This window comes from Lucilia sericata, unplaced genomic scaffold (genome assembly GCF_015586225.1).
Source record: "Lucilia sericata isolate MDLA Ls3-8-SP2 unplaced genomic scaffold, ASM1558622v1 Contig000690F_arrow, whole genome shotgun sequence".
NCBI lineage: Eukaryota > Metazoa > Arthropoda > Insecta > Diptera > Calliphoridae > Lucilia > Lucilia sericata.
In genome coordinates this window covers 185,982-247,801 of record NW_023994693.1, presented here as the reverse complement: position 1 = coordinate 247,801, position 61,820 = coordinate 185,982, and the positions used below count along the sequence as shown (strand labels likewise).

General features: G+C 32.8%; 6 protein-coding genes across 9 annotated transcripts; 2 read left to right on the top strand and 4 right to left on the bottom strand.

Annotated features, from left to right (window-relative positions):
• The first annotated feature begins 9,265 nt into the window (after positions 1–9,265).
• Positions 9,266–11,203, top strand: LOC119607368 (pre-mRNA-splicing factor ATP-dependent RNA helicase PRP16-like). Its single transcript, XM_037961241.1, has 3 exons — positions 9,266–10,174; positions 10,241–10,382; positions 10,484–11,203. Exons 1-3 carry the CDS (start codon positions 9,310–9,312, stop codon positions 11,079–11,081), a joined length of 1,605 nt encoding a protein of 534 aa, XP_037817169.1. The 5' UTR covers positions 9,266–9,309; the 3' UTR covers positions 11,082–11,203.
• A 1,290-nt stretch (positions 11,204–12,493) lies between these two features.
• LOC119607369 (xaa-Pro dipeptidase-like) lies at positions 12,494–13,995 on the bottom strand. The gene has a single exon (XM_037961242.1). It carries the CDS (start codon positions 13,961–13,963, stop codon positions 12,524–12,526), a length of 1,440 nt encoding a protein of 479 aa, XP_037817170.1. The 5' UTR covers positions 13,964–13,995; the 3' UTR covers positions 12,494–12,523.
• Positions 13,996–16,338: 2,343 nt separating this feature from the next.
• Positions 16,339–17,748, top strand: LOC119607374 (protein screw). The gene is made up of 2 exons (XM_037961247.1): positions 16,339–16,750; positions 16,817–17,748. Exons 1-2 carry the CDS (start codon positions 16,339–16,341, stop codon positions 17,746–17,748), a joined length of 1,344 nt encoding a protein of 447 aa, XP_037817175.1.
• A 166-nt stretch (positions 17,749–17,914) lies between these two features.
• LOC119607371 (calpain-C) lies at positions 17,915–28,169 on the bottom strand. Of its 2 annotated transcripts, XM_037961245.1 has the most exons (3): positions 27,774–28,169; positions 26,239–27,647; positions 17,915–22,008 (listed from the first exon to the last, which is right to left on the bottom strand). In XM_037961245.1, the coding sequence occupies exons 2-3, from the start codon at positions 26,955–26,957 to the stop codon at positions 20,691–20,693; spliced, it is 2,037 nt and encodes a 678-aa protein (XP_037817173.1). In that variant the 5' UTR covers positions 26,958–27,647; positions 27,774–28,169; the 3' UTR covers positions 17,915–20,690. The 2 variants fall into 2 exon arrangements, with proteins under 2 accessions (XP_037817173.1, XP_037817172.1); XM_037961244.1 differs by having other exon boundaries at positions 26,239–28,169.
• A 4,672-nt stretch (positions 28,170–32,841) lies between these two features.
• LOC119607370 (WASH complex subunit 4) lies at positions 32,842–40,274 on the bottom strand. Its single transcript, XM_037961243.1, has 8 exons — positions 40,116–40,274; positions 39,512–40,056; positions 38,061–38,282; positions 37,125–37,892; positions 36,728–37,060; positions 34,242–35,103; positions 33,727–33,944; positions 32,842–33,516 (listed from the first exon to the last, which is right to left on the bottom strand). The coding sequence occupies exons 1-8, from the start codon at positions 40,132–40,134 to the stop codon at positions 33,031–33,033; spliced, it is 3,453 nt and encodes a 1,150-aa protein (XP_037817171.1). The 5' UTR covers positions 40,135–40,274; the 3' UTR covers positions 32,842–33,030.
• A 4,036-nt stretch (positions 40,275–44,310) lies between these two features.
• LOC119607375 lies at positions 44,311–55,432 on the bottom strand. 3 transcript variants are annotated; one of them, XM_037961249.1, is made up of 5 exons: positions 55,405–55,432; positions 55,234–55,327; positions 47,027–47,361; positions 46,593–46,932; positions 44,311–45,403 (listed from the first exon to the last, which is right to left on the bottom strand). In XM_037961249.1, the coding sequence occupies exons 3-5, from the start codon at positions 47,353–47,355 to the stop codon at positions 45,056–45,058; spliced, it is 1,017 nt and encodes a 338-aa protein (XP_037817177.1). In that variant the 5' UTR covers positions 47,356–47,361; positions 55,234–55,327; positions 55,405–55,432; the 3' UTR covers positions 44,311–45,055. The 3 variants fall into 3 exon arrangements, with proteins under 3 accessions (XP_037817177.1, XP_037817176.1, XP_037817178.1); XM_037961248.1 differs by lacking the exons at positions 55,234–55,327; positions 55,405–55,432 and adding an exon at positions 51,323–51,439; XM_037961250.1 differs by lacking the exons at positions 55,234–55,327; positions 55,405–55,432 and adding an exon at positions 51,419–51,436.
• Positions 55,433–61,820: the final 6,388 nt, after the last annotated feature.

The following is a 61,820-nucleotide window of genomic DNA, read 5'->3' as shown; positions in this document are numbered from 1 at the left end:
TTAGTAGTTAGTTAGTTAGTGGTTAGTTAGTTAGTTAGTTAGTTAGTTAGTTACTTAGTAGTTAGTAGTTAGTTAGTTGGTTTAGTTAGTTAGTTAGTTAGTTAGTTAGTAGTTAGTTAGTTAGTTAGTTAGTTAGTTAGTTAGTTAGTTACTTAGTTAGTAAGTTAGTTAGTTAGTTAGTTTCACATTCACTACAGTTTTCTTTGTTCTTTTACTGTAAAGTGTTGCCAATAATTTATCTGACAATGATGCCACTTTTTTCCAACATTGTAAGATCTGACAACCTTGTATACAATAGCTTGGGGTCTTTTATTCAGATAAAAACTGTTGGTAACTGAAAATTTTGCTAACTTGTAGAATACAGACCCTGTATTTTTCAAAAAAAAAAAAACATAAAATTCACATACACACATTTTCCAACTTATTGCAGCTTGTTTATTTACCCACCAACACATGACTCTCGCATATCTACATATAGGTATTGACTCTTTTATCGAATTGTAAAATTCACCATAAAGAGTAATAATTTTCAACTGCGTTAAAGAGAAATGATTTCCAATGTAATGTAGTTTTTAACTTTTACTCACGTGAATTTGTCCTTCTGTCAGACAATATTTACAAGTTTATTTTGTATATTTTATTTATAAATAAAATAAACAAAATAAAATAATTTTTAACGTACACAAATTAAATATTTCGAATATTTATGACACATTTTAAAGCAAAACATTTAAATAACGATGGAAAATGTAAAACAGTGGAGATGAAAAGTTATGATATTTTTCACTTAAAATAAATGAAATGAATTCCGATTTTATTTCTTCTTTGTTTTTGTGTGGAATGTGTCAACCCATTAATTTAAATATTTAATTCATTTTAACAATTTATTTTATTAAATATTTTGTATATTTATAAATTTAATTGTTTCATACTTAATTTATTATGGAAGTATGTGTCAGTTCACTTAAAACATTTTACAAATGGAGGAAATACCAAAAATTATAAAGAAAATAAAATTCATTTCCCTGGCTTTATTGAAAAATTATTTTAAAACATCAGAACAATTTTCAACATTATATACTGAGTTGAAAAAAAAAAAGAATTGTTGATTGCAACATATCAAAGTGAATAATGTGAATAATTTTTTTGAGATAATAAATACTTTGTAGTCAACAAAATTATTAGAATTTTTTGGCTTAATTCCCAATAATTTTTTCATTTTATTTGTTCTGTACTTTTTTGTTAGAATTTGTTTAATATGAAAATTTAAATAAAATAAAGAAATTTGTTTTAATATTTTTAATGTCTTGGTCACACTGTGACCTTAACAGTTTTATTTAGATTGTTTTTGTTTATATTTGTTTTTCTGCAATAAAAACTTAACACATTTTTATCAATTTTGAACTGTCTAAGAAGTAGAAACTGATGATGTTTCTTTATAGAAAACTGGCAGAAATTGTTAAGCTGTCTGAAACTGATGTTTTAATTTCAGAAAGGTTATCAGAAACTAAGAACTTTCTCAGAAACTAAAAAAAATTTTCTCAGTATAAAAGATTTCTGAAACTGTTGTCGAAACAAACAAGTTTTCTCTACAAAAAACTGGTAACTTTTCTATTGAAAAGTTACCAGAATCTGAGAACGTTTTCTATTAGAAAGTCTTCCGAATCTGAAGACTTTTCTCTGTAAAAGTGAGAATCATTCCTCTGACTGACTTTTTTCTATAGAAAACATAACAGAATATGAGGATCATCTTCTATGGAAAAGTTGTCGGAATCTGGAGACTTTTGTATATAAAAAAACTATATAGAAGCATTGTCAAAATCTGTAGATTTTTCTACTTAGAAAGTTGTCAGAATCTGAGAACATTTCTCTATGGAAAAGATGTCAGAATCTGAGAACATTTCTCTATAGAAAAGTTGTCAGAATCTGAGAACTTTTCTTTATAGAAAAGTTATCAGAATCTGAGAACTTTTCTCTATAGAAAAGTTGTCAGAATCTGAGGACTTTTCTTTATAGAAAAGTTGTCAGAATCTGAGGACTTTTCTTCATAGAAAAGTTATCAGAATCTGAGAACTTTTCTCTTTAGAAAAGTTGTCAGAATTTATGAACTATTCTCTTTAGAAAAGTTGTCAGAATCTGAGTGCTTTTCTCTATTGAAAAGTTGCCAAAATGTGAGGACTTTTTTCTATAGAGAAGTTGTCAGAATCTGAGGACTTTTCTCTATATAAAAGTTGTCAAAATCTGAGGACTTTCTCCATAGAAAAGTTGTCAGAATCTGAGGACTTTTCTCTATATAAAAGTTGTCAGAACCTGAGGACTTTTGTCTATAGAAAAGTTGTCAGAATCTGAGGACTTTTCTTTATAGAATAGTTGTCAGGATTTTAGCACTTTTCTCTATATAAAGTTTCAGAATCTGAGGAATTTTCTCTATAAAAAGTTGTCAAAATCTGAGGACTTTTCTCTATAGAAAAGTTTCAGTATCTGAGGACTTTTTTCTATAGAGAAGTTGTCAGAATCTGAGGACTTTTCTCTATATAAAAGTTGTCATAATCTGAGGAATTTTCTCTACAGAAAAGTTGTCAGATTCTGAGTACTTTTCTATGTAGAAAAGTTGTCAGATTCTGAGTACTTTTCTCTATAGAAAAGTTGTCAGATTCTGAGTACTTTTCTCTAAAGAAAAGTTGTCAGATTCTGAGTACTTTTCTCTATAGAAAAGTTGTCAGATTCTGAGTCCTTTTCTCTATAGAAAAGTTGTCAGATTCTGAGTACTTTTCTCTAAAGAAAAGTTGTTATATACTGAGTACTTTTCTCTATAGAAAAGTTGTCAGATTCTGAGTACTTTTCTCTAAAGAAAAGTTGTCATATACTGAGTACTTTTCTCTACAGAAAAATTGTCAGAATCTGAGAACTTTTTTCTATAGAAAAGTTGTCCGATTCTGAGTACTTTTCTCTATAGAAAAGTTGTCAGAAACAGAGAACTTTTCTCTATAGAAAAGTTTTCAGAATCTGAAGACGTTTCTCTATAGAAAAGTTGCCAGAATCTGAGTACTTTTTTCTATATAAAAGTTGTCCGAATCTGAGGAATTTTCTCCATAGAAAAGTTGTCAGAATCTGAGAACTTTTCCCCATAAAAAAGTTGTCAGAATCTGAGAACTTTTCTCTATAGAAAAGTTATCAGAATCTGAGAACTTTTCTCTATAGAAAAGTTATCAGAATCTGAGAACTTTTCTCTATAGAGAAGTTATCAGAATCTGAGAAATTTTCTATAGTCAAATTGTCGGACTTTTCTCTATAAAAAAGTTGTCAGAATATTAGGATTTTTTCTAAAGAAAAGATGTCACAATCTGATGACTTTCCTTTATAAATAATTTCTCCGATTATAAACACTACTCTCTAAAGCAAAAATGTCATCTAATGATGAGTAATAATTATTTTTATCACAAGATATTCTAATTACCAAAGGAGGGTGTGTTAATTGACTGTAATTTTTTCATTTCATCATAATTTTAATTGTTTGCAATATAAAACATTTTAATTGTTAAACATTTAAGTATCAAATTACATTAGAATAATAAACAATAATTTCGCCACAATATCACGTTTCAATTGTAAACTTTAAAAATCATTCTTATGATAAGAAAAAAGGTGTTAGTAAATTTCCCTTACGTTCGATTTAAAAAAAATTCAAAATTACTTATATATCTTATCTAGAGATAATACTGGGAACAACTTAAATATTACCCCAGATCAGCATTATTCATATTTATTTGACCTTAAACAAGTTTATTTGTGTGTCACGATATTTTGTCTTTAAACACGTTTGCAAAAAAAAAAACTTTCTTATCTAGAGATAACGTTTCTAGAGATTTTCTGTTTCAGATACGATGATTAGGATTTTGCCATTTATTATTATTAATCATAGTTAGAGGGGTAATTTTTATTGTTGTTTAAAGTTCGGCTATAAATAATATTAATTAAATATTGGTCATTATACTTCTGTTAATTTTTTAATTTATGATTTTAAAACGTATATATTTGTCACTAATATTGTGTATTTGCGTAGTAGTTGTTTACCTAAAATTTTAAATAAGTTGTCAGTAGTTTAGTAATCGGATAGGTAACTAACTTTTCTAATAAATAAATGATTGTTTTCTATTAATAGAATAGTAGAAATAGAAGAGACAGGGTGGTAAACAACAAACAACCGTTGAATAGAGACGTAATATGAAGATTACGTCCAGCCAAGTGAAAATATGAAATTCATACTCATTTTAATCGATAGATCAGAGAGATCGTTGAAGTGGGTCTACCCTAGAAGTTGGTTTCTAGCCGTTTCCAGTTATAGAGAAGATTGGCTACCGTTTCATCTTTATCCTCATTCTGACAGCAGAAGCTGTCATTGTATAGAAGATCAATGCGTCTAGGAGATAAGTAGTTCTATGTGGGTTCATATGAGGTCACAACGCTCTAGAGTTCGAGCATGTGTATTCACTCGGCTAGCTATCCCACAGAAATGATCTATTTTCAGTTCACTTAGCATAGTTCCAACTCTTGCCAAAAAGTCGTCAATATTATTGCTATATGTTGTCTCGTGTCCTTTGACTTATATAAGGGTAATGTTTGAATGTCTGATGGACTGATGTAGATGTGGAAAACATACCAATAAGGGATTTAATAGCAACTTAATTATAGGTATAAATTCAAATATCTCTTTTAGATATCCGATAGTACCTTAGCCAATTCGACGACCTCTTGATCGCTAATATTTCAGCTGGAGGGATACTGCAGTCATCATTGAGCCTAAAAGAGATTTTACACCCAAATTATTCAATAAAAATTCCACAACCAACTTCTTTCTTTGTCTTGGATTTATTATTTAACGAAAGGAGGGATTCTTGGAACTCCTCCTATGATATTGGAATTGTCCAAAGAGACACTGTTCAGGGATAAAATGATCAACGGCATTTTGGGATCTCGGCATAAGATCCGTGAGCAAATGTAGGAATCCATTGCTACATGGAGGGCTCTAAAGTGGGTTTATAAAGCGGGCCTGGAGTTCTGAAGGCCCAGAAACATAAATATTCTACCGTTTTCCGAATCACAACACTAGCTGAGGTCCGAGCAATAACGGAATGCGTAAATTGGATTAGAATAAATATGGCGCCAACAGGGGTTAATATATTTTCCGACAACAACTAGACAATTCTGGAGATATCAGGTGAAAAGGTTAAATTTAAGACCATATAGTAAAAAAGCCTTAACCGAATACTCTTAAAGAGGTAAATTTTGCATCATATAGGTACCAGGCCACTCTGGAATAGTCGGCAACGAAAAATCGAATGTATTTGCTTTAAAAGGAAGGATCGTATAGGGTAACTCTAACGATGTTAGTGTAACTTTTCTCTATAGAAAAGTTATCAGAATCTGAGGATCATCTTCTGTTTAAGAATTGTTAGAATCTGAGGACTTTTATCTATATAAAAGGAAAGGGAAACTATAGAAAAATTGTCAGACTTTTCAGTTTAAGTTGTCAGAATCTGAGCTGAGAATCAGTCCAAAACCGACGACTTTTTCTCTAGAAAAGTTGTCAAAATCTAAAGACTTTGATCTGTAGAAAACTTGTCAAAATCTGAGGACTTTGATCTGTAAAAAACTTGTCAGAATCTGAGGACTTTGATCTGTTGAAAATTTGCAGTAAACTGAAGACTTTTCTCTATAGAAAAGTTGCCAGAATATTAGTACATTTCTCTATAGGAAAATTATCGGAATCTGAGCACTTCTTCGTAGAACATTTTATAAAATCTGAGGATTTTTCACTATAGAACAATTATCAGAACTGGAAGACTTCCACTATAGAAAATATGCAGGTATGTATTTTGAGTGATCACATAGGAATACGGGCATAACTATACAAAATTGGACGTGCGGATTCAGATAAATATATAGAGGGCAGTGAAACTCTGGAGCACTTTCTTTGCCATTGTTAGGCTGTTGAAATGGAGAGATGTAGCCTAAGGACTCTGATAGGGATTTTAGCGGATCATTGTTCAGTTAGAGCATGTGAGATGAGGAACGAGAGACTTTTGAACCTATTATTTGCCATTATCCAAAAATACATAGTCTATGGGGAAAATAGCTAGAAAATAGGCTTCACAACGAACTAGGCAGTATTGTTGGGTAACACCCATGTAGTATGTCAGGTTTTACATTATAGCAAAGATTCTGGTTTCCTCTCTCACTTCTTATACTTCGATATGTATTTATTATTATTCAAGAAGTAGCTTTAGTTCACAGTCGATAGCGGTCACCGAGTCCATCCAAACCTATTGAATGGCTTGTCTATTCCACTACAACCCCTCCAAAAACTTTTGGAAATTTCCGCAAAATTTTTATTAAAATGAGGGTATGCATTAAAAAATCAACTAAATTAGAAACTCTTTTACACGTGCATCCTATAGATTCCCAAACTGTCTTCCAGTACAAATCATATTTATTAATCATTTGTCTTAATTTAGATTTAAAAGGGGCCAACACAGCTAATACTTATTCTATATTAAATGAGTTGTTATTCTTTAAGTAGAAGTAATAAATGTAGAATATTGTTAAATTCAATTTAAAAATAATCATACCTCCTCCTCATCCTCCACACCATTACCACCTTATTTTCCATAATACATTTTGTTTTTTATTTTATTGTTTTGTTGTATTTGTCATTGAGACAAAAAAAAAATTGTACAATGTACGAACATAAATACAACAAAAAAATAACAACAATAATACACTAATACATGCCTACGTGCCGACTAACATGTATGAATATTTGCTTTCAATGTGTAAAAATTATTATTGAATAAAACAACAAAAACAAAATAATCAAAAACATGAAAGATAAATACATTTTAAGAGAGATACTTTCAAAGTATTCTTGAAAAAAGTATCTCTTAAAATGTGCTGTAAATTGATTACAACTCTTAAAAAGTGAGGTGTTATTTATGAAAATGTTAGAGCTTTCCTAAATTTAAGAGAGTGTAATTTAGTTGAGGATGTAATTTAATTTTAAGGATGTAGTTTAGTTTTAAGGACATGTTAAGAGCAGTCATCAAAACTTCAGCACGACAATTTCGGTAATTTTTGTATGTAAACAGTCTAAAGTCTAGTCTATAGTCTAGTCTATAGTCTAGTCTATAGTCTAGTCTATAGTCTAGTCTATAGTCTAGTCTATAGTCTAGTCTATAGTCTAGTCTATAGTCTAGTCTATAGTCTAGTCTAGTCTATAGTCTAGTCTATAGTCTAGTCTATAGTCTAGTCTATAGTCTAGTCTATAGTCTAGTCTATAGTCTAGTCTATAATCTAGTCTATAGTCTAGTCTATAGTCTAGTCTATAATCTAGTCTATAGTCTAGTCTATAATCTAGTCTATAGTCTAGTCTATAGTCTAGTCTATAGTCTAGTCTATAGTCTAGTCTATAGTCTAGTCTATAGTCTAGTCTATAGTCTAGTCTATAGTCTAGTCTATAGTCTAGTCTATAGTCTAGTCTATAGTCTAGTCTATAGTCTAGTCTATAGTCTAGTCTATAGTCCTAGTCTATAGTCTAGTCTATAGTCTAGTCTATAGTCTAGTCTATAGTCTAGTCTATAGTCTAGTCTATAGTCTAGTCTATAGTCTAGTCTATAGTCTAGACTATAGTCTAGTCTATAGTCTAGTCTATAGTCTAGTCTATAGTCTAGTCTATAGTCTAGTCTATAGTCTAGTCTATAGTCTAGTCTATAGTCTAGTCTATAGTCTAGTCTATAGTCCTAGTCTATAGTCTAGTCTATAGTCTAGTCTATAGTCTAGTCTATAGTCTAGTCTATAGTCTAGTCTATAGTCTAGTCTATAGTCTAGTCTATAGTGCTAGTCTAGTCTATAGTGTAGTCTATAGTCTAGTCGATAGTCTAGTCTATAGTCTAGTCTATAGTCTAGTCTATAGTCTAGTCTATAGTCTAGTCTATAGTCTAGTCTATAGTCTAGTCTATAGTCTAGTCTATAGTCTAGTCTATAGTCTAGTCTATAGTCTAGTCTATAGTCTAGTCTATAGTCTAGTCTATAGTCTAGTCTATAGTCTAGTCTAGTCTATGGTCTAGTTTGTTATCTAGTCTATAGTCTACTCTATAGTGTATTCTATAATCTAGTCTGTAGTCTAGTCCTATAGTCTAGTCTATAGTTTAGTCTATAGTCTAGTCTATAATCTAGTCTATGGTCTAGTCACAATCTAGTCTATAATCAGTCTATAGTCTAGTCTATAGTCTAGTCTATGTCTATTATAGTCTAGTCTATAGTCTAGTCTATAGTCTAGTCTATAGTCTAGTCTATAGTCTAGTCTATAGTCTAGTCTATAGTCTAGTCTATAGTCTAGTCTATAGTCTACTCTATAGTCTAGTCTATAGTCTAGTCTATAGTCTAGTCTATAGTTTAGTCTATAGTCTAGTCTAGTCTATAGTCTAGTCCATAGTCTAGTCTATAGTCTAGTCTATAATCTAGTCTATAGTGTAGTCTATAGTCTAGTCTATAGTTTATAGTCTAGTCTATAGTCTAGTCTAGTTTGTGGTCTAGTATATGGTCTAGTCTATGGTCTAGTTTGTTATCTAGTCTATAGTCTACTCTATAATGTAGTCTATAATCTAGTCTGTAGTCTAGTCTATAGTCTAGTCTATTGTCTAGTCTATAGTCTAGTCTATGGTCTAGTCTATAGTCTAGTCTATAATCTAGTCTATAGTGTAGTCTATAGTCTAGTCTATAGTTTATAGTCTAGTCTATAGTCTAGTCTATTGGCTAGTCTATAGTCTAGTCTATGGTCTAGTCTATAGTCTAGTCTATAGTGTAGTCTATAGTGTAGTCTATAGTCTAGTCTATAGTTTAGTTTATAGTCTAGTCTATAGTCTAGTATATACAATTGTATATAGACTTGTCTATAGTCTAGTCTATAAATAAATAATTAGTTAAATTCTCTTGAGCAATATGGCGAAATTCTATATATTTCACCACTTTGATTTTAAGAGCTAATAGATGCAAAGAGATAACACAGCTACTCTTAGAAAGGACCTTAATTAAAGGAAAAAAAAAACAAACTCAATAATATAAATAAATTTCCTTGACCTATTTGCTCCTTTAAATTAAGAATTACTAGCAGAAAACTGGAATGATTCAATTACTTACAATTAGTTTTGATAATGAGCTAATAATGTCTTCTTATAATTATATTGTTTTCTTTCTTATCCCTAGATTGTTGCCAGGCGACGTGATTTAAAATTAATTGTTACTTCTGCCACTATGGATTCTACGAAATTTGCCACTTTCTTTGGTAATGTGCCCACATTTACTATACCTGGACGTACCTTTCCCGTTGATGTTATGTTTAGTAAAAATACTTGTGAAGATTATGTAGATGCGGCTGTAAAACAAGCTCTACAAATTCATTTAACACCCAACGAAGGTGATATGTTGATTTTTATGCCGGGTCAGGAGGATATTGAGGTGACATGTGAAGTGTTGGCCGAACGTTTGTTGGAAATAGAAAATGCTCCCGAATTGTCTATACTGCCAATATATTCACAACTGCCTTCCGATTTACAAGCGAAAATTTTCCAAAAATCCCCTGAAGGTTTGCGTAAATGTGTGGTGGCCACTAATATTGCGGAAACTTCTCTAACAGTGGATGGTATTATTTATGTTATTGATTCGGGTTATTGTAAATTAAAGGTGTATAATCCACGTATTGGTATGGATGCTTTACAAATCTATCCCATATCCCAGGCCAATGCCAATCAACGTTCCGGTCGTGCCGGACGTACTGGTCCCGGGCAGGCCTATCGTTTGTATACACAACGTCAGTATAAAGAAGATTTGTTGGCCTTGACGGTACCTGAAATACAACGTACCAATTTGGCTAATACCGTTTTGCTGCTGAAATCTTTGGGTGTTGTGGATTTATTGCAATTTCATTTCATGGATCCTCCTCCTCAGGATAATATTTTGAATTCTTTATATCAATTATGGATTTTGGGTGCTTTAGATCATACGGGTGCCTTGACACCCTTAGGCAGACAAATGGCTGAGTTTCCTTTGGATCCACCGCAGTGTCAAATGTTAATAGTGTCCTGTCAAATGGAATGCAGTGCAGAAGTTTTGATTATAGGTGAGTTACATAGGAAGTTATATAGCAAATTTTCATTTTTATAACTATTTTATTATATCACTTTAGTCTCCATGTTGTCGGTGCCTTCAATATTTTACCGTCCAAAAGGTCGTGAGGAGGAGGCAGATGGTGTACGAGAAAAGTTTCAAGTACCTGAATCGGATCATTTAACCTATCTCAATGTCTATCTGCAGTGGAAACAAAACAAGTAAGTTGCCTACAACAAAGCATAACAATAAACAAAACTAAACACTTATTTAACTATCATTTTAATTTTTTTTATTCATTTTCTCATTTAACCCCCCACAGCTATAGTTCAAACTGGTGCAATGAACATTTCATACATGTCAAGGCCATGCGTAAGGTACGTGAAGTACGCCAACAGCTCAAAGACATTTTGATTCAGCAAAAACTCAATGTGAAATCATGCGGCACCGATTGGGATATTATACGTAAATGTATTTGTTCTGCCTATTTCTATCAGGCAGCACGTCTTAAGGGCATAGGGGAATATGTTAATTTACGTACCGGCATGCCTTGTCATTTACATCCCACTTCGGCCTTGTATGGCCTGGGCACCACCCCCGACTATGTGGTCTATCATGAACTGGTTATGACAGCCAAAGAGTATATGCAATGTGCCACCGCTGTCGATGGTTATTGGTTGGCTGAATTGGGTCCTATGTTCTTTTCCGTCAAAGAAACGGGTCGCAGTGGTCGTGAGAAAAAGAAACAGGCTGCCGAACATCTTAAGGAAATGGAAACACAAATGCGTTTGGCTCAAGAGGAAATTGAAGAACGTAAAATCAAGGCTGCTCAGAGGGAAGAACAATTGGCTAATAAACAAGAAATTGCTACACCGGGTGTCACAACTCCTAGACGTACACCGGGACGCATCGGATTGTAGTTTAGAAGGCCGCTTTTGGAATTTTTTTTTTTTTGTTTGAATAGCTTTAGTTTAACGAAAGATAATAAAAAAAATAATGATAATTGTTTCTGCTAAAAAAAATGGAATAAAGTTATAAAAAACTTTACAATTTTGTATTGGAAATGTTAAGAGGGTCCAACTTTTAATCTTCATTTTTGTTAAAAATGCTATGCTGAATCGGAAAATGGTTTGAGAACTGAGCTAGGTCCAATATTTCATAAAAACGAAATTTCATTTCATATCAAGGTTTCTCTAATATGTGAGGTTCTTGTCTTGGCTATCAAAATATTTCAATAGTCAAGTCCAGAACCCACAAATGTAGAGAATGTAGAGTAGAATCAGTCTGAAATGTTCGGAAATTTAAATTTAATTATTTAATTAAATTATCAACTAATTATACCCTACATCACTAACACTAAGAAATATTGATCCTACAATTGACCCATGGTGGGCTGGTTGTTTGATCTCTATAGGATCGGTCTTTGGTCCAAATATCTATAGTTTAATAGAAGATTTACATAGACTAACATATGGATTTAGTGAGGGAAAAGATCCTTATTTGGGTTACGAACATCAGCGCAAACTATGGAATAGACTGACGATTATTTGAGTCGAAGTGTTAATATGTATTTTTTATTTCATCCTAAAAGTATACTATAGTTTTTGCGTGTTAGTTTTTATGGTAATGTTGCCACACGATTAGAAATTGTGCAGGTTAGGGATTATGGAAAAGTTTTTAGTTAAGAAATTCTTAACATGAATTAACGGTAATATCTATTCCAAAATCTTTAAATTTTTTACTCAGAGGATTAGGGATTTTGTTTATTTAATTAAACCGAAAAGATTTATTATAAGATATCTTTGAAGAGCATGTTTAAACGCGCGGTCACCTTAAGGCATCATGTGTTTAAGTCCGTGAATTGGCTAGATTCTAAAGAAATAGTTTAAGTCCTTTTTCGGCCGTTTTTCTAACTACCGGACCACCTTGATATAGGAATTTCGGTACGTAGATTATTAAAAAGTAAAAACAACCATTCAATAAATGCATTGTGACCAGCCTACTAAACACTTTAACTAAAAGACGTCATTCCATTTTTTATCACAAAAAAGCACAATATTCTAGAATTTTACAACAATATTTGCTGTTGCTGCCTTAAATCTGTTTGTTTACAATCTAATCTTTGTATAATTTATAGATTTTCATTCAAAATAAACTTATCCACAAGAATGGTTATCTCAATAGTTAAAGCATAATAAATACTTTTCAAAATACTTTAATATATATATATAAAAAAATCAACAATATATAATATACACACTTATAATGATTATATACACGTTATTTAAAAACTTTCTTAACTTCCTGATATTCTAAACATTTTTTATATATATTTTTGGAAGTAGAAATTTCCTGCTCCTTTTCAATCGCGTTCAGCCATACACTTTTCAATTTCTTCAACGGTACGTGGCACAATGGCGAAATTTTCATTGCCATTCTTGGTAATGAGAACATCATCTTCTATGCGTACACCGCCAAAGTTACGGAAACGTTCAAAGACTTCTTTGACAATGAATTTATTAAGTTTAGGATCAGCCAAAGCTTTGTCCATCAAAATGTCGACAAAGTAACAGCCGGGTTCAACGGTAACATACATGCCATCCTTAAGTGTACGTGCAAAACGCAACTTACTAATCCAGGATTCAGTGGGGCGTGCTGGTTGGTCGGGCAAATAGCCACCTACATCATGGACATCGAGACCAATAAGATGACCCAAACCATGAGGTTGGAATGTGCCAGCCAAACCGGCAGCCAACATTTCATCTACATCACCCTGCAACATGCCACCAGCCTTGAGATGTTCCAACAAAACACGGCAAGACAAACGATGCATATCTACCCAGGAAACACCATCTTTGGCTTCTTTTAGAACAGCATTACGGGCAGCCAAGACGGCATTGTAAATGAATTTTTGATCTTCATTGAATTTGCCATTGGCTGGGAAACTGCAAGTGATATCGGCAGCATAGCCACAATAATTGGCGCCCATATCGAAGAGACACATATCACCATCCTTAACAGCTTTGTCATTGGGAGCAGCAGCATGACCATAATGCAAAACAGCTGAATTAACACCACTACCACAGATGCAAGTGTAGGAGGCATGGCGGCAACCACCAACCGAGTAGGAATGATGTAAGAATAAAGATTCGCCTTCATATTCACTGCGACCAGGACGCATAAATTTCATGACTTTAATGTGAGCATCTGAAGAGACCTTGGCCACATAACGTAAAACTTCAATTTCCTCGGGTGACTTGAGAACACGGCACTCGGCAATAATGGGATGTAAAATATCACAATTGACCACAAATTTCTCAATACCCTCGAAGGAGGCAGGCTTGGAGCGTAAACCACTATCGGTATTTAAACCGCTCAAAGTTAAAATCAATTTGGGAGCAGCCTTTTCAAAGAAAGCATTCAATTCATCGGCATACAAAACACGATCAACTTCATACATGGCTTTGAATTCCTCCAAACTTAATAGACGACCCATCCAGGTGGCATATTCCTCGGGAAGACGGGGTACAAATAAAACAGACTCACCACTCTCTACATTTAAAACACCATAACAATCGGGTTCCTTGACACCAAACAAATATTGGAAATAGGATTCTTGACGGAAATTGTAGTTGATATCGGTATCATTGAAACTGACATCTTTGCCACCTTCCAACAAAACAAAGGATCCCTTTTCCACTGCCTTGCTTTCTCTTAAAGCGTTACATACCTTCTCGCGATTTTTACGAAACAAAGCCATGGGTACGGCATGAGTTTCGGGTCCCATTTGAAAAGTGGCCATGTTAAGCTGTTACAAAGGATTATTAAAATATATATTTTATAAGCTTTCTCCGTAATTTATTTTATTTTTATTGTATTTTAGCTAAAATGTACTTACTTTTTGTTTATTATAGTTTTATCTTGAACTCGCCTTCTATTGTAGATTATAGTTTATTGTTCTCGATTTTCTTTTGTTGCTCGTTTGCTTCCAGCGACTTGCTAATAAAACCAACTCACTTGGTCGTTGTCCAAATTGCAACTGCTTACTATTCCGTTTGCAGTAATAAAATTTATTTTAATTAAATATGCGGTAAAGTGGGTTGTGTTTTCTTTCTTTTTTCTATTTAGATAACAAATTTTGTAGTTTCTTTACGTTTATTATTTTGTTATTGTTTATTCGGTGTTTTGTTTTTGTTATCATTGCGGTTTAGTGCTGCCATATCATATTGTTATCATTAGAAATTATTCAGGGTTCGAAATTAGAAAAATAATGTTATAATTGAGTAATAACGGTAATATATAATGAAAATTTCACACTAACTTAGAATTTGAGGTTTTACAGTATTAACTCTAAAAAAGAAAGAACACTTTTCGATACTGCTAATATCGCAGAACTGAGGAGATCACACCCTTCAATGAGGAAGATACAAATCTTTCACAGTATATATCAAAGCAATACCTCCATTGACATATTGAAGCTAGAAAGTTGAAATTAGAGCAGGAGATTGGTCACCAGTCAAATAGATCCAATAAGGAATTTAGGAAATTCAAACAAAGGGTAAAAATGGGGTAACTTCATATCTCCTAACCTAAGAAAAGTTACAACAACATTTTAGCTAGTTATTAGTTAGTTAGATAGATAGATAGATAGATAGATAGATAGATAGATAGATAGATAGATAGATAGATAGATAGATAGATAGATAGATAGATAGATAGATAGATAGATAGATAGATAGATAGATGATAGATAGATAGATAGATAGATAGATAGATAGATAGATAGTAGGTATAGATAGATCGCTTATAGCTCGATCGATAGCTCGATGCTCTCGCTCGCTCGCTAGCTCGATAGCTCGCTCGCTCGCTCGCCCGCTCGCTCGCTCGCTCTCTCCTCTCTCGCTCGGTCGCTGCTCGGTAGCTAGCTCGCTCGCGCTCGCTCGCTCTCGCTCGCTAGCTCGCTCGCCGCTGCTCGCTCGCTCCCGCTCGCTCGCTCGCTAGCTCGCTCGCTCGCTCGCTCGCTCGCTCGCTCGCTCGCTCGCTCCTCGCTCGCTCGCTCGCTCGCTCGCTCTCGCTCGCTTCGTTCGTCCGTTCGTCCGTTCGTTTCCGTTCGTTTTTTTTCGTTCGTTCGTTCGTTCGTTCGTTCGTTCGTTCGTTCGTTCGTTCGTTCGTTCGTTCGTTCGTTCGTCGTTCGTTCGTTCGTTCGTTTTCGTTCGTTCGTTCGTTCGTTCGTTCGTTCGTTCGTTCGTTCGTTCGTTCGTTTCGTTCGTTCGTTCGTTCGTTCGTTCGTTCGTTCGTTCGTTCGTTCGTTCGTTCGTTCGTTCGTCGTTCGTTCGTTCGTTCGTTTCGTTCGTTCGGTTCGTTCGTTCGTTCGTTCGTTCGTTCGTTAGTTCGTTCGTTCGTTCGTTCGTTCGTTCGTTCGTTCGTTCGTTCGTTCGTTCGTTCGTTCGTTCGTTCGTTCGTTCTTCGTTCGTTCGTTCGTTCGTTCGTTCGTTCGTTTCGTTCGTTCGTTCGTTCGTTCGTTCGTTCGTTCGTTCGTTCGTTCGTTCGTTCGTTCGTTCGTTCGTTCGTTCGTTCGTTCGTTCGTTCGTTCGTTCGTTCGTTCGTTCGTTCGTTCGTTCGTTCGTTCGTTCGTTCGTTCGTTCGTTCGTTTCGTTCGTTTCGTTCGTTCGTTCGTTCGTTCGTTCGTTCGTTCGTTCGTTCGTTCGTTCGTTCGTTCGTTCGTTCGTTCGTTCGTTCGTTCGTTCGTTCGTCTTCCTTGTGTTCCTGCTTTCTGCTTTCTTCCCTTCTTTTGCCTCTTCCCCTTCCCCCTGCCTTCCCCTCCCTCTTTCCTCCTTTCAACCTTTTTCGCCAAAGGATCACAATAAACACGTGCCAATTGTAAATGAAATCAAATTAGTAAATTCTAGGAATCAGAGTGCGATAAGACCACTTACATCATGTTGCTCAAAGTAAACATCAGGTAATAGACAGGTAATCATAAAAATAATGCAAACTAAGATCCTCTGGTGACAATAAAATTCTATCCAATTGAATATCAGATAAGATAAAGTAAAACAGGTAGTTAAAAAAAGGATCCTTAAGGACAAATATGAGGGTATAAAACGTGTAAACATTTTCCATAAAGCAGACAATTGGAATTTAACTGGCAAAGTGTTAACAACTATTGTTTAAAAAATGTTTATTTTAAATTTCGTATTAATAATAACGGTGGTCTCAGTTTTTAGCCAAGAAGTAAGTGATATTAAAACAGATTTCCTATACGAATCACCGGAACATATGCATAGCCTTCATACCGAGATAAAACAACCTAATGGGTATGAATTTGATATGGTGGATCTGTTGGGTTTGGGAGACAATCATCATGAACGTTTGAAGAGACAACCTTCGTTGAAAAATTCTGCTTCGAAATTTCTACTGGAAGTGTATAATGATATTACCGAAAACGAAGCAGAATTGGATCATGTACGAGAACATTTGACTCAAGGTCGAAGGCAAAGAAGAGCTTTGAGAGAAGAGAATTTTATAACGAAATTCGATCGCATGGAAATTGAAAAGTGTAATAATATTATAACATTTTCAAGTAAAAGTAAGTTGTGAATGGGTGAATTACAAAAGGAGTTAGTTTATTAATTGTGTTTTTCTCCTTTTTCAGAAATTTTAAACTCTAATAGCAAACTTATAACCGATATACCTATTGCTAGTGATATGCAAATAGGTTTCAATACAAACGATGTACCTCGAGATCTGCAACTTGTTCATTCAGCCTTAAGAATCTATCAACAACCTAGTTTGGGTAAATATGTGCAAAATACCGATACACAAAAGGCCACCATTTCTGTATATCAAAGAGTTATGTATCGCAAAGAATATACGGGAGCCTTGAGAATTCTTAGCTCTATTAATACCACGACCACCTACAAAGGTTGGTTGGAGTTTAATATGACCCGCATATTAAATCGTTGGCTGCAGCAGAAATCCTCACAACCAGGGCGCATTAACGAATTGCTAGTGGGTGTCACTTTGGATATAGAGAATCCTGCTCATGAAACTAAAACTGTGGAAATTTTAGCCAGTGATTTGGGTTTGGTTAAACCGGATTACTCGGAGGAAACAATTGATCTGCAGCCTTTTATTATTGGCTACTTTAATGGTCCCGAATTGATGACTAAAATCCAGAAATTACGTTTCAAACGTGATGTTATCAAACGTAAACGTAAAGCCGATTTCTATATGCCACCTCCCCCACCCATTCAGGAAATCTATAAATTGCCCAAAACCTGTGAACGTTTAAATTTCACCTTGGACTTCAAAGATTTACACATGCACAATTGGGTTATAGCACCCAAGAAATTCGAAGCCTATTTCTGTGGCGGTGAGTGCAATTTTCCTTTGGGTTCCAAAATGAATGCCACCAATCATGCCATAGTGCAAACGTTAATGCATTTAAAACAACCCAATCTACCCAAACCCTGTTGCGTACCCACGGTTTTGGGTTCCATATCTATATTGCATTATCTCAATGAGGATAGTGTTAACTTAAGTAAATACCCTCAAAGTGTGGCCAAGGAATGTGGTTGTCATTAGTTTTTTTTAGATTATTTGATAATTTTGTAATTTATAAAATTAAGTTCTTTTTAATTTAACAACATTTTTCTTTAATTTGTTTGTATAAAATTTAGTTTTATTTTTTATTTTTAATAAATTTAATTTAATCTTAAATTAATTTGTTTTTGTGTAATGTGTGTGCATTTTTATAAAAATTGAATATTTTAACAATGGTTATTTAAAATTATGTACTTGTCTCAAAAATTTTACTAAATTTAAGGAATTTAAATAAAAAAATATACAATCTGGGCACTAGGCCTTTAAGAAAATGTGTGCTATATTTAGATAAATTTTGATACCAAAACATGTTTTAATAATATAGAACCTTTTAGAATGTCTTACATATATATGTATAATTAATATTGAATAAGATCTTAACTTAAACTTACTTCTAAGGCTTGGTCTCTGTAACATTATAGTGCAATAACAAATCTCTAAGGAATTGAAAAAATTAAGTATTAAATTTCATCAGCTGGATTCGTATAGTCCTTGTTAACAGTCTCTGAATAGAAAGTATTGGCGATTGGATAATAATATATTAGGACTTTTGTGGGATTTATCTCAAACATACAATAACAATTTCAAACAAAAATTGCTGAAAATAGACCGATCTCCAGAATTGTTTTATAAAAAGTGCATTTATTGTCTAAAGTTACCCTAGAAGGTGATAAAATTCGAACAAAAATCATTGTTTCAAGAACTGTTTCCAGAACCGTTTATATAACGAGTAGAGTTTGAAGAGTTTAGATACAAAGGCCTAAAACCTCCTGGAGTTAAACAAGGCGATCCAATGTTGCCCTATTTGCTGATTTATCGGCCTATATCTGATTTTCTAGGACGAAATGGCCTGATTTGCCGATTTATCCGCATATATCTGATTTTCTAAGACAATCTATTCATGTACGTCTGTTAGGACTGTTAAAGTACAATAGGGACCATAATGGAGGTCCCCTTCTTCAAAATATTCGCAAAATCTGTCTCCTAAATATTTTGACGATCGGTCCGTAGGAGACCCTATTTTAGATTTCCTATTAGATCCCCTTTTCGAAAATGACTCTAAATTAAATGACATTATAAAAGTACAGGTATGAAAATGAAATAATACAAATAAGTTTCCTCTGCAGAATTTTTGGAGGATCAGTCAATAATTGACTATATTCCCGATATAAGGACCCCATTTAGAAAATGAGTTGAAAGTTCACAACTAGCTTAAAAGTACCAATATACCGATGACATATACAATTCGCCACAAACGATATATATTATAAGAAACGAATTCCTCTACCAAATTTTAAGAGGACGGCTCATAATTGATCCTATCCCATAAATAAATCCTCCAACAGAAAATCAGAATGCATTTTTTCGATCTTTCCTTTACTAAGTAAGGAAGCGTAAGCGTAATGCCGAATGGGGGCAACAGTGCGTACATCCCAATGTGGAGTTCTATTGTCGCTATTGTTTAACTTTTACTTCTTCAAACTCTCCGCAAATCTACAAGAATCGGATGTAGTACCTTATGCAGGCGAGTTTAGAGAAAGTTCGAAAAACTCCGGTTTTTGTTGATATTTGTGACGTATTTTCAGCGCAAAGTCATGTTTGTTATAAAATTGTTTAGGACAAACTTCTCGAAATCTCTTGTGCATATATACTGAGATATCGGCAATATGGTGTTTTTTTAACTATTGTTTCAAGTTTTAGGTTAAGGTTGATATAGATGCCAACAAAATACTAATAGAACTGGATAGACGCAGTCTAACGGGGCACTGCTCAGTTAGGGCCTTTGTCAGTAAGTGGGATAGCAATACACCGGACTATTGTAGGTTATGCAAGGATGAGAAGTGGAGTCGATCGAGCATATAATTTGCTACTGTCCTAGGATACAGAGTCTCAGGCTTAAATGGCTAGGGAGTAGGTTTCACGACGAAATTGGGGACCCTGACCCAGTTTACTAGGTTTTGTCAAGGGCATTAGTCACTTCTTCGACTGGGCTTTATAGGGGGACGTAGATTTTCCTTTTATCTCTTTATTCTTTGGGGCACTGACTTGTTAATTATATCTATACTTTTACCTTCTTCTCTGGTTTCAATGGTAGTGTGTTTTCTTTTGTTTTCTGTTTATGAATCCTCACTTTTTGAAGAGAATCACTGGGTGGATATGCACCGTTTTTATGGAGTATAACCCTTCTTAACCCAACCTAAACCTAGGTTAAGATATCTCCAAAAAGGCAGAAGATATAACAAAGTTTAAGACTTCACTTTAGAGTCAAATTGAACTATATTTAACAAATTTTACATAAAAATTATCCTCACGCTGTTGTAGAATCTCAAAAATGCACAAAAACTCGAAAATCTTTTATTTTCACGTGTTATTTTCGCATTTGTGTCAGATATTAAAAAAAGTTTTCCGGATCTACATAAAATTGTAATTTTAATCAAAATTTGTATTAATTTCTTAATTAGTAACATAAACATTTGTGTTAATGTAAAAGTAACAATAATTTTTAGAACCAAAAAGTTTATACTTAAATAAAATATATATATAAAAAATAATCTAAATAATTTAGTATGTTACTAAATATAGCACACAAGTATGTTTTTAAAATTATAAACTAAAAAGATGTACATCAATTAATAATTGAAAATTACAAGACTATTTATTTGTTTGTTTGTTTTTAAATGAGATTTTAAATAAGTAATAATTAAATATATAAATATTAAATTATAATATAAGAATACAATAAAATAAAAATAATAAATTAGACTAAATAAAACGACATCTTACTGGTGTTGGTCCATAGAGATTCTTAACAACTAAATAATTTCAAAACTTTTCAACTTATTTGCAATAATTTGTCTACAATCAAACCTGATCTATAGAATATGTGTATATATATATATAGCGAACATGTTGTAAATTTACTGTTAACAACGCAAAACACATTTAATCCAATCGGACATTTCGATTTCAATGACATTATCCTGATTGTGATCTTTACGCTGGAAATAATCGAATGCTGCCGTTAAATGTAAAACTGCTGAAGCAAAATCACTTAAACGTAAAGTGCCATCTTTGCGTATGAAACGTTGCATTATGCAATTCATAATATCGGTGCTTAACTGAAAACCCACATCATAGAGAGCATCGCGCAGACGTTCGGCTCTTAAAATGCCGGCTTTTTCTTTGGTGTACATTTTAAATACTCCCTGCCAGGACTTTAAATTCACCATAAAAGTTTTGAACTGTAAAAAATTAATACGACCTGTGCCGGTTTTATCCTGTAAAGCGATAACCTGGCGGCAAATGTCTATATTGGCGCAACCTTTAATGTAATCATTGGGCAGACAGGCATCCAATAACTCATGCAGTTCAAAACAATTAATGGTTTTATTTTCATCGGCCAATTGCATAAATACGGGTTCATATTGACACACGTTTTTAATTTTCGTAGAATCGGCTTCATTTTTAAGCACTGGGAAGGGATCGAGCAGCATTAATGTCTGAGTTTCTAAGAGAGATAAACGTAAGGGTACTGTACCCAATATTCTGACAGTAAAACTAGTTTCTTCTCCCGGTTCATAGGTGGTGGGCATTAGAACATATTGTCCCACTTCCAGCTGACAATGACAAGTCACATGTCTGGTATTGCCATAATCCGAATTCAGAAAACTAACTTGGGTTTTGAAAAATTCTTTGGGTAAACATTCGGTGATCTTTTGATTAACCTTAGAGCCCGCCACACCGCTCAATTTGTACATAGTGAAACCTATAACTTTTGGTTCCACTGCCGTGTGTTGATTGAGGGCCACCACAATTTCCTGTTTCTCCGGTATGGTTAGCAATAGTTGTGGATTAATGTGAAATGATTCATGATTACGACAACCACCCGCGGTAACACCACGTTTCCATTGTCCCTGAAACATTTTCATTTGCCAACGTTTCGGTCGATCCTGTAGTGTGAGTTCATCTTTAGCTGTGTCAGCATCAAGGTAAATGACCTCTAGACTGGAGAAAGTTTGTGTGAAATCCAAAAACGACATCCAAAATTCTCCCACTTCTAGTTGGCCAAATAAACGATCACGTTCCTGTACCGAGACACGTTCCCATGTTGGGGACATTGCCGACCAATCGCCTTCGTAGTCATTGTTGTTGGCAAAAGCATTACATGCCAAAGGGTCCTTAATACGCACCAATTGTACAGCGTCACCGAGTAGTGTTTCAACTTTATCCAGTGAGCAGAGTCTAAAATGGGTAAAACAAATAGTTAGTTTATTGATCTTCCGAGAATATCGGATATTTATTTTGAACATATAACTACTAACGTATTTTTAGCGTGATAAATTGACACACAAAAATATACCAAGTCCATGCAAATTATCATTCAGAATTCCAAATTACTCTTATTTCCGCAACCCATGCCGTTTAAACGTTTAAAATTACTTTTACGGTGTTTTCAAACTCATATCGTGAATACCCTCTTTATATTACTCTCACTTTCTATTTATACATTCTTAATTCTTAATTCTTGTTCTTGATCTCATGTTGTTAAATCTTTAAAATTCTATACGACAAAACTGGTTTTAAACTAATTTTAATAAAATTTTAATGAATAACCTCTAACCTTTTCAAATAAAAGTATGTTTGCTCTATTAATAATTATCACTTTTAAACTGCTAACCAATAGTGTCCACATTTTTATTTCTAAATATTTGATATTCTGAATGATTAAAAAGTACGTAGGTTCGACTACAAATCTTGGAATTTACTCTGTTTTATAGCATCAACAGTTTGTCGTTGTTAATTTTCCAATTTTCTGGAACTTTTCCAATTTTTTATTTCAGTTATTTTACAAAATCATAGCTGCTGTGGAAGATCCGAGATCCTGAATGCGTTCTTTTTATGTTAAAGTTCTTCATGGGAAAAGTATATGTGATCTCTACTTTACAAGTGTAGTAGACTGTAGACTAGACTAGAGACTAAATTGAAGATCTGACTATAGGCTAGATACTAAATTACAGTTAAGACTGTTAGACCAAATTACAGAATATGATATAAACTATACTATAGAATACATTGTCGACTAGATCACAGACTGTAGGTTGAGGGTTTAATTTCCACCGGCGCGCCGCGGCAACTCTGACAAAGAAACACACAAGGCAACCAAGCAACCAACTAACTAACTAACTACCGAACGAACGAACGAACGAACGAACTAACGAACGAAAGAACGAACGAACGAACGAACGAACGAAACGAAACGAACGAACGAACGAACGAACGAACGAACGAACGAACGAACGAACGAACGAAACGAACGAACGAACGAACGAACGAACGAACGAACGAACGAAGGACGACGAACGAAACGAACGAAAACGAACGAACGAACGAAACGAACGAACGAACGAACGAACGAACGAAAAACGAACGAAAGAACGAAAACGAAGAACGAACGAACGAAAACGAACGAAACGAACGAACGAACGAACGAACGAACGAACGAACGAACGAACGAACGAACGAACGAACAAAGAACGAAACGAACGAAACGAACGAAAAACGAACGAACGAACGAACGAACGAACGAACGAACGAACAACGAACGAACGAACGAAACGAACGAACGAACAACGAACGAACGAACGAACGAAACGAACGAAAAACGAACGAACGAACTAACGAAACGAACGAACGAACGAACGAACGAACGAAAGAACGAACGAACGAACGAACGAACGAACGAACGAAACGAACGAACGAACGACGAACGAACGAACGAACGAACTAACGAACGAACGAAAAACGAACGAACGAACGAAAACGAACGAAACGAACGAACGAACGAAACGAACGAACGAACGAACGAACGAACGAACGAACGAACGAACGAAACGAACGAACGAACGAACGAACGAACGAAGAACAAAAAAGAAGACGAGCGAGCGAGCGAGCGAGCGAGCGAGCGAGCGAGCGAGCGAGCGAGCGAGCGAGCGAGAGAGCGAGCGAGCGAGCGAGCGAGGAGCGAGCGAGAGGGAGCGAGCGCGAGAGAGCGAGAGCTAGCGAGCGAGCGAGCGAGCGAGCTAGCGAGCGAAGCGAGCTAGCGAGAGCGAGCGAGCTATCGAGGAGCGAGCGAGCGATCGATATATCTATCTATCGAGCTATCGAGCTATCGATCTAGCGAGCGATCTATCTATCTATCTATCTATCTATCTATCTATCTATCTATCTATATCTATCTATCTATCTATCTATCTATCTATCTATCTATCTATCTATCTATCTATCTATCTATCTATCTATCTATCTATCTATCTATCTATCTATCTATCTATCTATCTATCTAACTAGCCAACTAACTTTTCTTTAACAGAATTCTTCCAGCATTTTGGACAGCCATTATTTACGCCTAACAATGATGATCAGATTCAAAAGTAAAAAATCGCATTGTAAATTACCCCTTTTTAAGTTATACAGAATCTATTTTCTCGTACAATAAGTCTGGTGCTTCCTTTACATTGTCCAACAAAACCTAAGACTATAACGGATCCTTGTAAATGCTGGTCCATTTTCAAATGCTGAGAAATCGCTAACCGATCGTCAATACATATGTATGTGTAGAGGAATAATTAAAAATCCCTGTCCGTCAGCCTGTATACTTTAAACCTGTCCATTTTTAATAATATCGATTTTATTTAGTCCGCATGCAAATGTCTCCCTTTAATATAGGTTAAACGCTCATAAATTATTAAGCAATTTTGGTAAAATCAAACAAAGATTAGTTAAGGAGTTAAGGTCCTCGACTTCTAATTTGAGTTGAAAGGTCTATAATCTCATGCATTTATTTAAAAATTAGTTTAAATTAAAACGGCATTCTTAGTCGCTATTCTGATTAAGTCCAATGTGGCATTCTTCTCATAAAAGTACATAGAAGAATTCATTAACAAATACTATTTGAAATATTTTCTTATTTTGCGTTTGCGGCTTGCTTATGTTTAATCAATAAAAATTATTTAATAATTTATGCGTAAAATCTATTACAATTAAATTATAAAAAAAAACTATTCATTTAAAAGAATTCAAAGAATCAAGTATTGTTTTTAATACATTGATTAAATTATATAGAATATTGATCATTTAATAAATGACATTGAACAAGACAAGTGATTTTTCAAATTAGAACAACCAACATGTGTTTTCTATTGATAAAGTAATAATTGCTAATAAGAATTTTATAATCAGACTAACAGACAGAATAACTCCTACACTAGTAAAAAAAACTATTATACGGTAGAATATAGCTGAAACGATTTTAAAGATCAAGATTTTCATTGTCTGAACTTGCATTTGTCTGTTATGTTCCATGTAAATAAAATTATAAATTTTTTTAAATATGCGCCCACAGAAAAATTTCTCGTTTTTACACTTTTATTTGACTTATGAATAATTTCATATGATGCCGGTAATATGTCGGTTACGATTCAAAAAGTACAAAAAGTAGACAAAGAGAGGATAGGAATTAACAGAATAAAACGGGTCTTACGACCATTCGAACCTAAAAGAAGAGAAGGATGGGTTGCAATAGGGCTAAAAATTCGATCATAGTTGGGTCTCTACAATGAAGCAAATAAAACCCGGAAATATCAGGCCAGATATTTGAGGTAATACCTTTTAGACAATCCTCAACTCTTTGTGGAGATTTATTGCTTGGCATATGGCTCTAGGTTATAAAATTGGAAAAATTTTAGGCCAAACTATACTTGATTCTCTCTAATTAAAACACAACTTTAAGGCCGATATCCGTATGATCAAAGTATGTATTTATACCAGGGGTTCTTTTCGTATTTTGCTTCACTTTGACCCCTTAAAGAATTTATGATATCTCGCGGATCCCCTCGTACATATTTATTTCCAAATAGTTCTAATATATAGTCAAGGTGTAGACTTTACACACGGATGCGTTGAGGTATCACATCTATTAAATGTCCCGTAAATTTGAATAATTTGTCTGATTATCAGGACCGTTGGTCGAGTGAGCACACTTGCTGGATCGCTAGGGCATAGTGGCCTCATATGGACCTACATAGAACTACCTATTTCCTTGATCTTTATAAACTACCACTAGGTAATCTGATATCGTTCATTACAGTTTAATATAAATTTGGTAACCATGCTAGACGGCTTGGTCTTACATAGCATGACTTCTGCAGAAGTTTAGCCATCTTCTCTGTAACTGTCCAGCACAAAACCGAACTCTAGGTTCAACATATTTCAACGATCTAACTGATCTATCGAATGTTCTGTTTCTTCATACTATATCCCTACTCAACGACAAGTTTGTCGTATCTTCTCTCTCCTTTCTTTCTGTCTCTTCTATCCCTCTTCTAGTTTATTATAACTATTATTATTAAGTATTCATCCTTACACTACTCTACTGTAAGCGAATTAAAAAAGCAAAACTAAAGTTAAACTCACCTGTAGTTAACATTGAGTATTATGCCATTCGGTAGACGTTCAGGTGTATTTTTATGCTGAGCCATGGCAGCACTTGTTGCAGCTATACAGGTGACAATGCAAGTGGTATCCAAATGAGATTTCAGCTGTTGAGGCCTTACCAAATCTGTAGTACTGGTGGCCTTAAGGGGTATGCACTGTACAACACCACCCAATAAATCACTAAGGCCATCCGAACGGGTGCCATATTTAAGAGCCTCATAAGAACCATGCAATTTAGCAATGGCCTTTTCCAGCAAAGAGGCCCAATAACAATTTGATGTTTGAGGTTGTAAGAAAGCCAAACGGCCATTTATGGTGGGCAAACGATCATCGACTAAAACCTCCACCCATTCACCACACCACCAGAGACGAAAACGAAAAACACCATTAGCTTTGTCCAGACTCTGATCGGCTGGTACAACACGATAGAAAAGATTGCGCAGAGAATGTAAAACACCTAAACAGGAAACTAACCAACGATCACCCATTTTACCCGGAATAACATCAAAATTTTCCGTTTCATTGACAAAACAGGCATTTGGAGCATCAGCTATTTCGGATATGCGACGCCATTGAAATGTAAAGGGTGGTGTTTGATAGTAGAAAACAGATTGTTGTACAGCTGGAAAATCGGGATCTTCCCAGAGCGTATTACGAGTACGACACTCATTTTTAATGCGTTCATATTTTGATGTCATCTTAGAGAGTTATTATTCCTCTTGTTGGGGTTTTATTTGAAGTTATAGTTTAAGTTGTTCCGTCCAAAAATAACCACATTTAACAACAACTCAACTAAATAACTGCTGAGTTTTTTGTTGGTTGGTTGGTTAGCTGGCTGGCGTTTATGTTGTTTGGCTGTTTGATAGTTAGACGGACGGATGTTTAGTTGGATGGTTAGTTTTACCGTTCAATTAATTTACTTATTTTGGTCTTAAGTTGTGGGCGTTTTCTTATGCAAATACATATGTTGTTTAAAGAAAACTTAAATATTATTTATAATTTTTTTTTTATTAATGTGAACACACACCACTCGTTTTGTTGGTGCTGCTGTTCGTGCTCAACTTGACACATTAACCAACACCAATATTTTTTATTAATATTTTTTGTCGTTAAACTTTTCCAATTTGTAGGAATATTCTGGTTTCTTTAACTTTTTTTTTTATTGGAATAAAACTTAACAACACCTTACACTTTAAACAATTTTTATAATTCTTTTTCCTTTCTTTAGTAATAAAACTAATTAAATTTTTAATCACGTATTAATTTCTTTTTGTACTTGTTTTTTTTTCTTTTGTTTCTATTTATATATTCAAAAAATATTTTTTATTATTATTTATTTGTCGTTTTCTTATTATTAATTTATAAGAGTTGTTAGTTTTGCGTATGACCTTGTTTTGGGGAAAAATTCAAATTCGTATTAAAAAAACACACACACAACAACAACACTGCAATGTCTTCTGTTTTCTTCATTCAATACACAATAATTCCACAAAAAAATAAAACTAAATTATTACTTATTAACTAGTACTAGTATGTACTAGCACTCAAACTCAAATATTAGTTAAAAAAAAAAAATAAAGAAAAAAATTTATGATTTTCGTCCAAGTGCACACAAAGTGAAAGTTATTTAAAAAAAAAATCCAAATAAAAATAAAAAAATTATTGTCTATATTGTACACGCAAAAATAGTGTAGAATGCGAACGTATAAACGAACGAGCGCACGAAAATGAAAGAAAGAAAATATAATGAATGTTTAAGTTGGTTAGATTGGTTGCTTTGAACCAGCTAAGAGAGTTTTATATTTTTTTTGGGCAATCAGCCAACAGTTTTTTTATGGCTTAAAAGAAAAAGACATAAAAACATGTTAGAATAGCAATGTAGCCACCTGGTTTACCATAAAAAACCTTTAACCACCTGTGTTTTAAATCAAACTAAATGAGCATGCGCAACGTTTTTAGTTGACAAGTGTTGCCACTCTTAACTGTAGGTTGGTTGTTGTTTTATATTATTATCTAATAAATGCAACTCTGGGTGAAATACAAAAATATTAATTAACCGGAAATTATCTAAAATGTATATTAGGGTTCTATAAATCGACTTTCGAATAATCGAACAATCGACTTTTTGTCGAAAAAAGTCGAAAAGTCGAAGTCGACTATTTTGTTCCAAAAAAGTCGATAACTCGACTATCGTCTATGAAAAAAGTCGAAAAGTCGACTTTGTAAATAAAAGTCGAAAAGTCGGAAAGTCGAAAAAAGTCGATAAGTCGAAAAAAGTCGAAGAAAGTCGAAAAGTCGGAAAAAGTCGAAAAGTCGGAAAAAGTCGAAAAGTCGAAAAAAGTCGAAAAGTCGGAAATAGTCGAAAATTTTAAAAAAGTGGAAAAGTGATCAAAAACTCTAAAATAGTCGGAAAAACTCGAAAAAAGTAAAAAAATAGTCGAAAAAAGTCGAAAAAAAGTCGAAATAAGTCGAAAATAGTCAAAAAGTCGTAAAAAATCGAAAAGTCGAAAAGTCGGAAAAAGTCGAAAAGTCGAAAAAAGTCGGAAAAATTCGAAAAAAGTCGAAAAGTCGAAAAAAGTCGAAAAGTCGAAAAGTCGGAAAAAGTAGGAAAAAGTCGAAAAGTCGAAAAAAGTCGGAAAAAGTCGAAAAGTCGAAAGGTCGAAAAGTCGACCATTTATAAAATACTAAAAGTCGAAAAGTCTAAAAGTCGACTTTTAAATAAATGAAAAAGGTCGAAAAGTCGAAAAATCGACTTTTCATAAAATGGAAAAAGTCGAAAGGTCGAAAAGTCGACTTTTAACTAAATGCAAAAAGTCGAAAAGTCGAAAAGTCGACTTTTCGTTTCAACTATAGAACCCTAATGTATATTAGTAGGTTCATTATTTTTGTTTATATTGTTAAACATTTCGATTGTTATCAGTTATATAAACTTTAAAGGAAAATAGGTGATTTTAAAAGTCAGAGATCTCAAATATAAGCAGCATAGCATGCTTATGTAAAGGGAAGATTGGAATTGAATGAAGTTGTCCACTATATAGATGGGTCCTTCGATAGCAAACTGTATACACTGGCATTAGGCATTGTCATCGATGTAGCCTTCAATAACGTACACACATTAGATACTCTTATCCAATCCTTAGACCAGTTTTATGTTGACCGGATGCTCCGTTACTGGATCAACTACATGCTAAGAAACAGGTGGATAAGCTGCAAGATGTTCAAGGTACAGCAGATTGTCTAATTTACTCTGGGTAACCACGATAAATAGCCTCCTAAGGACCCTTAAAGAGAAAGCACTTAGACAATGTCGTTGTACTTATAAGGGTAAAGAATCCACATAACTTGTGTAGAAGGGCTCTGAACACGGCCTTGATCTGGGCTCAACCTAGAGACCTCAATGTTAACACGGCGAAGTCGGAAATATGTCTTTTCACAAGAAAGACCAAAATTTTGAAGTATATACAACCCTGTTTCCTGGTCAAGAAGATACCGGTGACCGACAGAGTTAAGTACTTAGGTGTAATCCTTGATCGGAAATTAAGATGGAGGCAGAACATAGAGGAAAGAATTAAAAGGGCATATCGGTGATGGGCGCATTTTAGGAGAACCATAGACCTTAGTCGTACTCTGACAAGTGTAATTAGACCAATTCTATGTTATGTTTAAATAATCTGCTGGACTTTTTTGGAAAAATGATATAATATCACACTTGTACAGGCAGTGCTTGGAAACGATGCTAGATATTCCACCTCTTGAAACGTAATTAAGATATGAGGCAGCGCTTACAGCCGAACGGCTCATAACTTTAGGTGAACTGACTGAAAGCGGTTATAGGACATATCATCAATGTATACTGGACACATTAGAAGGCTAGACACAATCATTCCAGATAGTATGTCATGGTCAAGATGAACATTAGAGCAAATACCCGCAGGACTCCGTTGCTCACGGATGGCTCTAAATTGGGGCACAAGGGGAAAGGATCCACATAACTTGTGTAGAAAGGCTCTGAACATGGTCTTAAGCTGGGCTCAACCTAGAGGTATCAATGTTAACACGACGAAGTCGGAAATATGTCTTTTCACAAGAAAGACCAAAATTTTTAGGTATATACAACCCTGTTTCCTGGTCAAGAAGATACCGGTGACCGACAGAGTTAAGTACTTGATCGGAAATTAAGATGGAGGCAGAACATAGAGGAAAGGATTAACAAGGCACATCGGTGCTGGGCGCTTTGTAGGAGATCCATACGCATGAAATGGGGCAATAGTTATAAAAGTGTAATTAGACCAATTCTATGTCATGTTTCAATAATCTGGTGGACTTCTTTGGAAAAAAGGTATAATATTAAACTACTACAGGCAGTTCAGCGTACATACAGCTTGGAAACAATGCTCTGAAAACGATGCTAGACCCATTGAAACATATTTAAGATATGAGGCGACTCTTACAGCCGAAGAGCTCATTACTTTAGGCGAACTAGCCAAAAGCGGTTATAAGACACGTCATGAATGTATACTGGACACATTAGAAGGCTATATACAATCATCGGACGTGCCCGATCGCATACCAGACACAAAAGATCTAGGAACTTTGAAACACTGAGAGCAAATTCCCGTAGGAATCAGTTGCTACACGAATGGCTCTAAATTGGGGGATATTGTGGGCCTGGGGTTCTATATTGAAGACCCAGAAACAGAAATATACAACCGTTTACCTAATCACAATACTAGCTTCCAGACAGAATAAATATAGCGCCAACAGGGATTAACATATTTAGCGACAGCCAGAAGGCAATTAGCGAGATATCAGGTGAAAAAGTTAAATCTAAGACCGTATTGGATTTTAACAGAATATCCTCCCAGAGATGAGGTTTACATCATATGGATACCAGGCCACTCGGCAACGAAGAGACAAATGTATTAGCTTTAAAGGGAAGGGAAATCGAGGTAGTTAACAACTGTAGATCATGTGGAGAGGACAGTGAACCTCTGAGGCTCTTTATTTTCCATTGTCAGATATTCATCAAAATTAGATCCAAATATCTTGGGAGTAATATTATTTCGAATATACTGATTGTAAAATCCTTATGAATTACATCCAGGAAACTGAGTTTCTGAATATTGAAAGTGCACAACAGACCCGACAGTAGCCTAGGTGTATTTCTTTGGATCTGATGTAGTATATACATCCTCCTATCAACCTAACCTTACCTAAGAAGTACATTTGCTCTTTCGTCGACTATTATTCAATAGTTGTCTGATGTGGTATGATGCAAAGCTTACTTCTGAAATAGTTGATAGACTTATTTTGACTTATCAATATCTACTAGACCTTTTTTCCTTCCGATCCTGTGGGAAGCTTGGTTAAAATATTAATGCGGTATAAATCACAGGGTAAGTCTGTGGATTAATAAAATGTTGGATTTGAGATGATAATGAAAATATTGGGTATGAGTTTGGTGTGCGATGTAACATCGGATACTTGAATCTGATGGATGAGAAGGATTCTGAGGGTTTGAGTTTTGAGTAATGACGGATGGTGCGAGATTACGTCCCTAGGTGCTGTTACCGAAACAACAGAGTCATCACAGTAGTATGGTTATGCGACTTTAAGAGGTTAAGGAATGCACTGGCATGAGTATTTAGATGATGAGAATGATCTAGGGAAATAAGCATTGCTCATGACATCAAAAGGGTCTGATGTTCGATTGACTTAACTCTAGTGATTTCCTTTTCCTTGTCGGGGTATGTATTGGGCTCGAATAGCTCGAATATTTGAGCAAAGCACTTGTGCATGGACCGGCAGAATATGTACAAACATTGCCACCGACGTGTAAGAAACAAAAAAGGGCGGTGGTGAGTCGTCTAGTCAGCTCACCCAGTGATGGAAAAAGTATCACCGTGAAATAAGGCCAACACTGCAAATGTTCACATTAAGCACTTCCACATCTTTTCGCATTCTTGAAAGCTCTGCTTATATAATCATTAGCATGTATTTTTAAAAACACTCTCACTTAGTGTTGCCATACCAAATGATATTTTAACGCTCATTTAGAAACTTCCGGAAACAGAATGTTTATAAACAAATGTTTATAGTCATAATGAATCTGGCAGGTAAAAACCTTTTAGTTTAAATGCAGATACAATTTCATAACAATCAGGTCTGTCACACATTCCGATCGGAATGGTTTCAATTCCGTATTATTATTCCGATCATTTTTGTTTTAGCTTCTCCAAATTCCGAATTATTTCGTAAATTGACAAAAAATGAATAAAATTATATAGATTTCATTTAAAATTGTTCCTGTTTGGCTAATCAAAACAAGAACCATGTTTTTAGTAAAGGTTCTTATTATTAAAACTAAGTAAAGCGTTAATTACATACAAATATCAATTCCACTTCAAAAACTGAAAGTGGTTTCATTCCGAAAGATTTTTTCGTTTTCTTTTTTAGAAGAAGCAAAAATACGGAAATAATTCCACTTTCGATCGGAATGAAATTCTGAGACAGGCCTGAATATGTTTTAAAGCTAACGTCATCCAAAATAGAAAAGATAATTTGTTGGACCATGCAGAAGTTTTGGCTAGAAAACTGTGTATTTATTAGTTTTTCAAATTATATCAAAAATTGTCCAATTTTGAGATCTATTTTTACACATTATGTACAAAAACTACAGATTATTAGTTTTTAATATAAATATAAACTTTTTTAATCGTTCAAAACTTAATAACATGCTTAAAATTTCACTTACTTTCATCTTTTTTTCACTTATTGAAAAAATATCTTAGCACTGCACAAATTATAACGCAATAAATTATATTCCATTTGATGAGCATTGATACGTCTTTCCGTTAGCACTAATGTTTGCTGTAGTTTTTCATTTTCACTCGCCTGTTTGGCTGCAGTATTTGTATTTGTTCTAGCGGCCGTATTATTGGCAACACTATTAATCTCCAATAACATTTCTTTTATTTTTCGTCTTTCAGCTTCAAAACGTTCACGTACAGTTGAGAACCACTCGAGCGAATTAAAGTCTCCGATTTGATTTAATAGCTTTAGTATATAGGTTAGACCTACGGCAAAACCATCATCGAAAAGAACGGCTTCTTCGCGATCTTTTTTATTTATTTTAGATTTAACTGCCAGCATATACTCCACATAGTTCATGATGAGGGGAGGAACAATTAGGTAGAAATTACGCAAGTGTAAATTGTGAGGATTGCGAAAGAAGGGCTGAAAGGCCTCAACGAGAAGCTAGAGATATAAATAATGGAAGTTGGTAGAAAATGTAATTGATATTGACTCTGATATATATAGAGAAACATATAACTCTTATAGGTCTGGTTTAAGTTTTTATTTACGTACTTCTGGCCAGATTTGTGTGAGAATTGTGTTATAAATGCGGAGGAGTTTATTTCCTCTTAAGTGTTGAATGTTTATGAAATTTATATAATGGAATCTTACCTTGAAGTAATCCGTATTATCTGCAAAACTTTTTGCTAAATTTTGAATATTTGTTTCAACATTGCCGGCAGCCATTTGTACCTCATCACTCAATTGCTGCTCTTTACATTGGGATACAAATTTTAAGTTTTCATCAAACTTGGGTAAATATAAACTGGCGCTATAATTGGCATGTATACTGCCGGAACGTACTAAACGGATATAACCCATGGCATTGCCTACAATAAAAATAGTTTGTTAGTAAAACAGTAAGGGTATACTGAACTAGAATTGAACTGGAACTGAACTAGAACTGAACTAGAACTGAACTAGAACTGAACTAGAACTGAACTGAACTAGAACTGAACTAGAACTGAACTAGAACTGAACTAGAACTGAACTAGAACTGAACTAGAACTGAACTAGAACTGAACTAGAACTGAACTAGAACTGAACTAGAATGAACGAGAACTGAACTAGAACTCAATTGAACGGAACAGAACTGTACCAAAGCAGAACAAATATAAAATACTTACCAACATGAGTAATGACTTTCCTAAACAAATCCATATACGTTTGACCATCATTGGCTAAACCCAATTTGCGAATGTCCTTATTAAAAGCATCTGCCCGTTCATAGGGATACAAAGGATATTCATCCTGTTGTTTGCGTTCCGCAAATGATCTCAGCTCCTTCATTAGGCGAGCTTTAATTTGTTCATCGTATAGAAATTGTGAAAATGTATAGAATTTTTGCCTTAAAAACTGATATGTAAAATTTACGGTGGTATTTATAACACCGGTGCCATGAGTCCTCAAAGAATTCGCCACATGTCGTATACCTATGGTGTCCAAATGTTTGTTCGAACTTTGTTGTTCCACAAATATTTGCGAATTCATATTATAAACATATTTCGAAACGAAGATATGTATCTTACGCATAATCTCTAAAATATCTATACCCTGTTCCAAGGTTTGATTGGGTAAATAATCTTCGACGGGATGAAGTAATAAACGATAATTGGCTAAATGTCTCATTTCTTCATAGGTTTTCCAATCGTGCAATGATATGGTAGTTAAGTTATAAAACATGGCACTCAAATAATTTTCTATGTGATCTTTTAAGATCACATAATTGCCATTCACTTGCAAAGGGCAAACATTTATCAGTTCCTTATAATCATTAATGCCCTGTTCGAAGGGATTCATTTTTTCAACTTGCAGATTGGCGTGAACTTCTAAACGCAAAAATATTTCAATTTGAGCACATAACTTACTAATAATCTCAGAACGTATAATTTCATAAGTGGATTTTTGTAAATCGTTGGAAAGATTTAAATCTTTGAGATTAAGGAAATTTAAAGTATTGCCACATTCAGTAGAGGCTTGTATGAGATGCTAAAATAGGTAATGAAGGGACAACAAAATGTTAAAAAACTTTTCAACTGTAATTATATAAAAAATTGAAGGGTTACATATAATTTCGATTCAAAAGTGAACTAGAACTGAACTAGAAATGAACTAGAACTGAACTAGAACTGAACTAGAACTGAACTAGAACTAAACTAGAACTAAACTAGAACTAAACTAGAACTGAACTAGAACTGAACTAGAACTGAACTAGAACTGAACTAGAACTGAACTAGAACTGAACTAGAACTAAACTAGAACTGAACTAGAACTGAACTAGAATTGAACTAGAACTGAACTAGAACTGAACTAGAATCGAACTAGAACTGAACTAGAACTGAACTAGAACTGAACTAGGAACTGAACTAGAACTGAACTAGAACTGAACTAGAACTGAACTAGAACTGAACTAGAACTGAACTGAACTAGAACTGAACTAGAACTGAACTAGAACTGAACTAGAACTGAACTAGAACTGAACTAGAACTGAACTAGAACTGAACTAGAACTGAACTAGAACTGAACTAGAACTGAACTAGAACTGAACTAGAACTGAACTAGAACTGAACTAGAACTGAACTAGAACTGAACTAGAACTGAACTAGAACTGAACTAGAACTGAACTAGAACTGAACTAGAACTGAACTAGAACTGAACTAGAACTGAACTAGAACTGAACTAGAACTGAACTAGAACTGAACTAGAACTGAACTAGAACTGAACTAGAACTGAACTAGAACTGAACTAGAACTGAACTAGAACTGAACTAGAACTGAACTAGAACTGAACTAGAACTGAACTAGAACTGAACTAGAACTGAACTAGAACTGAACTAGAACTGAACTAGAACTGAACTAGAACTGAAACTAGAACTGAACTAGAACTGAACTAGAACTGAACTAGAACTGAACTAGAACTGAACTAGAACTGAACTAGAACTGAACTAGAACTGAACTAGAACTGAACTAGAACTGAACTGAACTAGAACTGAACTAGAACTGAACTAGAACTGAACTAGAACTGAACTAGAACTGAACTAGAACTGAACTAGAACTGAACTAGAACTGAACTAGAACTGAACAAGAACTGAACTAGATCTGAACTAGAACTGAACTAAACTGAACTAGAACTGAACTAGAACTGAACTAGAACTGAAGTAGAACTGAACTAGAACTGAACTAGAACTGAACTAGAACTGAACTAGAACTGAACTAGAACTGAACTAGAACTGAACTAGAACTGAACTAGAACTGAACTAGAACTGAACTAGAACTGAACTAGAACTGAACTAGAACTGAACTAGAACTGAACTAGAACTGAACTAGAACTGAACTAGAACTGAACTAGAACTGAACTAGAACTGAACTAGAACTGAACTAGAACTGAACTAGAACTGAACTAGAACTGAACTAGAACTGAACTAGAACTGAACTAGAACTGAACTAGAACTGAACTAGAACTGAACTAGAACTGAACTAGAACTGAACTAGAACTGAACTAGAACTTAACTAGATCTGAACTAGAACTGAACTAGAAATGAACCTGAACTGAACTAGAAATGAGCTAGAACTGAAATTTTTATCTTGAAGATCTATTTTAATCTCTCACTTACCTGGAATGAATTAAAGTCTAATTTTTTATCTACAATTTGTTTAAGATAAGCTCGCAAAATCGATTGATGCCAAAACAGGAATGAAGTATCACACATTTCGTGTATGTTATCCTGTAAATCGCTTATCAATTCTATACGTTTAATAAGGTTACGAAAACGTTCTTGTTGTTCACTTGACAAAATCTTATATTTAGCACTGGAAGCATCAAAAGCTAGTTTAGCCACCAAAATACGAACTTTACTCGGAGGTCCGTGAAGACAACGTTCGGTTATTTTTAAAGCAGCTAGAGCATCAACACTTTTATCGCGTAATTTGGAGGAGATGATTTTTTTCTATAATCAAAAGATGAGATTTTAGGGAAATAATTTTAAAATTGTGTACAAACATTTGACTTACCTTGCAGGCATTAATCAATTGCAAAACTTTATATTGAAAATACTGTAAAATGCAATGTATTACTTTGGCAATGTTTGTGGCATGTTCATTAAAACTTAATTGAATCATTTTCAACATTTCCAAAAGTTTACAAATCGATAATAAAGTTTGCTTAGTCATGGGTATTTGTAGATTTTCATGGGAATTTACTATGCCCTTAATTAAATAACTTAAATGGCCTGAAGTACGCATTCCCTGCACCAATAATGTTGTCAGCTCCTTAAATTGTTCGATACGCAATTCGAAGGGTCCACAACTTAAAGTCTTTTCAATTTTTAATACCCACAGACTGATTTCACTGCAGTATAAACGACAATCTTTTGTCAATTTCTGACCATGATGTTGTAGAAATAATTGCTGTTGTCGTCGGAAATCCATTAGCAGTTTTTCATGTGTTTTAATAAGAGTTAAAGCATTTTTACGTAAAAAGTCGCTTGAAGACCAAGGTATATTACCAATAAGCATAATGGCTTGATGTTTGCCATTTAATTCAATTAAAAGTTTAAGGGATTTTGTATCGACTTGTCCACAAAAGTCATGGAATACTACACAAAAGGCGTTGAGTTTTATTATGTTGTACGTATCACTAAAGGCGTTCAATTCACTGGGATTTGTTTTGTCGATTTCTTGTAGTTGTAGTTTTAGATATTCATTGAATTGTTGGCTTAAATGACCTACTCCTTGGGGTCCTATCTTCTCTTTAATGCTAAACGTACTGTCGAGAAAGTGCTAAAAAGAAATATTTGAAATTTTTATACATTTTTCAGAATTGTTTCATCTTATGTTCGAAGAATTTTTAAATCAAATCTCAAAAATTCGAAATCATGACGAAACGTTTGGGAATTTTATTTGTAAATTTTAGTTATATTATTTGGAATACTGTAAATTTTGGCTTACCCTAAATATACACCCGGTAAATAGGAAATCCAATTCCTGTAAACAATTTCTTAAACCATTAAGTTCCGATGTAGTGCAATTATCCCATGAGTTGCCACTTTGTGTAATGGCTTCTATAGTTTTCTTGTAAGATGGCCAATAGCGAGCGAAATTGGAACGATATAAAATCTCATCAAAAATTAAAATGTTCATGAACAAATTCGATAAATAATCGCAAATGTGCTAGAAAAGAAATAGAGGAAATAAAAAAGTTTAAAAAATTTATGAGTACAAATAGTTAAGGTTTTATAAAAAGCCTGAACTTGAACTAAAACTGTACTAAAACTGAATTAGAACTGAACTAGAATCGAACTAAGACTGAAATTGAACCGACCTATAACATAACTGGAACTGAACTGGTTCTGAAGTAGAATTGAACAAGATGAAAACTAAAACTGAACTGAGCTAGAACTTAAGTGGAACTGAAGTAAAACTTGAAGTGGAACTGACCTGGCACTAAACCAGAACTGAACAAAAACTGAACTAGAACTGAATTAGAACTGAACTAGAACTGAACTAGAACTGAACTAGAACTGAACTAGAACTGAACTAGAACTGAACTAGAACTGAACTAGAACTGAACTAGAACTGAACTAGAACTGAACTAGAACTGAACTAGAACTGAACTAGAACTGAACTAGAACTGAACTAGAACTGAAATAGAACTGAAATAGAACTGAACTAGAACTGAACTAGAACTGAACTAGAACTAAACTAGAACTGAACTAGAACTGAACTAGAACTGAACTAGAACTGAACTAGAACTGAACTAGAACTGAACTAGAACTGAACTAGAACTGAACTAGAACTGAACTAGAACTGAACTAGAACTGAACTAGAACTGAACTAGAACTGAACTAGAACTGAACTAGAACTGAACTAGAACTGAACTAGAACTGAACTAGAACTGAACTAGAACTGAACAAGAACTGAACTAGATCTGAACTAGAACTGAACTAAAACTGATCTAGAACTGAACTGAACTAGAACTGAAATAAAACTGATCTAGAACTGAACTGAACTAGAACTGAACTATAACTGAACTAGAACTGAACTAGAACTGAACTAGAACTGAACTAGAACTGAACTAGAACTGAACTAGAACTGAACTAGAACTGAGCTGAAGTATACTAGAATTGAACTAATAGTGAACTGGAACTGAAATGCAATTGAACTAGAACTAAACTAAAACTGAATTGCGATTGAACTAGTTATAAGCAATGTTTAGAAGAGTTCGATTTGTTTTAAAAGAACGTCACATTCAGAGCTTCGAACATTTGCATTAGATTCTCAAGCATCTTTAACATTTTTTACATTATTGCAAATAAATTTTATAAAAAATTTAACAAACTGCCACACAACTTTCCTAAAAAGTTGTTGAAAACAAATTCCACACATTACTTCTTACTTACCACCAACTTCACTTCTACTCCCGTTGAAGTTTTTTCATGTGCCAACACAGCACCACATTGATGTAGCAAATTATTGCCCAACAATATGCAACGTTGTAGTAAAAATTGCATTTGACATAAAAATTCCATGGATTCACTCATTTTCAACATGACCATATTATTGTTGTTATTAACACTACTGTTCCTACTAGGTAATTCCCCTTCATTTTCTCCCTCCACTATATTCTGCATAATGACCAGCAACTCTTCATCTTTGAACAAAAATTTCAATTGCATTTCTTTGGCCTCCCGACTGATATCATCAATTTCAGCACACAAATGACCAAAGGTGAGTAAAACCTTATTAAGCATTCTTTCCGATTCTAATAGCTTAACCAACATGAATTCTTCCTCCTGGGCAGCATAATCAATCTGTATTAAGGGTTCCCTTAGTAGGGGACGCTCTTTGTTCGCTACTTGGTTATTATTGAGAATTTTTGTTAATTTCTTATCATGTCCATCTAAGAAGATACCATAATTTCGTAATTGTTCTTCGGCTGATGAGACTGGAATTTAGAATAGAATTTTTTTTACATTTGTTCTATATTTTTAGTCAATTACTTACTAATTGTGCTGTGATCCATTTTTAATGGTTGACTAATATTAATTGTAATTGCCAAAATGTATAAATTAATGAAAATTGTTATTGTAATGTGATAAACAAAGCGATGGAAAATAATAAACAAAAATACAAAAAAATAATTTTAATTAAACAGCTGTTTTCTAAGGTGTAGTTTGCGCGAGTTGCCAGACTGAACATGAAACAAACAGTGGGATAGAAACATGAATTACACAAATCAAAAAATTTAAAAAAAAAAGTGGAAAGCTAGAGACTTAAGTGGACATTTCTAAGGGAGTATAATTTCGATTCTCTGAACACAATTTTCAGCGTAGTTGGGCTAAGGGACTTACATTTTTTTTAATTTTCCAAAAAAATAAATACAAACACTTGTATTATATATTTTATTTATATTCTTTATTAAAAATGTTATAATATATTTATCATGTCTACAAAAAATTAAAATCATGCACAAATGAAAACATAAAAGTTGAGCTTCTTCTTAAGTTTTTTTTATACATTTTACTTTTGTTATCTTTTATCAACTATTGTTCAATTACTATTTAATTTTATAATAAAAAATTAACACATAAATGAGAATAAAAATTAACACAACCATTTACTTTTTTTTCTGTTGTTGTTTCACTTATTAAGTTCTAGTTACATATTAAACTTTTAGGATTTTAGAAAAATTATATATGACAAATTGTAGTTTAAAAATATTTTTGTAGTATAAGTTTATAATTTCACTTAAAAGAAACTATAAATAGTTATACAACTACTAATGTGGTAGGTAGTAATATGTTTTTAGTAATGATAATTAAAATAATAGTAATGTATGTAAATTAAGTAGTAGTGATTACTTGGTAAGTAATTATATGAGTTTTTATTTGATTTATATTTTATTTGTTTTATGTTTAAAACTTAATTTATTATTTATGCAATTCTATTTTTTTTAGTTCATTTTTATTTATAATTTAAAGGAATAATTGTATATATTGAGTATTTTAATACTTATAGGAATGTTTTTAAACAGATTTTGAGTTTTTTTTTTTTTTTTTTTGTTAAAAAAAGTTAAAACTTTTAGGGTTTAAGCTTTATCTTTTTGTGTAATTCCTTGTGTTTAGTCTACTAATTTTCTATGGCCATTTAGTTTTAGTTAACTTAAAATTAAAGCCTAAATTTAAAACCAGTTGGATTATAATCCAGTTTTTTTAGAGGTTTCTGGTTAAAAGAGATCAGTTGAAAGCTTTATTATTTGGTTTTTATTAATGTATTTTTAATATTTATGTATATACTTTTTGATTTTAGTTAATACTATATTATTAATTTCTTAATATTGTTTTGTAGAAAGATTTGCTGCATTTACAGATATAATAGATATAAATCTGAAAAGGTGAACCCTTCTAATGTTTAGCATAATTCAAAAGCCATAAGGTATACCACATATTTTGGCGTTGTTAATCAAACATTAGTCCGTAGGGTTTCTAGCAGGCATGAACAATTTAGTACTTTTTAATACCGAAAAATACTGCTGTACTGTTTATAGTCTAGTCTATAGTCTAGTCTATAGTCTAGATTATAGTCTAGTCTATAGTCTAGTCTATAGTCTAGATTATAGTCTAGTCTATAGTCTAGTCTATAGTCTAGTCTATAGTCTAGTCTATAGTCTAGTCTATAGTCTAGTCTATAGTTTAGTCTATAGTCTAGTCTATAGTCTAGTCTATAGTCTAGTCTATAGTCTAGTCTATAGTCTAGTCTATAGTCTAGTCTATAGTCTAGTCTATAGTCTAGTCTATAGTCTAGTCTATAGTCTAGTCTATAGTCTAGTCTATAGTCTAGTCTATAGTCTAGTCTATAGTCTAGTCTATAGTCTAGTCAATAGTCTAGTCTATAGTCTAGTCTATAGTCTTGTCTATAGTCTAGTCTATAGTCTAGTCTATAGTCTAGTCAATAGTCTAGTCTATAGTCTAGTCTATAGTCTAGTCTATAGTCTAGTCTATAGTCTAGTCTATAGTCTAGTCTATAGTCTAGTCTATAGTCGATTATAGTCTAGTCTATAGTCTAGTCTATAGTCTAGTCTATAGTCTAGTCTATAGTCTAGTCTATAGTCTAGTCTATAGTCTAGTCTATAGTCTAGTCTATAGTCTAGTCTATAGTCTAGTCTATAGTCTAGTCTATAGTCTAGTCTATAGTCTAGTCTATAGTCTAGTCTATAGTCTAGTCTATAGTCTAGTCTATAGTCTAGTCTATAGTCTAGTCTATAGTCTAGTCTATAGTCTAGTCTATAGTCTAGTCTATAGTCTAGTCTATAGTCTAGTCTATAGTCTAGTCTATAGTCTAGTCTATAGTCTAGTCTATAGTCTAGTCTATAGTCTAGTCTAGTCTATAGTCTATAGTCTAGTCTAGTCTAGTCTATAGTCTAGTCTAGTCTATAGTCTAGTCTAGTCTATAGTCTAGTCTATAGTCTAGTCTATAGTCTAGTCTATAGTCTAGTCTATAGTCTAGGCTATAGTCTAGTCTATAGTCTAGTCTATAGTCTAGTCTATAGTCTAGTCTATAGTCTAGTCAAGAGTCTAGTCTATAGTATAGTCTATAGTCTTGTCTATAGTCTAGTCTATAGTCTAGTCTATAGTCTAGTCAATAGTCTAGTCTATAGTCTAGTCTATAGTCTAGTCAATAGTCTAGTCTATAGTCTAGTCTATAGTCTAGTCTATAGTCTAGTCTATAGTCTAGTCTATAGTCTAGTCTATAGTCTAGTCTATAGCTATCTAGTCTAGTTAGTCTAGTCTATAGTCTAGTCTATAGTCTAGTCTATAGGTCTAGTCTATGTCTAGTCTATAGTCTAGTCTATAGTCTAGTCTATAGTCTAGTCTATAGTCTAGTCTATAGTCTAGTCTATAGTCTAGTCTATAGTCTAGTCTATAGTCTAGTCTATAGTCTAGTCTATAGTCTAGTCTATAGTCTAGTCTATAGTCTAGTCTATAGTCTAGTCTATAGTCCTAGTCTATAGTCTAGTCTATAGTCTAGTCTATAGTCTAGTCTATAGTCTAGTCTATAGTCTAGTCTATAGTCTAGTCTAGTCTAGTCTATAGTCTAGTCTATAGTCTAGTTATAGTCTAGTCTATAGTCTAGTCTATAGTCTAGTCTATAGTCTAGTCTATAGTCTAGTCTATAGTCTAGTCTATAGTCTAGTCTATAGTCTAGTCTATAGTCTAGTCTATAGTCTAGTCTATAGTCTAGTCTATAGTCTAGTCTATAGTCTAGTCTATAGTCTAGTCTATAGTCTAGTCTAAAGTCTAGTCTATAGTCTAGTCTATAGTCTAGTCTATAGTCTAGTCTATAGTCTAGTCTATAGTCTAGTCTATAGCCTAGTCTATAGTCTAGTCTATAGTCTAGTCAAGTCTAGTCTATAGTTTAGTCTATAGTCTAGTCTATAGTCTAGTCTATAGTCTAGTCTATAGTCTAGTCTATAGTCTAGTCTATAGTCTAGTCTATAGCCTAGTCTATAGTCTAGTCTATAGTCTAGTCTATAGTCTAGTCTATAGTCTAGTCTATAGTCTAGTCTATAGTCTAGTCTATAGTCTAGTCTATAGTCTAGTCTATAGTCTAGTCTATAGTCTAGTCTATTGTCTAGTCTATAGTCTAGTCTATAGTGTAGTCTATAGTCTAGTCTATAGTCTAGTCTATAGTGTAGTCTATAGTCTAGTCTATAGTCTAGTCTATAGTCTAGTCTATAGTGTAGTCTATAGTCTAGTCTATAGTCTAGTCTATAGTCTAGTCTATAGTCTAGTCTATAGTGTAGTCTATAGTGTAGTCTATAGTCTAGTCTATAGTCTAGTCTATAGTCTAGTCTATAGTCTGGTCTATAGTCTAGTCTATAGTCTAGTCTATAGTCTAGTCTATAGTCTAGTCTGTAGTCTAGTCTATAGTCTAGTCTATAGTCTAGTCTGTAGTCTAGTCTATAGTCTAGTCTATAGTCTAGTCTATAGTCTAGTTTATAGTCTAGTCTATAGTCTAGTCTATAGTCTAGTCTATAGTCTAGTCTATAGTCTAGTCTATAGTCTAGTCTATAGTCTAGTCTATAGTCTAGTCTATAGTCTAGTCTATAGTCTAGTCTATAGTCTAGTCTATAGTCTAGTCTATAGTCTAGTCTATAGTCTAGTCTATAGTCTAGTCTATAGTGTAGTCTATGGTTTAGACTATAGTCTAGTCTACAGTCTGGTCTATGTTCTAGTTCAAAGTTAAGTCAATACATAAATATATAGTAAAATCGATAGTCTAAAAAGTACTAAAAAGTGTAAAAAGTACTATTTTTGGTAAATTTCAAGATTCCAATTTTCCATGTCTGGTTGCTAAAGGTTCGTTTTTAGGGACGACGGAAAATAAAATAGTTTAGTTTCATATTTTCAGTTAAAAATTAATTCACTTGCTTATTAACTAAATTACAACTTTAATAATATTGCTAATTAGTAGAAGCGTTTTTAAGAAAATGCGTTTTAAATTCTTTTATTTTCCTCTCCATCTTCTTAAAGATGAATTGTATGTTTATAATTTAGAAGTTGAATAAGTTTTTAGGCAATAAAGAAATAATTTTTAGTTGCTTATAACTTTTGTAAAAAGTTAAAATATTGCTATGAATTTGTTTTTATACTGTTAATAATTATTGTTTAAAATAATCATGTTTTTGTTGGTGTTAATATCTCTTATTGTAAATGTTTGCTTGAGTTTTTCTTTTTTTAAATAAAAATTCGTGTTTCGTTGTAATTTCGACTGTGCGTTTGGATTTGAGTTTGTTATCACCTGCTCCTCTTTGATTTTATATTCTTGCATAACCGAAACCACTTTTTTTTATCGTTTTTAAATCAATTACAAATCATATTAATTTCAATATTTAATTATTCCAACCTTTTTAAAATAAACTTTGTTGATGCTATTCCTTTAACTTATATATTCTGTCCATTATATGAAGAAGCATCACTGATGCGCCTATTCATGGTGGTGGTCTTCCTGTTGAGTGTGGCAGTTGTATTGAAATTGGTCGGACGTTGTAGTGTACTGGCTGCACTAGACTGATGAGTACGTGGATTCGAAGGATAGTAGTTTAGTGGTGCCATATTGGGATTATCTATACGTGTGGGCGATGAGACTCGAGGACGTGGTGATGCTCTCTGCATGGAGTTGAGAATTTCCTGAGGCTCTTGATAGCCGGAGTCCATATCGTCGTGATAGGAATCCATTAGGGGAGTGGGATCTTCATAGTCGTAGTCGATAAAGCCATTGTTGTCGAAGGACTGAAAGAAAGAAAATGAATTGTATGAAATGTAATCATAAGATCAGGACTAGAAGAAGACAAGAAATATAACCAAGAATAGGATTAAGGATAGGAAAAAGTCTAAAAAGTGGACTATGAATAGAACTATCAGTAGGACTAAGGATAGGACTACAAATAGAAGACTAAAAATAGAAATAGTTTCAGAAATGGGACTAGTTATAGGACTAAGAATGAAACCTTTAGTATGACTTGAAATATAACTAGAAATACGACTAGTGATATTACTAGAAAGATTACAAGGAATAAAACTAGAAAGTGAACTAGGAATAGGAATATGAATAGATCTATGACTAGGAATAGGGCTAGGAATTGGAATAGGTCTAGCACTAGGATTAGGTCTAGAAATAGGACTAGCAATAGGACTAGGAATGGAATATGACTGGGAATAGGACTAGAAATAAGACTTGGAATAGGATTAGGAATATGACTAAAAGTTGGAATAAGACTAGGAATAGCACTAGAACTAGGAATATTAATATAAAGAGGACTTATAACAGGATTAGGGATGGAACTAGGAATACAACTAGGAAAAGAAGTAAGATTATGACTAGCACTAGAAAGAAGACTAGGAGTAGGACTAGAAAGAGGACTAAGAATAGAACTAGGAAGAGAACTAGAAATAGGACTGGGACTAGAAAGAGTACTAGGAACATGACTAGGGAATATGAATAGGACTAGGGGTATAGCTAGTATTCCCAATTGTTCTATCCTGATATCTTATTTAAACTAAGGTTAAAGAAAAACTTTAAAGTCAAATTTTAAGGGAAAATTATTTACTAACAAACTAGGAATGGAACTAGGAATATGACTAGAAAGAGAATTAAAAATAGGACTGGGACTAGAAAGAGTACTAGGAACATGACTAGGGAATATGAATAGGACTAGGGGTATAGCTAGTATTCCTAATTGTTCTATCCTGATATCTTATTTAAACTAAGGTTAAAGAAAGAACTTTAAAGTCAAATTTTAAGGGAAAATTATTTACTAATAAATAAAATAATTTCTATATTAATAGGTCTATCGAATTTCTGTACAAAAAACTAATATATATATAATTAAAATAACTAAAAAAAATCAGGCTATTGAACTCCCAACAGAAGCCCTAAAGAAGACCAAATTACAATCCTTAAAATACACGAAAAACTTACCTTAATAGGAGTACGTTTAACATAATCACGATATGGTTGATTTGGTGTTTTGGCACGATAGTCGACAACCTCATAGTGACCCGCAACATCTTGTGCACTTGTTGCCGGATAGTCGGAAATAAAATGACGTGTACCATGCGGTGTTAAGGTGGCCCACAATAGGCGACTATCACTGGCCAATTGACTCTGTAAAGTATCACGACTATTGGCCGAAGTGCAGGGATATAAAATACCACCAGCCATAAAAGGATTCGATTTTGAGGGTTCACCCAAAGCTGACATGGTGCCCTGTTTAATATTGCTATCGTGATAGCTTAAATTACAGCTTGAGAAGAGAGTACTGCAATAATAATAACAACAACAACATAAAAACCACACAAATTATTAACAACAACACGTTATGCTCAAATACCATTTAAGCCTTTTCAACTTACTCGCGACATTTCAATAGAATAACAGCCAGTAGTCCACCCAATATTAAAACACCAACACACGATGAAATCAATACAAACAACCAGGTATTTTCCAAACCGTTGCTATTGGCTCCAGTAAACTCAACAAATTCCATGCCACTTTCACGGGGATGTGGATTGGGATCACACATGAGTGTTGCGAAACAAGGATGGGAATCATTGGTGGTCGGCACTAAAGCAGCAGTTTTGGGTAATAGAAATGATGGTAATGGTGGTGGTGGCATTAATAGTATAGTGTCCGGCGGTGGGGGTCCACTAAAGCCGCAATTACCAACGCAATTACTCAGCATTGTGGTCTGTAAATTATAGAAAAACAAAATGAAAGAAAAATCAACATGCCATCCATTATTATAAATATTAAATACGTAATTTCAGTTTAAATGCAAAAATAAATGATTTAAATGTTTAATTAAATAATTATCTGCACGTAAATAATGTACATATGATAAATTGAAAACATTTAAATTTTAAATTAAAATGATTGACTGATGCTTCCACAATTTAAGAATGTTCTCGAAGAATATTTCTCTCTTGAGAAAGCAGTTCAACCAAATTCGAAATGAGAACTTAGGTTTGTTCTCATTTTGTTCTATAGTCTAGTCTTTACTCTAGTCTATAGTCTGGTTTACAGTCTAGTCTATAGTATAGTCCATAGTCTATAGTATAGTCCAGTCTAGTCTATAGTCTAGTCTATAGTCTAATATATATGTAGATTAGTCTGTAGTCAAGTGTATAGTCTTGTGTAAACTAGAACAGAACTAGAACTAAACCAGAGCTAACCAAAACTGAACTAAACTAAACTAGAAATGAACTTGAACTGAACTTGAACTGAACTTGAACTATAACCGGAACTAAACCTGAACTAAAACTGAACTAAAACTGGACTAGAACTGAACTAGAACTGAACTAGAACTAGAACTGAGAACTGAACTGAACTAGAACTGAACTAGAACTGAACTAGAACTGAACTAGAACTGAACTAGAACTGAACTAGAACTGAACTAGAACTGAACTAGAACTGAACTAGAACTGAACTAGAACTGAACTAGAACTGAACTAGAACTGAACTAGAACTGAACAGAACTGAACTAGAACTAGAACTGAACTGAACTAGAACTGAACTAGAAACTGAACTAAACTGAACTAGAACTGAACTAGAACTGAACTAGAACTGAACTAGAACTGAACTAGAACTGAACTAGAACTGAACTAGAACTGAACTAGAACTGAACTAGAACTGAACTAGAACTGAACTAGAACTGAACTAGAACTGAACTAGAACTGAACTAGAACTGAACTAAACTGAACTAGAACTGAACTAGAACTGAACTAGAACTGAACTAGAACTGAACTAGAACTGAACTAGAACTGAACTAGAACTGAACTAGAACTGAACTAGAACTGAACTACAACTGAACTAGAACTGAACTAGAACTGAACTAGAACTGAACTAGAACTGAACTAAACTGAACTACAACTGAACTAGAACTGAACTAGAACTGAACTAGAACTGAACTAGAACTGAACTAGAACTGAACTAGAACTGAACTAGAACTGAACTAGAACTGAACTAGAACTGAACTAGAACTGAACTAGAACTGAACTAGAACTGAACTAGAACTGAACTAGAACTGAACTAGAAACTGAACTAGAACTGAACTAGAACTGAACTAGAACTGAACTAGAACTGAACTAGAACTGAACTAGAACTGAACTAGAACTGAACTAGAACTGAACTAGAACTGAACTAGAACTGAACTAGAACTGAACTAGAACTGAACTAGAACTGAACTAGAACTGAACTAGAACTGAACTAGAACTGAACTAGAACTGAACTAGAACTGAACTAGAACTGAACTAGAACTGAACTAGAACTGAACTAGAACTGAACTAGAACTGAACTAACGAACTGAACTAGAACTGAACTAGAACTGAACTAGAACTGAACTAGAACTGAACTAGAACTGAACTAGAACTGAACTAGAACTGAACTAGAACTGAACTAGAACTGAACTAGAACTGAACTAGAACTGAACTAGAACTGAACTAGAACTGAACTAGAACTGAACTAGAACTGAACTAGAACTGAACTAGAACTGAACTAGAACTGAACTAGAATGAACTAGAACTGAACTAGAACTGAACTAGAACTGAACTAGAAACGAACTAGAACTGAAAAGAACTGAACTAGAACTGAACTAGAACTGAAACTAGAACTGAACTAGAACTGAACTAGAACTGAACTAGAACTGAACTAGAACTGAACTAGAACTGAACTAGAACTGAACTAGAACTGAACTAGAACTGAACTAGAAAGAACTAGAACTGAACTAGAACTGAACTAGAACTGAACTAGAACTGAACTAGAACTGAACTAGAACTGAACTAGAACTGAACTAGAACTGAACTAGAACTGAACTAGAACTGAACTAGAACTGAACTAGAACTGAACTAGAACTGAAGAAGAACTGAACTAGAACTGAACTAGAACTGAACTAGAACTGAACTAGAACTGAACTAGAACTGAACTAGAACTGAACTAGAACTGAACTAGAACTGAACTAGAACTGAACTAGAACTGAACTAGAACTGAACTAGAACTGAACTAGAACTGAACTAAACTGAACTAGAACTGAACTAGAACTGAACTAGAACTGAACTAGAACTGAACTAGAACTGAACTAGAACTGAACTAGAACTGAACTAGAACTGAACTAGAACTGAACTAGAACTGAACTAGAACTGAACTAGAACTGAACTAGAACTGAACAAAGAACTGAACTAGAACTGAACTAGAACTGAACTAGAAACTGAACTAGAACTGAACTAGAACTGAACTAGAACTGAACTAGAACTGAACTAGAACTGAACTAGAACTGAACTAGAACTGAACTAGAACTGAACTAGAACTGAACTAGAACTGAACTAGAACTGAACTAGAAACTGAACTAGAACTGAACTAGAACTGAACTAGAACTGAACTAGAACTGAACTAGAACTGAACTAGAACTGAACTAGAACTGAACTAGAACTGAACTAGAACTGAACTAGAACTGAACTAGAACTGAACTAGAACTGAACTAGAACTGAACTAAACTGAACTATAACTGAACTATAACTGAACTATAACTAAACTAGAACTGAACTAGAACTGAACTAGAACTGAACTAGAACTGAACTAGAACTGAACTAGAACTGAACTAGAACTGAACTAGAACTGAACTAGAACTGAACTAGAACTGAACTAGAACTGAACTAGAACTAAACTAGAACTGAACTAGAACTGAACTAGAACTGAATTAGAACTGAACTACAAATGAACTAGAACTGAACTAGAACTTCCCCCAACTTTCTGAAGTAATATGATATGAAATGAGTATGAAAAGGGTACTTCTTCTGCAGAAGATCCGGATGAATGTCCAGTCTCATTCCATGACTTCTAAAGCCATATCACGACATAAAAAGCGGTATTTAAGTGTTTTTTTTGCAGAATATCGTAACGAAACCAGATTTTTAAATTTCGGTTTGTAGTTGCTCTTTGGATAATACATACATTTCTTTTTGAAAAGCTCTTTATTAAAAATCCATTAACTTGGTTATTTTTTATTCGATATTCAGTTTACTTTCATTCATCCATCACAAATAACTTTATAATTTAAATAAAACTTTAATTGCTGTACTAAACAGATCTACACGTTTCTTATGTTCATGTTAATAAATATTTACCTCTGCAGATATCTACTACATATTGTAAACAAGCCTGCTCAAACTTTAACCGGTCCTCATTTGACCTATTTAAAGGGAGTGGCTGAAAAACTAATATTTTTATAATGCAAAGTACTGGGAAAACATCGACTTGTACTGCAAAATGTATAAAAAGTTTAAATAAACTTCAAAATAAATTACTTTTCAGAGGTCTTAAGCATGTTAAAATCATATCTGATATTTGGTATGATATTAGCCAGGTTTTTGATAAAATTTTATAACTTTAATATCTTTTATTTTGCTATGTGTAAATTTTCTTATAATTGGTTTTGATTCCGTTTCTTTATGTTCAGGGATTGTGTATATATCACATTATTACCTGTAATTTGGGGAGTGAGTAATTTGGTTTTTTGGTCCTTTTGGAAAAATCAATTTTCAACAAAATGTATTCACTTTTAATTGAATATTATCAACGTCTTTTTCCAAGTTTTTTCTTAGAGCACTTTATTTTCGTCTGATTTATTTTAAATTAATTTTCTTAATTAAACTTACTTTTTATTTGAAACACTTTTTATGTTTTAAAAACAATTTTTCCCAAAATAATTTTCTATTTTCTAAAGGAATTTCTTGACTTTCGTTTGTGGTTACCTCTGCGAATTGTGGTTGAAATGGAACTGAAACTTTAAAGGAAAACAAGGATACTGTCAACTACTATGTGTATTACAATGACAAAAATAAAATGAGAGATAGAGAGAATGAGAGAGCGAAAGCTCAAGGAGCAAGAGCTCAAAGCCAAATACATTTGATTTAAACAGATAAAGTAGAAAAGTTTAAACAATATTAATAAATTTATATATGTATTTTAATTCATAAGACATTCTTTTAAATTACTATTTAATATAAAATTATTGTTAATTAACAACAAAGGGCGCATGTCATTTAACTCTTGACTTCTCTCTTTTTATACCTTTTTCTATTTCATTCCTTTACTTTCTCGTACAGTTCTTTACCTCTCTATTGGGGGTTGTGAGTGGGTGATGGGATCATATTACATATGTTTGTTGTGTGTGATTTTTCCTGAGTGAGGGAGTATTTGTTTTGTTTTAAATTTAACGGTACATATAGTTTTTGTTTTGTGCTTAACATCCTTATCATTTGGGAAAAACACGAATATTGCTGCTGTAACAGTTTTTTTAACCTACAAGAACTATAGTAAGCGTGCGTATTATGCGTTTGTGATGATGTTTGTTTGTAATGATCCAAAATATGGTCCCAGTGTCTTAGTTAGTTAGTTAGTTAGTTAGTTAAGTAGTTAGTTAGTTAGTTGTTAGTTAGTAGTTAGTTAGTTAGTTAGTAGTTAGTTAGTTAGAGTAGTTAGTTAGTTAGTAGTTAGTTAGTTAGTTAGTTAGTTAGTTAGTTAGTAGTTAGTTAGTTAGTTAGTTAGTTAGTTAGTTAGTTAGTTAGTAGTGTTAGTTAGTTAGTTAGTTAGTTAGTTAGTTAGTTAGTAGTTAGTTAGTTAGTTAGTTGTTAGTTAGTTAGTAGTTAGTTAGTTAGTTAGTTAGTAGTAGTTAGTTAGTTAGTTAGTAGTTAGTTAGTTAGTTAGTTAGGAGTAGTTAGTTAGTTAGTTAGTTAGTTAGTTAGTTAGTTAGTTAGTTAGTTAGTTAGTTAGTTAGTTAGTTAGTAGTTAGTTAGTTGTTAGTTAGTTAGTTAGTTAGTTAGTTAGTTAGTTAGTTAGTTAGTTAGTTAGTTAGTTAGTTAGTTAGAGTTAGTAGTTAGTTAGTTAGTTAGTTAGTTAGTTAGTTAGTTAGTTAGTTAGTTAGTAGTTAGTTAGTTAGTAGTTAGTTAGTTAGTTAGTTAGTTAGTTAGTTAGTTAGTTAGTTAGTTAGTTAGTTAGTAGTTAGTTTAGTTAGTTAGTTAGTTAGTTAGTTAGTTAGTTAGTTAGTTAGTAGTTAGTTAGTAGTTAGTTAGTTAGTTAGTTAGTTGTAGTTAGTTAGTTTAGTAGTTAGTTAGTTAGTTAGTAGTTAGTTAGTTAGTTAGTTAGTTAGTTAGTTAGTTAGTTAGTTAGTTAGTTAGTTAGTTAGTTAGTTAGTTAGTTAGTTAGTTAGTTAGTAGTTTAGTTAGTTAGTTAGTTAGTTAGTTAGTTAGTTAGTTAGTTAGTTAGTTAGTTAGTTAGTTAGTTAGTTAGTTAGTTAGTTAGTTAGTTAGTTAGTTAGTTAGTTAGTTAGTTAGTAGTTAGTTAGTTAGTTAGTTAGTAGTTAGTTAGTTAGTTAGTTAGTTAGTTAGTAGTTAGTTAGTTAGTTAGTTAGTTAGTTAGTTAGTTAGTTAGTTAGTTAGTTAGTTAGTTAGTTAGTTAGTTAGTTAGTTAGTTAGTTAGTTAGTTAGTTAGTTAGTTAGTAGTTAGTTAGTTAGTTAGTTAGTTAGTAGTTAGTTAGTTAGTTAGTTAGTTAGTTAGTTAGTAGTTAGTTAGTTAGTTAGTTAGTTAGTTAGTTAGTTAGTTAGTAGTTAGTTAGTAGTAGTTAGTTAGTTAGTTAGTTAGTTAGTTAGTTAGTTAGTTAGTTAGTTAGTTAGTTAGTTAGTTAGTTAGTTAGTTAGTTAGTTAGTTAGTTAGTTAGTTAGTTAGTTAGTTAGTTAGTTAGTTAGTTAGTTAGTAGTTAGTTAGTTAGTTAGTTAGTTAGTTAGTTAGTTAGTTAGTAGTTAGTTAGTTAGTTAGTTAGTTAGTTAGTTAGTTAGTTAGTTAGTTAGTTAGTTAGTTAGTTAGTTAGTTAGTTAGTTAGTTAGTTAGTTAGTTAGTTAGTTAGTTAGTTAGTAGTTAGTTAGTTAGTTAGTTAGTTAGTTAGTTAGTTAGTTAGTTAGTTAGTTAGTTAGTTAGTTAGTTAGTTAGTTAGTTAGTTAGTTAGTTAGTTAGTTAGTTAGTTAGTTAGTTAGTTAGTTAGTTAGTTAGTTAGTTAGTTAGTTAGTTAGTTAGTTAGTTAGTTAGTTAGTTAGTTAGTTAGTTAGTTAGTTAGTTAGTTAGTTAGTTAGTTAGTTAGTTAGTTAGTTAGTTAGTTAGTTAGTTAGTTAGTTAGTTAGTTAGTTAGTTAGTTAGTTAGTTAGTTAGTTAGTTAGTTAGTTAGTTAGTTAGTTAGTTAGTTAGTTAGTTAGTTAGTTAGTTAGTTAGTTAGTAGTTAGTTAGTTAGTTAGTTAGTTAGTTAGTTAGTTAGTTAGTTAGTTAGTTAGTTAGTTAGTTAGTTAGTTAGTTAGTTAGTTAGTTAGTTAGTTAGTTAGTTAGTTAGTTAGTTAGTTAGTTAGTTAGTTAGTTAGTTAGTTAGTTAGTTAGTTAGTTAGTTAGTTAGTTAGTTAGTTAGTTAGTTAGTTAGTTAGTTAGTTAGTTAGTTAGTTAGTTAGTTAGTAGTTAGTTAGTTAGTTAGTTAGTTAGTTAGTTAGTTAGTTAGTAGTTAGTTAGTTAGTTAGTCGTTAGTTAGTTAGTTAGTTAGTTAGTTAGTTAGTTAGTAGTAGTTAGTTAGTTAGTTAGTTAGTTAGTTAGTTAGTTAGTTAGTTAGTTAGTTAGTTAGTTAGTTAGTTAGTTTAGTTAGTAGTTAGTTAGTTAGTTAGTAGTTAGTTAGTAGTTAGTTAGTTAGTTAGTTAGTTAGTTAGTTAGTTAGTTAGTTAGTTATGTTAGTTAGTTAGTTAGTTCGTTAGTTAGTAGTTAGTTAGTTAGTTAGTTAGTAGTTAAGTAGTTAGTTAGTTAGTTAGTAGTTAGTTAGTTAGTAGTTAGTTAGTTAGTTAGTTAGTTAGTAGTTAGTTAGTTAGTAGTTAGTTAGTTAGTTAGTTAGTTAGTTAGTTAGTTAGTTAGTTAGTTAGTTAGTAGTTAGTTAGTTAGTTAGTTAGTTAGTTAGTTAGTTAGTTAGTAGTTAGTTAGTTAGTTAGTTAGTTAGTTAGTTAGTTAGTTAGTTAGTTAGTTAGTTAGTTAGTTAGTTAGTTAGTTAGTTAGTTAGTTAGTTAGTTAGTTAGTTAGTTAGTTAGTTAGTTAGTTAGTTAGTTAGTTAGTTAGTTTAGTTAGTTAGTTAGTTAGTAGTTAGTTAGTTAGTTAGTTAGTTTAGTTAGTTAGTTAGTTAGTTAGTTAGTTAGTTAGTTAGTAGTTAGTTAGTTAGTTAGTTAGTTAGTTAGTAGTTAGTTAGTTAGTTAGTTAGTTAGTTAGTTAGTTAGTTAGTTAGTTAGTTAGTAGTTAGTTAGTTAGTTAGTTAGTTAGTTAGTTAGTTAGTTAGTTAGTTAGTTAGTTAGTTAGTTAGTTAGTTAGTTAGTTAGTTAGTTAGTTAGTTAGTTAGTTAGTTAGTTAGTTAGTTAGTTAGTTAGTTAGTTAGTTAGTTAGTTAGTTAGTTAGTTAGTTAGTAGTTAGTTAGTTAGTTAGTTAGTTAGTTAGTTAGTTAGTTAGTTAGTTAGTTAGTTAGTTAGTTAGTCGAATATGACCGACTCTACTTTCTTACTTATTATTAAGTTTTCATCCTTTTCTTATAAACCCATTTCCCCCTTCTTATCTTGGTCGTCGATAACTCGTGCTTTAAGTAAACAAAGAGATGGCTAAACGAAAAATAAACACAGAGGAAAAATAACAATAACAAATCTAAAAGCAATACAGTTTTTTGGCAAGTACGCACACAACACCCCCTCTTACTGCTGTTAAAGTTCAATGATAACGACGTTGTTGTTCTTGTTCGCAACATAGATGGTGATGATGATGTTGACAATTTTCGGCATATGCGTTTCTGTTTCTTTAATGTATTTGGTTTTTGTTATTTCTAGAAAAATTTTACTCCTTGCAGATTAGTTGTTGTTGTTCTTTAAGTTGATGTTGTTGTATACATAAACATATTCTTCGTTAATGTCAATAAAAAATGTGTCCTTTTCTTATTTAATAAGATTGCACACAAGCAAGGGAGGGGGGTTAATGTAAGGGAGTGAATTAGATTTTAGTAATTTGGTGGAACATCAATGTTGTTTTGAATTAATACCTAAAAGGAAATACAATGTTAAAACAATGAAAAGAAATTAAATTAATTGCTATAATATTTAAGAAGAATATTAGCAAATTGTCGGCATTCTTAACAAATTTGATTTGCCTATAATTTATTAGTTTTATTTTGTATATGTTTTTCTTGTTTTATCAAGACTATAAAAGAGAGATGGAGTTTTAATTATATTTTAGTAATTTAGGTTAAAGATTAAAGTTTTATTAATTTAAAATCTAAAGCGATAGTAATAAATGTTTAAAGAATTTAGTAAAGTTAAGCAATTGCTGTTTTATTTATTCAGCTGTCGTTGTGTCGAAAGGATTAACATTAGTAAGACCACTTCCTAGAGATCCCTTAACTATATATTAAGTACTTTTATTTTTCGCTTCCGATTATTGGTACTCAAATGAAGAAAAGCTTTGTTCTGGAAAAGTATTCGGTAAGGGTTTTTTAACAGTCCATATCGCCTCATTGCATGGACATCTACCTGGAAGTGACTGTTGTGATTAAGTAGACGTTAGTTTATTTAATTTCTGGGTTTTCAACGAAGACCCCCGGAACCGATTTGTCTCCCAGTTCTACCGGTATTTGCTTTAATGTTCCGCTTGAATATAATATTTAAAAATTTAAAAACTTATTTCACCAAATTTTGGGTAAATAATGGTTTTTCTTTAGCCATATTGTATTTTTTTTAATATGAGTCAATGACGCCATCTATTGGCATAATATCATCTATGTATAGGTTTTCAATCACAATAAATGTATAAAATCTCGCAATTGCGCACTTCCATATAGAGTTTTTCATATAAATGTCCATTTAAAATATCAAACTTGTAAAAATTATCAGTCACAGAAAATATTTTTCATCGAATATAGATCTAAATATCTTGGGACCAATGTTATTCCAGATATTACATCCTTCAGAAAGACTGATTGGGAAATTCTAAAGAATTACGTCCTGGAATCTAAGTTTTTGAGCTTATCCTAACCTACTTTAACAAACTACTTTATCTCGAATGAGTAACAGTTTGTCAACACTGTGTTCAGATATTGTTACCGTTATAAACTATATTTGCTACTTTTCAAAATAGTATGTGTCTTTTATAACGGTTACAATTTCTATTTTTTTTTGTTTTCTAACCGTAACAAAACTTAAACTTCTTTCGTAAACAACGACATAAAGAAACAAACAAACGAAGAAATTAAGTAAGAATATTCAAATAAGTAATAGAAAACAAAACTTTTTTTTCGTTGAACATGACATGCGTCGTTGTTTAACTCATTTCTATGTTTTTCATGTGTGTTTTGTTTTGTTATTCAAGTTTCTATTATTATTGTTTTTAGTAGTAGATGTATGACATTTACTTAATCCTCTCAATCTAATCTATGAACACAAGCACTCGCAACAATTTCTTGTGTGTGTGTGTGTTTCTTTTTTTATTTTCATATTAATCCTTTTTGTGTATAAAAATACATACTTGGCTATTTTTATACACAGTTTTGTTTGAATATTTTAATGTTCCTATTATTTTTGTTGTTGTTCTTATATGTCAAACGAAAGCTTATGAAAAAGAGCAATTATTGTTGGTGTTATAGCAGTGGGTGGTTGGGTTATATGCGAGTGTGTCTCTTAGGTTTTCACGCCATTTGTTCTTTATTGATTCTACGAAAATCAACAAAAACAAAATAATTGTATTTAAAACAAACAAAAAGATAAAAAAACAAACTAAATAAACAACAAATAAAATAAAGTGGGGAATTAATAAACTCACATGAGAGTATATATTTTTATTTATTCCTTTGAACACACGTTAAATATTTAATGCAATACACAGTGGGACAATGTTTAAAATTCTTCAGATAACAAAATATACATCAGCTTAAAATTGGTATAAAGATATTCAAAATTTGTGAGAAAAATTTGTTTAAACATTGTTATACATACATATGTATATTCCAGGAAGTCTCCTTTTAAAACCATTTAAAAGCCCCATTTATATCACTGTTTTTCAATATTATTTTTATACTTTCACTATACCCTACACCAATAAGTTGATAGTATTAATTATACAATCGACAGGACTGGAATACAGTTTGGCCTTAAGTGTGGACTATAGAATAGTCTGTAGTCTGGTCTATAGAATAGTCTATAGTCTGGACTATAGAATAGTCTTTAGTCTAGACTATAGAATAGTCTGTGGTCTGGACTATATAATAGTCTATGGTCTGGACTAGAATAGTATTTGGTCCGGACTATCGAATAGTCTATAGTCTGGACTATCGAATAGTATATTGTCCGGACTATAGAATAGTCCACAGTCTGGACTAATAAATAGTCTATAGATTGGACTATATAATAGTTTATAGTCTGGATTATAGAATAGTCTATAGTCTGGACTATAGAACAGTCTATAGTCTGGACTATAGAATAGTCTATAGTCTGCATTATAGAATAGTCTATAGTCTGGACTATAGAATAGTCTATAGTCTGGACTATAGAATAGTCTATAGTCTGGACTTTAGAATAGTCTATAGTCTGGACTATAGAATAGTGTGGACTATAGAATAGTCTGGAATATAGACTAGTCTGGACTATAGAATAGTCTGGACTATAGAATAGTCTATAGTCTGTTCTTTAGAATAGTCTATAGTCTGGACTATAGAATAGTCTATAATTTGGACTATAAATAGAATAGTCTAGACTTTAGAATAGTTTGGACTATAGAATAGTCTATAGTCTGGACTTTAGAATAGTTTGGACTATAGAATAGTCTATAGTCTGGACTATAGAATAGTCTATAGTCTAGACTATAGAATAGTCTATAGTCTGGACTTTAGAATAGTCTATAGTCTGGACTATAGAAGAGTCTATAGTCTGGACTTTATAATAGTCTGTAGTCTGGACTATAGAATAGTCTATGGTCTGGACTATAGAATAGTCTATAGTCTGGACTATAGAATAGTCTATAGTCTGGACTATAGAATAGTCTATAGTCTGTACTATAGAATAGTCTATAGTCTGGACTATAGAATAGTCTATAGCCTGGACTTTAGAATAGTCTATAGTCTGTGCTATAGTCTATCGTCTGGACTATAGAATAATCTATAGACTGGAATATAGAATAGTCTATTGTTTGAACTATAAAATAGTCTGTACTCTTGAGTATAGAATAGTCTATGGTCAGATAGTCTGGACTATAGAATAGTCTATAATTGGACTATAGACAATAGTTTTGACTATAGTCTAGAGAAACGGAAATTCCCTCAATATAAGTTATTGCTGTAGGGTGGTGTAGGGTTATAATATTTTCCAACATGAACGACTTTAATTTCCTATTTTTTATTTATTTTCTACTTTCGTGTAGTTATTGTAGCTATTTTATCTTGATGAATGGTAGTGGGTGGTTTGAATGCTTAGTTGTCGGTGTTGCCTTTAAATGGCACTCACTCATATCAAAATAGACAACGCATGTACGTGGTTGTCTTAAATAAGTTAATGAATCATTTAGTAAATTGTTGTTATTTTTGTTATTTTGTTTTGTCGTAGTTATAAATATATCAGTTTTATAAACTTTTTCTAAGTCCATTTAAGTATGAAACGGTAAAAATGTTTGAAAACAATCATTACAAGAGTTGTAATTAGTAGGTTATTTATAGGAATACATATGAAATTGTGATACATGTATTTATTACATGGTTTACAACGTAATTATATTGTTATGGAGTTGACAAATATATTTTTGATTTGATTTAAGTTGAAATTAACCTTTAACCTTTAATAATACATCTAGTATTAACTGCATGTCTAAACTTTAAAATTTTATTTATTTACATGGTTATTTTTTTTTTGTAAATTTTTAAAAGGAATTTGTCATTACGTACGTTTATCTGCAAAATGGCTTAAGTGTATTTTCAATTGCTCTTAAAGGTATCCCTCTGAAGGACTCCTTCAATATTTCTCCTGCTTATAAAGTTCTCATAAACGTTTATGTGTAAAATTTGAAGGTTTTCATATAAAATATAAAGAGTTTATTGGCTTTTCTTAAAAGTTCTTGAGAAAGATATAAGACATTTGGTAGGCAAGTTAACATTTTGCAAAATATTGTCTAAAATATTGGCATTTAAGTAAACACAACACGTTTCAATTTATTTTTAGAAAACATGAAAATTAAGAGTTTCAAAATGTTGAAAATATTATTATAAATGTGTAAATATTTGTATTAAAAAAAACATATTTTTATAATGAAAACATATTTGTTTTTCCAAGGAAAACTTAAGTAGTGAGATTAATTTTATTTTGCACATTAAAGCAAAGATGGGAAACTCAATATTATTACACATTATAAGAGGGATATTGACAATTTAAACTTAGAAGATATTAATGTTTGTTAACCAATTAATTTAAAAATCTATCGTTAAAAAACTAATCAAAATTCCAAGTTTTATTATTATTACAAAAGTAGCAACTTGCCATCTCTGATCCTTATACGAACATACTTAAAAAACAAACATTCATATAAATGTGCAAAAATCCCCAGATATTGTGTGGGTTTTCATCACAATATAAGTATTTATTATTAGTATAAGTAATAAATGTATTATTTATTAATTAAATATGAAAAATTATACGTTATATTGTTTTGTTACCCCATTCACAATTGATTTCATTAATGTTTATGACCTTCAATTTTTCTTTTTTCTAGATGTAGACGATAATTGTCTACATCACTTTGACTACAAATAGAAGTCAATACATATAAAAACAAATGTCCATTAGTGCAACGACGACAATAAATGTTAAGTGTTGTAACATGTAATGATGCGTAATTAGGTGTTTACACTGTGTATGGTTGGGTAAATGTAATATAAAAAGTATTGTGAATGTCAATAATGATAATCTTAAATAAAAGGTTAATAGAAATTTGTTTGCAAGAAGAGAGTTTATTGGACCGCCATAACAGAGGCCATCCATATAAATCTCCACCGGAGTGGGACGGCAACTGACATCATGATGGCTAATATATGTAATAAGGGTAAGACAGATATATATTTTTTAAACAGGTACATAGACGATTCGAAACAAGGCTTTAGGATTACATCTTTTGGTATAATAATTCTCTTCCCTCAAGCACCTGTTTACCTCCCATAATACTCTGCGATATTACCTCCAACGTCGGTGTTGAAGAGGCCCAAAGAAGAGGCCCATCCAATAACACCAATTGCAGGAGGCAGGCCATTGTTTGAATTAAGAACTCAACTAGAACTGAACCAGAACTGAACCAGAACTGAACGAGAACTGAACGAGAACTGAACTAGAACTAAACTAGAACTAACTAGAACTAGAACTGAACTAGAACTGAACTAGAAACTGAACTAGAACTGAACTAGAACTGAACTAAGAACTGAACTAGAACTGAACTAGAACTGAACTAGAACTGAACTAGAACTGAACTAGACTGAACTAGAACTGAACTAGAACTGAACTAGAACTGAACTAGAACTGAACTAGAACTGAACTAGAACTGAACTAGAACTGAACTAGAACTGAACTAGAACTGAACTAGAACTGAACTAGAACTGAACTAGAACTGAACTAGAACTGAACTAGAACTGAACTAGAACTGAACTAGAAACTGAACTAGAACCGAACTAGAATTGAACTAGAACTGAACTAGAACTAAACTAGAACTGAACTAGAACTGAACTAGAACTGAACTAGAACTTGAACTAGAACTGAACTAGAACTGAACTAGAACCTGAACTAGAACTGAACTAGAACTGAACTAGAAACTGAACTAGAACTGAACTAGAACTGAACTAGACTGAACTAGAACTGAACTAGAACTGAACTAGAACTGAACTAGAACTGAACTAGAACTGAACTAGAACTGAACTAGAACTGAACTAGAACTGAACTAGAACTGAACTAGAACTGAACTAGAACTGAACTAGAACTGAACTAGAACTGAACTAGAACTGAACTAGAACTGAACTAGAACTGAACTAGAACTGAACTAGAACTGAACTAGAACTGAACTAGAACTGACTAGAACTGAACTATA

Excerpts from the sequence above, each read along its gene's own strand:
- LOC119607371 (XM_037961244.1), bottom strand. The coding sequence starts at position 26,957 with ATGACATCAAAATATGAACGCATTAAAAATGAGTGTCGTACTCGTAAT. Across the intron at positions 22,009-26,238 it reads ATACTCAATGTTAACTACAG|ACTCTGCTCACTGGATAAAG; the intron begins GTGAGTTTAACT and ends TACCCATTTTAG.
- LOC119607370 (XM_037961243.1), bottom strand. Across the intron at positions 37,061-37,124 it reads AATTGATTAATGCCTGCAAG|AAAAAAATCATCTCCTCCAA; the intron begins GTAAGTCAAATG and ends TTTTGATTATAG. Across the intron at positions 33,945-34,241 it reads GAAAGTCATTACTCATGTTG|GCAATGCCATGGGTTATATC; the intron begins GTAAGTATTTTA and ends TTTTTATTGTAG.
- LOC119607375 (XM_037961249.1), bottom strand. The coding sequence starts at position 47,355 with ATGCTGAGTAATTGCGTTGGTAATTGCGGCTTTAGTGGACCCCCACCG. Across the intron at positions 46,933-47,026 it reads ATTCTATTGAAATGTCGCGA|TACTCTCTTCTCAAGCTGTA; the intron begins GTAAGTTGAAAA and ends TTATTATTGCAG. Across the intron at positions 45,404-46,592 it reads TTAAACGTACTCCTATTAAG|TCCTTCGACAACAATGGCTT; the intron begins GTAAGTTTTTCG and ends TCTTTCTTTCAG.
- LOC119607369 (XM_037961242.1), bottom strand. The coding sequence starts at position 13,963 with ATGGCCACTTTTCAAATGGGACCCGAAACTCATGCCGTACCCATGGCT.
- LOC119607368 (XM_037961241.1), top strand. The coding sequence starts at position 9,310 with ATGGATTCTACGAAATTTGCCACTTTCTTTGGTAATGTGCCCACATTT. Across the intron at positions 10,175-10,240 it reads TGCAGAAGTTTTGATTATAG|TCTCCATGTTGTCGGTGCCT; the intron begins GTGAGTTACATA and ends ATATCACTTTAG. Across the intron at positions 10,383-10,483 it reads CTGCAGTGGAAACAAAACAA|CTATAGTTCAAACTGGTGCA; the intron begins GTAAGTTGCCTA and ends AACCCCCCACAG.
- LOC119607374 (XM_037961247.1), top strand. The coding sequence starts at position 16,339 with ATGTTTATTTTAAATTTCGTATTAATAATAACGGTGGTCTCAGTTTTT. Across the intron at positions 16,751-16,816 it reads TATAACATTTTCAAGTAAAA|AAATTTTAAACTCTAATAGC; the intron begins GTAAGTTGTGAA and ends CTCCTTTTTCAG.